The sequence below is a fragment of the Xiphophorus couchianus genome, chromosome 22 (genome assembly GCF_001444195.1).
Source record: "Xiphophorus couchianus chromosome 22, X_couchianus-1.0, whole genome shotgun sequence".
Classification (NCBI taxonomy): Eukaryota; Metazoa; Chordata; class Actinopteri; order Cyprinodontiformes; family Poeciliidae; genus Xiphophorus; species Xiphophorus couchianus.
The window spans coordinates 8,435,753-8,507,841 of NC_040249.1; the positions used below are offsets into that span (position 1 = coordinate 8,435,753).

The 72,089-nt window shown below is 37.1% G+C and overlaps 3 protein-coding genes across 3 annotated transcripts; 2 read left to right on the forward strand and 1 right to left on the reverse strand.

The window, feature by feature from the left end:
• Window positions 1-936: 936 nt before the first annotated feature.
• LOC114138571 (indoleamine 2,3-dioxygenase 2-like) lies at window positions 937-6,973 on the forward strand. Its single transcript, XM_028007932.1, has 10 exons — window positions 937-1,129; window positions 2,123-2,218; window positions 2,361-2,480; window positions 3,134-3,252; window positions 3,820-3,834; window positions 3,943-4,042; window positions 5,206-5,323; window positions 5,439-5,490; window positions 5,669-5,817; window positions 5,991-6,973. The coding sequence occupies exons 1-10, from the start codon at window positions 1,040-1,042 to the stop codon at window positions 6,359-6,361; spliced, it is 1,230 nt and encodes a 409-aa protein (XP_027863733.1). The 5' UTR covers window positions 937-1,039; the 3' UTR covers window positions 6,362-6,973.
• A 3,602-nt stretch (window positions 6,974-10,575) lies between these two features.
• Window positions 10,576-45,087, reverse strand: insyn2ab (inhibitory synaptic factor 2Ab). Its single transcript, XM_028008002.1, has 5 exons — window positions 44,610-45,087; window positions 34,487-35,651; window positions 23,824-23,895; window positions 12,706-13,152; window positions 10,576-12,571 (listed from the first exon to the last, which is right to left on the reverse strand). The coding sequence occupies exons 2-4, from the start codon at window positions 35,644-35,646 to the stop codon at window positions 12,969-12,971; spliced, it is 1,416 nt and encodes a 471-aa protein (XP_027863803.1). The 5' UTR covers window positions 35,647-35,651; window positions 44,610-45,087; the 3' UTR covers window positions 10,576-12,571; window positions 12,706-12,968.
• LOC114138619 (piggyBac transposable element-derived protein 3-like) lies at window positions 28,208-30,137 on the forward strand. Its single transcript, XM_028008003.1, has one exon. The coding sequence runs from the start codon at window positions 28,518-28,520 to the stop codon at window positions 29,793-29,795; it is 1,278 nt and encodes a 425-aa protein (XP_027863804.1). The 5' UTR covers window positions 28,208-28,517; the 3' UTR covers window positions 29,796-30,137.
• Window positions 45,088-72,089: the final 27,002 nt, after the last annotated feature.

The following is a 72,089-nucleotide window of genomic DNA, read 5'->3' on the forward strand; positions in this document are numbered from 1 at the left end:
TTCTGTAATCTTTGAAAAAATGTTGACTGAAATGCAAACATTTCCCACAGATCAATCGAAATCATGCCTTCCTTAGATATTAGGATCAAATTTAACACAGATTATTTTATATTTATAACTCTAGGCCTTTTATTGTCTTGTTGAGATGGATTTGAATTCCAAGTGAAACTGATTTGGAAAGTTTGCTTTATGTTTTCTTTAACCTTTTAGCAAAATTGCTATGATTCGTAAACATAATCAAAGAAATAACAGAATAGTCAGGCTTAATAGTTAAGTCACACTAAACTCTGACTCCAGGATAATCACCAAACACAAATACATATATGATACATTCTTTTGTTATCTTTACAATCTGTCAAATCTTTACAAGGTGTCAAACTCATTTTCATTTTGGGCCATATCAATATTATGAATGTCCTCAAAGGGCCAGTTGTGGCAGAATGTATTTTTAAAACCCATTAACAAACTGTTAAAATATAAATAAATAGCTGTCTCTTCACTCAACTTTACTCCTTAAAGTTAAATAAAATTGGAATTTTTTTCACATTGATGTCATTTGGAAGCATACAGATGAAAACAGCTTTGGTTTAAATGATAGAATATAATTTAAGGTTCTATTTAAGTGTCCCTTCAGAGACTAGAGGGCCACATAAATAGATTGGGTGGGCCGGATTAGCCCTAACCCTAATCCTGACCCCCCAGCCTTTAGTTTCACATGTGATAAAATATTTCACCTATTTCTCTACAGTTGTTGCTCTTACATCTGCTGCTCCCATCAGCTGCTGCAAAATAGGAAGGTATTATGCAGACAACACAAAACAGAGTTTCTGCTTTTTTTGCTCTGTGAACCCCTGACATTACTGCACGAGAAATCTGATTGGCTCTTTGAGTTAGAGAGAGTGCAATAAAAAGGGATGTGACAAAGGTAGTGGAAGCAAGCTCAGAGCAAGTTTAACAATTCCTATCTTTGAGTCAGACACACACGGAGGGATTTTTCTTTCAAAGCCAAACTGCTTCAGTGGAGTTCAGGGTAGAGCATATGGAGACAAACTACAGAGAAACACTGCAGGCAGACTTTGATGCATTTGATATATCTGAAGAGCTCGGATTTATCCTTGAAGAGCCACTGGTAATATTTCTTGTCATCTTTTCTTTTCTAAAATGGCAGGCATTCAACAAATGCTCTAAGAATAACGATGTTATCCATTGTGCAGGAGCAGGGTTATTTTTATTAAATTTTGAGGCCAAATATTCCTTCTGTCTCCACAGTCTAAATGTTTGGTCTGCAGCACATACATTCCCTGTAGACTGAAACAGATAAGTTTGACTTAGCTTGCGTAATGTTAAGGAAGGTTATTGATTTGATGGAAGCCTGTTGTTTCTAGCCTTTGTTGAACCTTTCACATGACTGTGACTGTGCAGTAATATACAAAAATAAGTTCTTTACAAAAAATTATCAAAAGTCTGTCAGTTTTTTATTTTCACCTTTGTCTACTAAGTAATTTAAAAGACTACAGTACTTAGCAAACATACTCATGCTGTATGATTTTTTGTATATTTTCTCAAAACATAACCACAAGATTCAATGTATCTTGCTGGGATTTTACTTAAACCACCAACAAATAGTGCAAAATTGTCAAGTGAAAAGGAACCATTCATATTTTTATATATTTTTTTACATTGAAAAACTTGAAGAACGTGACTTGCACTTATATTTCCCTTTACAGCTCTAAAACATACGTGCATTACACTAGCAAAGTAACAAAGTCCACACCTCCAGGAAGCAATAATTTCTCCATAGCTGAGGGTCTAGACACAGAACAAAGCAAAGCATGGAACAAGAGGCTGTTTTTTTTTTACCAGGTTATCTTGCAAAAGAAAAAGATTTGTATTTCCTCCCCAAAGACAAAGTAACAGCTTATCTTCTAATAACATAATTATACCTGCTGGAAAATCCCCCTGCCCTCATCTCGTAGTTAGCTGATTTTCTTTTATTTTTTCTCCATGGCAGGCATGAAGTGATGATTTAACTGATTATAATCTACATGAACATCTTCAATAAATACAGTCCCAAATAAAGGAATATCAATGAATAACTCATTTTATTCTTATCATCTTCCAGACTCAGCTTCCAGATTATTATCGGGTGTGGTTGGACTTGGCTAATAACCTGACACATTTGATCGAGTCACGTAAACTGCGAGATGTAGTTCATAAGGTAAGAGCATGGAAGTCTGTTGCAATAAGAATTACGAAATTGCACAGTCAGATTGATTTTCACCCCCCCACCCCCTAAGCTCCAGGAAGCAGTGTTTACTGTCGCCAAAAAGTAACTACAGGTAAATCTAATCTCCATTCAGATGCCAATTTTGAGTCCCCATCATTTAAGTAACCATCGGGAGCTCCGGCTGGCCCATCTTGCCCTGGGGTTCATCAGTATGGGATATGTATGGCAGGAGGGACAACATGAGCCTGCACAGGTAAAGCACCACTGCACTCGAGAAAGATAGTGGAAATGCTATGATTTATTTACTGGTGACATGGGAGGGTAAAGCATGGCCACAAGCCACACATTTATATCCAAGCTAAAATATCCACAGGGCCTCTTAATAGGATTGCCTTAAGGTAAATGCTGAAGTCAAAAGATAAAATTTGGTGATAGATTTTAAAATACACTGTTTTATGCAGTATAGATTATTGTTTCTGCAAATTTTCTTGATGGTGTTTCGTTGCAGCTTCTCAAAAAGCCAAAAAGTGAAACATTTTTTCAAAGTGAAAGCATTAAAAGTTATAAAGAGGAGGATTTCTTCACAAAATAGGTCAGGAATATCAAGAACTGAAATAATGTGGGAAGATAAATACCAAATTTTAATAAAGCTTTGTGGGTAAATGTGTAATATCTAAGAGTAAAAGTGAAAACATTTTCTCAAGTCATAGTTAGTGAGAAGAAAAAAAATCAAAGAAGTCATCAGGGTCAGATTTGTCCTGCTGGAACAACCCAGTCTGCTGATTGGATATCTTTTGTATTGATTGGTTGTGAACCAACTAAAAGGACCTAACTGGGATCCTCAGAAGCATGTTGTTTTGTAAGTTAGCCTTTTGACTGAACTTTAGTATACTGATTGCTTGGCAGATTCTTCCCAAAGCCCTGGCCTGGCCTTACTGGCTAATATCTCGCAGGCTCGGCCTTCCACCCATTCTGACCTATGCAGATTCTGTTTTAGCCAACTGGAAATTAAAGGATCCCACAGGGTGAGTAGTGTCATTTTTTACACGTTTGACCTCACATGTGTACACTAAGAACCTTCATTATAATAATCAGGGATGTCCCAACTGGAATTTTTTGTTCCAAACATCGATCAAAGTCAATTAGGACTAGGCATCAGCAGACACCAAGTCACACCTATTCATCTAAGTTATAAAAATAGCAGACAAAAATTACAGAAAAGCTTTATATGAAATGAAACCAATAGTATATCTCTCAGCTATACAATACCAGCTGGCTGTAGCAGGCAGAGTAGGTCACATAACACAGATATCTGGAATTCACTTTAGTCTCTCTTTCTCTCTCTCCTTTTATTCTCTGTATCTTTCTTTCTCTCTGAATGTCTTTGCAAAAGGTGAGGAAAGAGAAGCTGAAAACCCAGGTTTGAGCTCAGCACATGTAGGCAATGGTTGATAACGATCCTTTAGAAATGTCTTGATGGGGTTTTGGAGCTGTTACTTGGGATCATGTTGGGACATCCCTAGTAGCATTTGCTCAAATACCAAAAGTCTTCCTGAAACAAATGTTCAATTGATGTTTCACTTTTGTTTTAGGGATATGGAAATTGGGTAAGTCTAGAACATTTTCTTGCTTCCATGTTGCATTTTCTTCTTTTTTTTTTTTTTTTTTGATGATCCCTTCATGTGGGACATTGCATCATGATGTTTTAAAAACAGGAACATGGACTTAATATTTTCCTTTCCTGGAGGGGAGACTTGCAGGGGATTTTTTATGGTGTCGTTGCTCGTGGAGATGGCTGCCAGCTCAGGCATAACGGTCAGTGGTTTTCCGATCAGACTTTCTTTTTCCCATGTGAGCCCCAAACCATTTGCAGTTGAAATCAGATAGTTTAATACACTGTATTGAAGAAAGATAACAATTTTTGTCACTTTTTTGATAATAAATTATATACACTGCTCAAAAAAATAAAGGGAACACTTAAACAGGTGTTTAACACTTAAAGTGTTCCCTTTATTTTTTTGAGCAGTATATATATTTTTTTCATTTTTTAGGTCAGTTGGGATTCTAAAAATTATTCACGAAAATCAGAATGTTAAGAGAATTTTGTAGATACTTTTTTTACGTTTGGTTCTAGTGTTTCAGGTTTCCTTCCATGATCTTCTAACCATAGGTTGCTGGAATTTTGTCCCATTCCTCTTGACAGAACTGGTGTAACAGAGTCAGGTTTGCAGACCATCCTAGGTCTTCTAAAGGTGCTCCGGTCACATTATTATGCTGTCAACTCTATACCTCAGTGTTACAGTGTCAATCTCACATTTGCAAGCTTCTTCCTTTTTCTCCTAAATGTAGCGACAGATCTTGTGGCCAACACTTTACTTTTAGTTTTCATCAAACCCCACCACATGCCTCCTAAAATAAAGGTTGTGACTTTTTGCTTTTTTGCTTTTGCATTAATGACTTCTTACTCACTCAATGGCATTTTAGTACCTGTGAGCACTGAACGTGTTTTTAGACAATGAAGTTCTCTTTCTTTAACCACCGTCTTCACAAGGTCTTTTGTTTTTGATCTGAGGTTGATACACAACGGTCTTCTAGATTTCTTGTTTCATTTGTTCCGTTTCCCCATGATGTCACAAAAAATATGCGTGTATTTGAGGTTTTGAATCAAAGTACATCCACAGGTTTGCCTCAGTATAACTCAAATGTGATAAGATAACAACTGAAACTTAAATAAAAGTTTTTACATTTCCGTCTGTGTTTTCCGAGATGTTTTATAGGTATACTCGTTTTAGTGTATCGAAACATCTGACTGAGGAAAGAAGAAATAAATTGTGGTCTCTATTGTGTTTTTATAAGCAGTGTATGTAAAATCTGGTTTCAGTTTTATCTTTTCCCTTCCTTGTTTTATTCTATTGCAGTCTCTGTGTTATTTTCTCTTGTAACTTAGCAGGTAATTCTGAACTCTCAACTCTAACCAGGGATCCCTGGAGGTGATGCACGCCATGAAAATCTCCGACCTAATTGGCATACAGAAAGGCCTAATCAAAGTAACACAGTCTCTGAAGAAGATGAAGGAAACATTCCAACTCATGCACAGTAATTTTCAGTTAAAGCTACATCGATATGATTTTATAATTTAACACGGTTTGCCTTTTACGAAGGCAGCAAAATTGAGGTTAATTAAAGTAACTTGGAGTTGTGCTCAATCCAGATCATGTGGAGGCAAACACATTTCATGGAACATTGAGGATTTTTGTCTCAGGGTGAGTTTTTGCAGCTGTCCCAATGTCCCAACTACCTGAGATATTAATGATTCTCTTTTCCCTTTCCTAATTTAGTACAGAACCTATTAGATATTCCTTTTGATCTCAGTTACTTCACTTTGTTATTAGAAGAACTTGTGGCGAATAAGCTGGATCTTGACTTTTCAATACTTTTTAGGTGGCGAGATAACCCCATGCTTCCAAGAGGGCTCCTGTACGAAGGCGTTAGCAACGAGCCGGTTTTGCTGTCAGGTGGAAGTGCAGCGCAGAGCTCAGCCATTCAATGCTTTGATGCTTTGCTATGCATTCAACATGAGGACGAGACAGGTAAAGATGCATTTGTATTGACCTTTAACCTGCTTAGATACCTCCCGTGAACTACTATTGCCTTTTGTGAAGCCAGTAGATATCCCAGGTGAGAAATCTTTCCAGAAGATGTTGTTATTTTTATTCTGTTTCCTCTCAGTTTTTTTTTTTTTTCATTGATTTGTCCTATCTAGGAGCCTTCCTGACACGCATGAGAGATTACATGCCCCCTGCACATCGTCAGCTGATTGAAACTCTGTCTGTCTGTCCATCGCTACGAGATTTCATTACGACTTGCTCCGACTCTGACCTCTGCCAGGCCTACAACTCCTGCGTCTCTTCTCTGGTGGATTTACGGAGCTATCATCTCAAAACCGTGGCCAAGTATGTCACTGTGCCTGGTAACCGTGCCAGAGCCATGGGCTGCCCTCTCAGAGGAGTGGGTACTGCCCTCAACACCACTGGAACTGGCGGCTCGAATCTCATGGTTTTCCTCAAGACTGTTCGTAACACCACCCAGAAAGCACTGGTCTTAGAAAGACCCACAACATCAAGAGAAACATAAATTGGGATATTTATACTGTCGTCTGCAGGGATGTGTAAAACATTTTTATGAACTGTATTTATGAAAATTTTACTAAAAGATATGTATGTGCAATTATTTTCAGGAATTTTTAAACGTGACAGTAATATTTGTCAGTTCTTGCTTCAGTAAGCTCGTATTGCAGCGCAACACGAGGACTTTCAGAACATTAAAGTAAACTGTAATAACTGTACGGTTCTAAAAGAGGAACCAAACAGTTGGACTTCTCTTTTAGTAACCGCAAGTTGGACAGCCAGTTAGGTTACGTTGTGTCGTCACTGTGGAAAGAGGGGGGGAGACACCAACATTAAAACAGAAATCATTCAAATAAAGCCTGTCAGCTTCACTGTTTGTGCTTGATTTTAGCCGCTGCTATGTTTTTCCAAGCAAATCCAGTCCAACGTACATAAAATAAACCTCAGAAAGAGAGATAATCATTAAGCATGGATTTCAAATCAATTTTTTGTTAACTTTTCTTAATAAAAACATCAACGGTATTTTTCTGTGATCTGTGGTTAACTTGAAAACAATATTTATGATCAAGTGATGTGACAGAACAAACATTGAGGAGTAAAACTTTGCCTTTGCCATTGATTTCTTCCTGTTTGAACTGTGAGACTCAGAGTTGTCTTCCCCCTCATTAATGAATATGTATGTGCAGAAGCTTTTAAAATTTCACAAATCTTTCTTGATATATCAAGTTTTTTTGTGGTGCAAAGAAGAGGCCATGACAAATAATTTCAAAGCTTTTTCTATTTTACATGATATCTTGCAACTTCCAATGTCTCAAATCCAGCTGAAGAAAAATAACCTCAGAGGCTGATATTCTGTTGGGGATGTGCTGTGTTGTTTTTATATAAAATATTCCTATTGGAATTATGGTTGAAAACTTTTTTTTTTTTCCATCAGACTGTAGCACATTCTCCTACTACATATTAGCTAGGCTGATTTTTCTCTGAAGAATTGGATTCTGTTTTTTAACCCAACTTTTTAGTACAGACATATTATATTTACTATGGTTTTGGTTAACGCCTTCACTGAATCACATTGTATATGCAGTGCAGCTAATCTCTTTGTACCTTCTACGGGCTGATACCTTTTTACAATATTTTTGATCCTTTTAGCCTTTGTTAGCAAGTTGTACTCAACTTGCTAACAAGCTGAACCTTATTTCTTGTTAAACAGATCGACATAAATAATTCCAGGGGTAAGCTCATGGTGGGAGAAATCTTCAACAAGGTCCTTGTTTAAGAGCTTATTGTGGCTTTTTTTTTCCTTTTAATTTTTCACTGGACTTTTGTCACATTAAAACGGCTGCTGTACATTTTTCTTTTAGTGGGATTTTACTTAAAATAGTAAGAAATCATTGTGTGTTTCTTGAAAATGAAATAAATCCTTTGAAAGATGGAGACTAACAAGCTAGAAAAACTAAAATGCATTGTATTTGACTCATCAGGTTGTCACATCAACAGGTCAGGAAAATACTATATTTCATGTTTCTTAGAATTAATACAAAATAGAAAAGATCTTAGTAGAGCTAGTATGCACTGATGTCTCATAGCGGGATGGATACAGCCAAAGCGGTTGTATCATAACCGTCTCATGCTTTAAACTCCTAAAAGAAGATGGTGTTCATCTGATTGGCTATTAGTCTTTAACCTGTCCAGGATTTAGTTACCTTGCCAACAAGCTCACAGTTACATGATGACCCCCTACTGCAGGTAAGGGAATAATTACCAATAATAACTTTAAAGAACATTAATTCAAAAAGATTGGAAGAAATGTTTTTTGATGTGGAAAAAGTTTCAAGTCTCAATAGTTTTTTTAATTACATAATTTTTGATTTATTTGTTCAAAAGAGGTTCTGTGATATATGGAGAACACTTCGTATAATGATGTAAAATGTAAAATATTGGGAAGAAAGTGGAACGACTTTAAAAAAAAAATACTTTTTTAAAAGAGCAAAGGCGAAAAAGTTGGACAATGAAAGAAGACACTGTTAAAACAAAGACTAAAGCAATATCCTGGAGGGAATGAAAGAAAGTCACAGCAGTCGTGACAAGGGCTGCGGATAGATGCTGGATGGGGTCACTCAGTTTGATGGACTGGAACTGCTGCTCCCCTACAAGACTTGAAGGTTGTGTCTCTTCTCTCTATTGAAGACTAATCACATTTGAAGAGAGTGAGGAGGGAGCCCCACTGTTAAGCCCTTGTCATGGTCCAGCTCCATTTCACTTGAAGCACAAAAGACTGAAAATGTGAATATAGCCTAAGCCCCGCACTAGTGGTGAAGTGGTCAGACATTGATGTGTGTATGTATATATGACAGCTTAAGCTCAGTCGGATTAGACGGAGAGTATTTCTAAAAAATGTCTTCTCGTGTAGTCACTAATTCTCAGTTGGATTCAGGTCTAAATGCTTCCCCTTGAATTTGAGTTCAGTATTTTGCAGCCTGCGTTTGTTCCACGATTGTCTTGTTTAGCACAATGCATCGTCCCATCAGCATTATGTCCTTGCTGAAGAAGAGCATCCTCTCAGCATGTTGTTGGCACCACCATATTTCTAGGTAAGGAAGGTGTTAATTTGTGCTGCTCCAAACACACAATTTTGCTCCTAAGTCAAAAGCGCAAATTCAGGATTTCTTTCACATGTGTCCACACTGTGCTGCTGATTTTTGCAGCTCCTCTGGCATTGCTAACATATTGGGAACTTATCTGATACAGTGTTCCCCTTGCCTATCCTGTTAGTTGTGCAATATTTGACTTGTGCCAAACTTTACATGAGATTCTCCCTCTGCTCTTCTATAAGGGTCATAGTTTTATTGCTGAGTGTAAAATCTATATCTGTTCTCTTGACACATTCTTCCACCTGAGTGAATTTGAATATAAATATTAATGCTGAATATAAATGTACATCAAGCATTTCTGATTTTTAATAGTGAAACATTTAAAAATCCATGTGTCATTTTCCTCTTACTTCACGACGATACACTACAGCTAAAATCTCTCAAGGGATTTTTGTGAATTAGCTTATATAAACTATAATCTGGTACCATGGAACAAAGTGTGAGATTTATATTGGAGCTGTACATTGTTCCTTTTTAAATAAAGTTTATTATCCTAAAAAAAACTAAAATATTGGTTCTTTGGTAATATTGTGAGGAAAATGGAAAAACATTCAAGGAGAAATGAAGTGTTTTGGAAGGCACTATGAAATGCATAACATTTTAATGATACACACCAAAAGTCACCTACAATCTTTACAACCCACCTTCATTAGAGGTCAAACACATCCTTTGATGTCAGTCTGTGATGCACCTGTTATGGCTGCATGGGACACTTGGAGCAAATGCTGTCATGTACACGAACAAAGGCTGCCCATTTAGGACAGCTGGCCATGGCAGGTCACATGACTTTTGTCCTTGCAGTGCTGTGAGTCCATGTGTGAGAGCAACGTTCTTCTGTAATTGCTACTCCTCTTTCTTTTCTTTGGTCAGGAATTGAAAATAAAACAGGTTTTAAGTTAACAAAGGTCACAATTTGTTGAAACAGTTTAAGCTTAATACTTCAAAGAGCATTAGCTTAAAGAAAGTGAATGTATTACAATTCAAGGTAATAGGAAGGGGTGTCAGGATGTAATGCATTTGAAGTCAGACTGTTCATTTATAATCATGCAACAAGGTAGTGCATGATTACTTATCCAGGGACCAAGTGAGCTATATGACTATATGTTGTGAATATAGGTTTGATTTGTGCTAAGAGCTCAGGTGAGATTCTCTGCACTTAGACACTTGTGTTGTCAGTATATCCACAGACATTTTCATGAGGCTTGCTCAGAGAAGTATTGTCACAAATATATAGCTTTGCAGCTGCACAAATTAGCTTTCTGGAAATGCATTACAGCTCTTAATGGCACAACTTTTTTGTATTGTTTAGACTATCCGTCTTTCTCATTGCTGTCTTAAACAGAACATCCCTTGGTTTTCATTTGTAACAGATTTAAGAATTGAACTTTCCTTCTTGCTTCACTAAGCTGATGATACATCAAAATGTAATATTTCTGGGGGGAATCCTTGCAGGGAATCAGTATTTTGTCTGTGCAAAACCAGTACACGCTTTGAATTTCCCATCGCTAGGCTTAGACGTGGCCACCTGGAGCTATGACCTGAATAGGAAGGAATCAGGACACCGATTCAGTTTCACTTTCCAGATGAAATATTTTAATTGTATTTTTTAAAAACAATAGAAAAATCCATTATATTGCACTTGGTCACTAAATTGCACTTTCTCGTGGTCCAGCTCTTTACTATGACCCTGGTGAGTGAGCTCTTTGTTACAGGTTGCACCCCACGTGGCAATCGGTTGTGTGATTCTTTACTAGATTGCTTTATTTCAAGAGTTCAGAAAAAATCCTTTCAAAATAAAAGCCCCCAATTTCAAATACCTAAATCAAAGCTGAATCAGAAGTAAAAGTTTTAGTGACAGACATTTTGAAAGGTCACTTACACCCCTACCCCCAAATTTTATGTTGTTATATACAATATGTAGGAACTGTATACGACTAGTAACCATGTTGGACGCTACCTGCATGAAAGTAGCGTCCAACATGGCTACTAGTTGGACCTCTCCAAGGGCAGGATTTTCCACATTTATTTTTACATCCAGTGAAGATGTGTTAAAGTTTTTTTTTTTTTATAAAATCAAGGGGGCCATTATGAAATCCACATTTATTTATTCCTATAAAATAAATGTACTTTAGGTATTTTTGTTTATTTATAACTGATCAGAGCTTTGCAAGTCTTACCACTAACTATTCCACAATATCTTGTGTAACCTTAACAGGTATAAAGTGACTCTATTCTCGCTTAACCACTCTTCAAAATGGGAAAGACGAGTGAATATGTCATTTAAGTGTATTTTAAAAAGTAACAACATCTCAACCAGACTTGCTAATACTGTATGTGCATCCAGAGTGAAAATATATAGACACTGAGGAGTGTATTTGCAAAGAAGGAAATTTGCTAAGGCTTTCTGCACATCTTTATCTGAGGTACTAATAAATGTGGAAGGTGTTTTATGTTGTTTCATGACGGGAGGCCGGTATGAGTTTCGGACATTTCTTGTACATTTTAAAACATACACTCGAGGGGGCTACAGTTGCAAAGCCAGTGTAAAGCATCACTAAATACCCGCTTTGTAACAAGTTCCGTGTCACTGCTACATCATGAGTGTTTCATTTCTTCATTTATGTGACCCAAGCTGGTGGTTACAAAGTGTTTTTTCACTTATGGATTACCATTATATTCCTTTAGCTCTGTATATATATATCTATATAGCCCTTCTGCTTTTGCTGCAAGTTCAGTGCACAGTTGTTTTGGGTGCTTCCCGAATAAGCAGAGTTGCCTGATGGGGCTTGCAGCAGAATGACAAGGTAGATCAAAGACACAAAACATCTCTGGAAGCATTAGATGGACATTAAACAAGACTGATTTTGCTACTTTTTGTCAGAGCTCCACTGCAACATGTCAAGTGACAGAGAGGCAAGGCAAACTCTTATTTGACTTTGAGAGAAATGTCAAAATATAAGTTACTTTAAAATAAAAAAAAAAAAAAACAATTGTTTAAACTTTTTGTTTTTATAGAAAATACTGCAGAAATATTAAAACATTGCCCATGTTGATAAAAATAAGACAAGAATAAACTTGAGAATACTTGTTCTATACTTTAAAATATTATACCTGCTTTATCAAGAGTTTTCCAAGTATTAGGATGTAAGATTTCACAGTACTTTGTTATAAAAAATGGTTATTATTTTCCTAAAATATAGATTGGGAACATTAGGAGTCAGTCAGATCAGTAATCACAACTAGATGGGTGAAATTGGCTGCACATAAATATACATTAGAGACAAAAAAACAAAATAAAAGATATACCCAGAGAGCGACGTTCAGCCAGGGGCGAAAGGCGAGCAGCATGTTGACAAATATGGCAGAAGGGAAGAGGATAGCACAGGGTTACAATAACAGTGCTGATTCTCTGGTGATTACTGTACTGACAGTTTTTTTATGTTTCTCCTCTTCTTCAAATATCTGTGCTCTACTGGAAGTGGAGTTGATGTCCAATCAAAGATTACAGGTTCCTTCAGACAGGACCCCTTTGCATGTCTCCTCCACTTGATGCAAAGCAAATGGCTCTAAGGAAAATAAAAACAGACAAAGTGCATACCACTCACTGAAAGATTCAAAAGAAGAAAATTAATTTAAGAAAAGTTTTGTTCTTGACCTAAACAGCTTGATATTTACAGAAAAGTGTGTAAAAATTGCTTACCTAGAGTTTGAAGCTGCCAATAATGTCCAGTAAACGCGTCAAAAAAGATTAGACAGAAACGAAAACATTTTGTGTCTCTGCTCTCCCCCAGCTGACGTGACAGTCTACGTTCAAAGCCTTATGTCAACTGGGGGTCCGACAGCATCCATTCACACTGCTTGTTGGTCCTCCATCTGGCTATTCCTTTAACTGCTCCATGAATAACTGGAGATGTTGATGTGCCCCAAAAAAGATGGCTTTTTTTCAAAGGCTTTACATTTTATTCAAAGGAACCAAAGTTTCCAGCGAGCATGCTTCTTGGACTCTGACTTGGACTTGCGCTTTGGGGTGGAGGTGAACACTTCGTTGGAATAAGGCAGAGCAGGGCACTGTCGACTGTCCATGGGGCAAAGTCGCTTCATCAAGGGCTGTAGCTTATCCTCCTGTTGCTTAAAGTCCAGCTCCACACTGCAAGACAAACATAAGGAGTGGAATGTAAATACTAGCCTAATATAAGTGCACACACACTAAGATAAATTAGATGTTCAAATAACCTTTACATCATTTGATCTCATTTCATCTATTTTATACCCGTCAATTGTGTACGCCTACTATTTGCAAACTAATGAAATACCATTATCACTGTCCAGTACGAAGCACATTTTCACATAGCCAATAAGAGAAGCCCTTGAACCCAAAGAATCATGTTAGGAGTCACAAAAGGGATTTCTAACCTAAGAACCTTGTATTAAACAGTGACTAACTCGTCAACTGATTTGTTGTCAGCTCTAATTAACTGGAGTAAAAGGGAACAATGAAGGCAAGGGAATAACCCCAAATTCTTTGATCCTATTTAAAGCAACAAATGGCTAAGGCTTGGAAAGTTTTGAGAATTCCATCAGGACAATAACCTGGTTTTGAAATAGTTCAAGCAGGTTAACGTCAGGCTTTTGGAAACCAGTAAGCTTAACTACACAAAACATTTGAGTACTTTACTTAAAAGTTTTTCTGCAATGTTCAATATACAGTATATTCTATTATTGATTGTTAATCGGGTTGTGAGTGTATAATATGTAGCCTATTTTGATAGAACTTTATTCTGTGTAGATTACAGGAAATCCAGTGTAAATCAAAATGTATGCATTTCATTGAAGATATAACTTGCATCATTCCAGGATGAAAGAACTACCGTTCAGGTACATGACAAAAAGTCCAAAGTTATGGTGGATATTACACTCATCCCCATAATGAGTGTAAGTAAACCACTGCACGTGGGATAGGTAACACTAATGTTTGTGATCTTAGTAATTAGCAATTTTAATTTCATCAATTTATTGCTGTTTGAATAGAGGCAACGAATTCAAATGATCCCAGCAGAACATACTGGGTGCAGTTCAACATTTCAGAGACTCCTTTGAAGTAAGAGAGTTTCTCTGCATTCTCCAACACCGCAGTCAAATGGGCTTTACCTGCATAGATTATATTTGCATAATAATAAAAAAAAAAAGCCAGGATTTTGGTTGCTCCTGACATCAGACTTTAACAGCCACGAGTGTAATCCCAGTCTGGTCATCGTCTGATTTTGTTGCGGAGCCGTAGCTGAACTATCCGATTAAATCTCCCAGGGAGGGGAGAAATGTGGGACTTAATCTCATCCAAATGAAACTATTGAGAGTCCCTAATTAACTGGCTGTATTCAAGCAAGGGGAAAATACATCATTGTACACAGTTTCCTCTCTCTTCATTGCTATTGATTTCTTGTAAATTGCTGGTTTGCCTTATCTTGCTATGTGCAATTTATGTGTTACAGAGGAGATAATAAAGAATTAGCTATCTGCTTGCTATGTGCACTGGAAAAGTGATGACCATAAATAAAGTCTACCCGACAATCAAATTTGTGTTTTGGATCATTTAATTGACTGGTGTTTGCTTATTTTTCTCCATTAATGCTAAATATTTTACACAACAGACTGAAGTGACTTCAAGGACTTACAGACATCACCCCTGACATTCTGAGGAATAAATGGAGATGAACAAACAGAAATAAAGAAAAGAATGACATTTGACAACTCAAGGTCAAACATGCACTGTTTCTTCTCATCTGCAGACAGAGAAACGGACATTAACGTGCAAAGATTGCCCTGATAGAGCAGCCGCTTTGATAGGCACAGTAATTAGTTTGCTAAAGGATATGCTTGACTCAAAGTGATATAATGAAACTGGAAACTGTCCTCACCCCCCGACAATAAGTGTCAGTTAAGAGCAGAGCTCTATTAAAGCCTCCAGAGGAGCGACCTCATTGAGGGCTGGATTGGCAGGCTGAGACCTGCTTTTCACCGTGTTAGGAGAAATGAAAAAGTAAGACAAAAATCGTGTAAAGGCCAATTCATTGCTGCTTTAACCTCGACGTCACTCCTGATTTAAAGGAGCCTTTTCATGTAACTCGATTTGATCAAAATTAAACCCGTTCTCCTGTAATTTCATGTTCACTTCAAATGAAAGCCAATTCTTGTAGGTCTCCTGAGAAGTGAGTCCTCGGAAATGAGAAACTACATTTTTGGTGATGCCTTTATCTCACTTGTTCATTGCTCATCTCTTAATAATACATGTAACATGCCCTGTTCCACCTTCTCTTGCTTTTATGGCTGCGAATGTTTCCCTTTGTCGCACCAGCCGCGCACATTCATAACAACATTCAAATGATGTTGGCTTGACAGCAAGTAGTTTTGAGCAACATCGGTGCGATGCAATGCAGAATAAGCTCAACAATTATTAAGCAGTTAATCACTTGGCGGATCAATGCGATTTTTCTACACTGGGTGCAAACTTCTGGGAGAAAAGCCCAGAACAGCGCTGCACGGTTCATTTAACACCAGAGGGCAGATGCTTCGGCAAACAAAAGCCTCATATCTAAGATCATCTCTGTGCACAGACAAATTGAACAGTTGGAGATGGGAAACCTTCCAGGGCACTCCGAAAACCATATTAATCATCCCCTTATCTATGCAATGTGAGTAGCTATTGCTGTGATCAGTGGTGAGTTGTTTGTTTGTCTGCAGTTGCTGAGCACCATTCAATAATTGCTGCTCTTGGGAGGGATTTTGCTACTGGGTGTCTTTGTAAAACATCTCGTCAACTATTTTCTATTCTCAGTGCTTTAAACCTAAAGCTGCCTTCCTTCCCATTATCCTCTCTCTTCCTTTGCCATTTTCAGTCCAAGTTCCACACTTGACAAAAAAAAAAAAAAAAAATGGCTTCCACTGAGAGCACCAGTTTCCTGGTGGGTTATTTAAAATAAACTGCCAGAAAATTACAGTGATTTCCCTCACGGGTTGTCATGCAGAAGTCATACACAGGACATTTAATAGAAAAAACCTCTATTGTATGTTATGCAGAGAAAAATAAACTTATATTTATCAATGAGAGAATAATCTAATGTGCTCTCTCAACAAACCAAAATGTTTTATAACAACATAATTTCTGATTGTGCTATACAATTATACTCTGTGCCTGGAAGATACATAGTAAAATTAGCTTTAGCCATTGGTTTATTGTCGTATTGATCTGCTTTGAGGTTTCTATCTGACCTGATGCTCTGTTTCACCAATTATTTTAATAAATATGGACTACATTTGATCAGCTGTATTTCAAAATTTTATCAAATTAAAAATGGTGGAAGCCATATCCATGTTTATGTAAACTATGATGCAACACAGATAATTAGGTGCAACATATTCCTTATTTTTGACCTACTGGAACGTTTTTTTTAAAAAAACCCAACATTTATTATATGTAAAATCCATCTAGCTCCTTAATACTGGAATGGTGAGTTCCCAAAATAATATTTTTCATTTCTGCATATTTACATCACAAGAAAGTAGTAATTACGTTTGCAATGGACTTTTTTTCCTCCACTTTACTGAACACCGTCATCATAATTATTCCAGTAATATATCTCCTATACACTCATCCTATCCATCCTTATCTCACCTGCCAAATGCTTGCCCTATTTGTTGTGATGATAAATGAGACACTACTCAATAGCAAAGGTAGGAGGAGGCTGTCAGGGGAGAGCTGGAGTTTGGAAGACCCACAGATTGACTGCTTTAGCTCTGCGGCTGCCAGATTCCTGAATTTATTGGGCATTTTACATGCACAACTTCTTTAAAATTCAACATCATCCTCTAAATTGAGTGACACACTTGGTCACAATAACAACATAGAATCCCCTTCTAACTTAAAGGAGAAATTGTCATTAACTCTCTGTTTTGGACTGGTCTTAATACGGCCCACCTTATTAGTAGCCGGTCCTCCTTATTAGTGTCACAGAGTAGTTTGTCCAAGGTTGCTGCACTGCCAGCAGTTTAACTGAGTCAGTAAAGCAAACTTTAATAACAGGGCCACTGGTGATGGGATCACACGGCTTTAATAACAGAGCAAAGCAGAGTAAAACAGCAGCCAAATGAAGAAGAAGAAAAAAGAGACACAATAGAGATGTATCTGTCCACCACATATACACATGCATACACACTTGGAACACCAACATTAAGTCTTTGCAGCTGGGTTGTACAGCACTATCTGCAGAATTTTGCTACTTGTGACAGTCATTTTGGCAGAGACAGAACTGTGATGGATTACCACCCTGGTTGCAAAATGCTCCATTTTGTTCAGTGACTGTAAAAGTCATTCCGTTAGACTGTAATAAACAATTATTTAATGATACATGGAACAGACAAAATGATTATCTCATACTTTATTAGTTCTCTGCGGAGAGCATCTGTAGTTTTGTTATATAAATGACTTCCATTTAGAGAGAGTAAACCAAGCGCAAAGTTTTTGCTACCATGCAGTCTGTTCCCAGTTAAACTAAACATTTGCTACACTGACAGATTTAGTCTTACCAGCATCCTATTAGTTAAATAAAAGAAACTACAACACCTTACAGAAAACTAGTCCTCTATCTAGTCAGAGCTAGTGTGTTGGTGTGACAAATCTCCATTATATGGCGTCCACATTCCTTTGGTAATCCCATTTGCTGTTTCTGTATCTGTAAAAATGGTTCACCATGTCTTATAAAAATGAATCAAAATCCCATGACACAAAAAATACATCTCACTGGCTTTTCTTGAGAGTAGAGATATTTTCCTAATTGTATTGCCATCGCCCGACTAGTTAAAGCCTAGTTCCTGAAAGCTACAATAATTGCTAAACTCTTAAAAAAAAACACAAATCAATAGAGGTCTGTTTCGTCAATAAGAACTGAAATTTCAGACACAAGCTGCTTCTGTGTCACAGTGTGCATCTTGATTAAGTCTTACTCTCCTTTGTTGCAATAATTTATTGTGATTAATGCTCATTTTATCACATTATTGACATCATAGCAGCTGAATGCAGGCTGAAAAAGATCTCACATATTGCTATATTATGCTATTTAAAGACGGATTATTTACCTTTCCTTTCTAGCATTCTACTGGGATTTATAAAGTTCATTAAACCGAGGAGGGCAAACCTCCAAACAAGCATGTACCACTTTGAACTTGATTTATTTTGGTGCTATTTGACTTTGCTTTGTAAAAAGTCATATTTGGGAAAATTGCAGTAAATAAAATATGAACCACTTTGCACACAAAGTTAATCAGCAACTCACATTGGACCAGCACAATGTATTTAGGCACCTGGATATGGTGAAGGAAACTTGCCAAAGGTCAAACAGAACATTAAAATGGCAAAAAAAAAAAAACAGGAATTAAAGCGACTTTGAACAAATGTGGTATGGTTATTGTTACCAGGCAGACTGTTGTAAGCATTTTTAGAAATTACTGATATTGTGGGATTTCAATGGTCAGCCACCTCTTGGGTTAACAGAGACCAGAGTGAAAGCACATCCAGTAAGCGCCTGATATGTGGACAAATATGCCTTGTTGATGTCAGCGACCTCAAATTCACCTCCTATGGGTTTCAACAGAATGCAGTGCAACTTGGTGAGGGGCCGCATAGCAAAAGCAAAGCACACACTGGGATCTAAACAAGACAAAATAAAGGATCTTACTGAACCAAAATGTAAACTTTAGCACTGAAATAAGATTTCCAATCAGTATATAGAGAACAGAATACAAAACAGAAACAAAAAATCTCAAATTGAAATAGAAAATCATGTGCAGAGGACAATGAGTGACATCAAAAATATCAACTCAAAATGATCTGAATGTATAACCAAGGTGACTAACAAAGCACAAAGACGCTTAGATCATGACACTCAGAGGACTGTTTTCATCATCTTTTTCAGTCTGTGGTGTAGAGAATTAAAGTTGTGAAGGCAATTGAGGGCATAATCCAGTATAAGTACGGATACACAGAGTAAAGAGACAGATGCATATAAATTCTGTATGCAACCAGCAAAAGCAGCTTTCTAATTTTTATGTGTAGTTCAAACTTTTCTCTATTTTTTTCCAACCATTTGTTTTACCAAAGTCCTAGAGGTCTGCTGCTGACTTTGAGTCATAAACAGTAAAGATGCAATCAGGCAACATAAAGAAATACCATGACAGACCTTTCTGGTATAACAATCGATTCTGATATCATTTACTGCTTGAGAGGGGAGCCAGCTACGAGGACTGCCGTCTCAATTTCCTCTCCCATTTTCTAGCTCATTGAAGAGCTCGTGGTTCAGAGTTGGGCTTTGGTTTGGCAGAAAGAGGTAGAGGGTGTTTGGGACAACTCACATTGCTGCCTTTGGCCTTGTTGACTCCGACTTCAAGAGTTGGGTGAACATCTGGATGGCTGACTGCCTTATGCTATAAGGTGAACTGCTTACTGTCGGCTCTTAATTCAGGAAAGTCCATCTGTTTAAAAGCTTTTAGTTCAACATGTACAATGTCCTAATGACTGGATAAGCAGATCCAGAACTTAATGCTTAATGCGTTGCTTTGGTTAGACAAAAAGGCAAGTCCTCTGATATTAATCTTGTGACTTCGATGTAACATGCTGTTCAAATCTGATATTTATTGTATTTCAGGGCCAGCCATCCCGTCTCTCTGGGGAAAGAGCAGGGCTGCTTTTAGATCCGCTGTCAGTGCCTGTTGAACGTCATTCTCTTATGATGACTCAGGCTCATTTTTCAGAGCCTCGAGTCTGTTTCAAATTTTTATTGACTATGGTACAGCATCTCTGTTTAGTACTGACATGGAGGTGTGGCTGTCACTCCGCAGATTAAAGTCTCTGCCACATTTTTAAGAGCTATCGACAGAGAACAGCGTTTCGAGTCTTCTTCTGCTGCCAACTTCACACTAAAGCTCCTGAACAACAGCATAGCACGGAAAGGTCTTTAGTCATGCATCTTTGTTAAATCATCATTCCTCATCTGTTCTGATTCATATTGAGAAGATTTTCATTTAGATCCAGCTCAGATCAGGGTCTCAAGTGTGAAAAGTACAAGGATGTTTGATTACATTTAATGTTGTTTTTTTTACTGCTCTTAAGGACTTTTTATGTGCAATGTTCCAACATGCAAACAATCTGAGCCAAGTGCACTTCCATTACTTTCATTTTAGCATAAGCAGAGAGTGTAAAAGTATGGCAACAGAGAACAATTGTTTAGAGTAATTGTGAGCACTGTGTCAGAGCCACACAAATCACTTTAATAAATTGAATGACCAACAAATATTTGTTGGTGCTCTCTCTAATGTGCTTTCTCAACAAACCAAAACGTTTTATAACAACATAAGTTCCGATTGTGCTCTAAAATTATACTCTGTATATGTTACAAATATTTGTAACATCCTCCAATTCACAGGATGAGAGGATAGCCAACACTAGGTCCACAGGGTGAGATGAAATCAAGTAATGTTTTTAAGAAAATAAACATTTTTGTTTTTACAAATAGAACGATAGTGTCCCAAATCACTTTTTTTTTTAAATAGTTGGTATATAATATACCAGTTTCATGTTACCAATGCCAAAAACAATCTGACAATTCTCTCTTGTAGAGCTGTTGGAATAAAAGTTTCAGAAATCTCAGAATACAAACACACACAAAAAAAAATTGTGAGCAGTTATCCATTTTAGTTTCAGTCTGTTTAACTTAGATTCCAAACAAGATATGATTACATTCAGTCCAAACTCATTAAAATGTTGAATAGTCATTTTGCCAGTGTTATCTGGTGTTTTGTACCTGCTTCATTTTACTACCCAGCACCCAAAAGGCAGCCATACAAAGGATTTAAAGTGGAGAATTCCTCAATGACTATGCAGCCAAATATTTTTGGCCAGCCTGACAACATCCATAAAGCTGCACATTGCATATGCCACTTTCACATTTGCAATCTGGACTTAAATTACAATTTGACAGACTATTTTCTTTTTATGTAATTGCAAATAATTCCAGGCTTTAAAGACTTAAACATCCTTTCATAAATAAAGTCAGTTATTTCACTTTTTACTTATTTTTCCTGCAAGTTTTATATGAGCAAGACAAGCACACTCATGAAAACCTGCATCAATGAGCATATGAGGTTTTCATGGAAGGACCCTAATGCAGACAGCAGACAAAAACAAACAGCTTCACTTAAAAAGTGAATCCTAAACCTTACAAAAAACAAACGTCCAATTGGAATAAAAGTAAAAAATAAATAAAAAAATACATCGCAGGAGAAGCACAAGAAAACATTGTGTGAATAATAGAATGATCTGACCAACAGCTATATTTGCTGGAGAGTTAATTACTAAACAAGGAGCAGGTGGTTGATTAGTAACAGCATGCAGCTGTGAGGGAGGGCGAGTAACTGATGAAGAACTGAGAAAATGGGAGAAATGTCTGATGAAACACATGGAACAGAATACAAATACACAAGAACTAAAATAAAGTAGAGTAAAAAAAAAAATTTAAGTCTCAAAGATCATGACCACAGCACCATATTCTGTGGAATGAAATCAACCTATTTTGTCTTTAAGATATATTGTGATTGCAAAAGGTCAATCTTTCCCCATTGAGACAGCATGGATGTTTTACTTACATTATTGGATTCACCATTCATTAAGCTTTTCCTTACATAACATCAACATCCTCAACATCAGCTTTGAACTAAATGTTTTCTATAGTGTACATTTTTCAATGTTTTGCATAAAGCTACTTATTCATTTTGGCAGTGCACTTAAAATAATGTATTTGAACATTTTTCGGTTTTCTGGGCACTTTACATTGATTTAGATGGACTGCTTAATAGTTAACGTTTTTTCCCATCCTGAGGTGAGGAATGGCTTTTGAAACAAGTAAGAGGACCTTCAATTTAGAAACACTATTTTTTAAAAATGTCAAATATACAGTTTTTTTTGTATTCAGCCTGTCAGATGTTTTAAATTTTAATTTATTTATTTTTATTATTTTACAAGATTATTTTGATATCGTTCTAATATCTACTATCATGTTTGATTTTGCTTAATTTATATGTATTTAGCAATTTTTCAGAAGTAGTAGCCTGTTAGAAATCAGTGATTTCTCATTTCCTTCAAGCTTTAATGAAATTGAACTTTTGCTTTCAAGTTGCACAAGGATCTTTCGCAACAATCTGGGTTAGTTTGACATAACTGACTTTTGACATAATCATGGTAAAAGCTTGAATGTGTGGTTTGAGGTTTTGAGGTAATTTTAAATGTGTTGTTCCTCTTACAGAACTAAACTGTAAATTGTCCTTTCTTCTTTGAGAGAGCTATCCAAACTATTTTCTGTTTACAGTTTAGACAGAACAGATTGCTTCAAAGCTTTTATAATTTTTCCGCCTGTCTCGCAAGATTACACCGAGCTTATGTTGCTTAAAAACTCACACTATTAGATTAAACTTTTTTGTGCAAAATAAAACATTATTTTAAAATAACAAAGACATAACAGATAAGAAAATAATGAAGGCCAAATCTAACTGTAAATATTTAAACGGCTTTATGGGATCTGATGATTTACACCATGGTCACAAAACTTCCTACTTTATATAACTTCCCGCTTCTTTGTAAATTTATGTTTCAGTCACATTGAGGTCATACAATCCTCAGAAACCAACACTGGAGTCATTATTTGTCCCTGCAGTAAAACCAGAGACAAGAGTAATGCTGAACATTAAGTTCTAATATTTCCCATAATTTTACGGTAGAAATTTGAATAACATGTGCTCACACATACAAATATTTCTACTTTAAATATGTTCAACTGTTTACTATTTGTGCTGCTACTTAATCGACCAGTACATTTGATCATTTTATACATTTCCCACTTTGTGGTAAAGTACATCTATTTCCTTCACATCATTTAGTCAGAGTCTATTCAGCATATTTCTCAAAAATGTGAGAATGTACGAAACCTCCATCAAATAATTAATAACTTGTTCATTTACAATGTAGTCTAATCTGCTTGATAAAATGCATCCGTCCGTTCCCAATGTTGATTGTCTGCAGCTACAAGCTTCTTCATAAGATTTTATGTAATACACACACAGAAGGTAGTGCATAATATATAAAAAAGAAAAACTTACTTAGAAGATCAGGCCCTAAATGTTGTGGGAATGCTTTTATGCTGCAGAGTCAAGGCATTTAGTTAAAGATGATGGGAGGCTGGATGGAACACAATACAGGGCGAACCTTGACAAAAATCAGTTCCAGGTATTCAAGTCCAGGCCAGGGTTTCAGCTCTTGGCAGGACAATGACCCCAAACATACAGCCAGAGCTACAATGGAATAAATGTGATCATGGCCTAGACATGTTCTAGGCCATGATCATGTCTAGATCATGACATGAAGTACTGACAGAAACCCTGTTGAAAAGTCGTGGCAAGATCCATTTTGTTACAGAGTATTATGTCAGGTGGCCTGAATACAGGCAATGCCACAGTTCATATTTCTATATTTGTAAAAACATAAACAAATTAAAAAAAATAACACATTTTACATCATACCACTTACATCATTTATGAAGGCTAATCGGAAATTCTATGTATGCCAAAAGATAAAAATGTCCAGTTTCAATCCCTGAAACATTAAAATAGCTTTTAGAGTGCTTTTGTTAAAGTTAGTCCATTATGTAAAGACAACAGCTGGGCCGTTTGAGAATAGGAGAACCTTAATGTAGCGTTAATGTATATGTATGGCTGGGCGAACCTGTAAATGATGCAGGCGCTGTTTCGACACGTATCACAGTTGGCTGTGTCTTGTCCCGTTCTGTATGAGAGCCTGCAAAAAGAGAGAGAAACGTTTGTGTGAATTATAGTTGCATTTGCATATGTCAACAGCTATGGGCGTGAGCAATCAGATTTGTTCTAGTTACAGCTGAACTAAAAACGCTGCAATGTTGATCTTGTTGATCTCTTAGATTTGGTTAATTGATGAGCAGATTTGCTAATTTTATCTGGCTGAGTTGTCTTGCTTTGCAATAGCAGTGCATTATAATTTCTGCAGCACAACTTGCATAACAGAAATCTTCACAATCTGTGCCACTCCATACTTTTCTCTCATCTAGCAATGCAATCATTATGCTAAAAGCCCTCTACAAATCACCAACAGTAATTCAGGTGTTCTCACCCGAAGAAAGAATCTCCTATGCACTACATGACTGTAATTGCTCTAACAGTCTCCATCTTTCGAACTCAGATCATTCATAACCTTGAATATAAATTTCCTTAACCAAGTGCACTCATTGTTACTGGCTCAGCATGCGCTTTAATGCAGCAGTCTTCAGCAACATAGGAAACATCCAAGAACGGTCGTGTTCAGGTCCTACATGTAACTGCATGCTGTCACGGCGGCCCTTCACCCTGATGGATGACATGTGGAGGAGGTCGACCCCACCTGCTTACGATGGCATGGGAGGTGACCTCGTTGAAGAGGGGAACAGATCTGCTTCTGCGCAGATCGAAAATGCTGATGAGCGCTGAAGGGCGACAGGTTTATTCGCCCTGCCCTGTTCTCAAATTAAGGGTTCTCCAACAGCTGTGAGCAAGGACAGGAACTCAGCGCAAAGACGAGGACTGCTCCAGAGATGTGCAGCCTGGATTTATCTATAGGTTTACGTCATTTAAACAGCTTCTCTTCGTTATTCACCACAAATAATAGTCCCTACATGTATTTAACACAGCCATTCACAAAAGGATGTCTATGACCAAATCTACTGTCAATGAATTGAAACACAGAATTATGTACTGCGGAGGTGTTTGTTCGTATCAGTTGTCCTGGGACATGGTTTGCTCTCAAGATTTGAGCTCCACTGTACACACCCCCTGCCTACATACCTGCTGCTCTGCCTGCCTGAGCACTGCATAATGTGAGAACAATGGTCACCATCTTGTGTGGCCCTTCATGTTTCATTTATAGTGCAATGCAGTGTATATAAAATTTTTTTGTAGTAGGATTGTACAAACTTTCCCATTATCATTTATGAAAACAGGCACCAAAATAATTTGTTTCAGCATGAATGTTTGCATCATCTTTGATAATAATATTTCAAGGAACATAACTCCTATAAAAACCTCATTTAGTTTTCCCCTTCACATGTTTTGCTTCTCAAATTAAACCTTGAGTGTAATTGACGTACGTTTTCCAAAAAAATTCTAAGGAAAATCCTAAAAGAAGTGAAACATGCAACAAATAAATGGATTGTTTGTGCTTCCTATTCTTTGGATCTCACAAAAAACCTCCACCCGGAAAGTCTAACTTCACTAAATTTAAAGAGATGTGAAACATATGGTAAGCACCCATCTCCTAATCAGTTTCTTGATTTCATAAAGTTTTGGTTTTATAACAAATGGAGGGGGAAAAAAGCAACTCCTGATTCACTGACATGTGATGGGCCAGTGGTAAATATTAAAAACAAAACATTTCACCATCACATAGTGCAGTGAGTACAGTCAGCTGCTGTTTGCTGATGATTCGATGTTGTGCCACTTGATGTTACCAGAGAAATCAATGGCAAAGTTAATGGTTAACTTTGCTATTAAATTCACAAGGCTATGATGAAGATAAAAGCTAGAGGTTATTATTTAAGGTATTTACGTCTTAATCAAACCACTCTGTGACTGATCCACATGGCTGAACCTCCTCAGTATGCAGCCAAATTCTCCAAAGTCCTGCTAATGACCTAATTATTTGACTCAGGTGTGTTGAATGAAGCAGACACGCATCTAAACTACAGGACACCAGACCTCAGTGCCTGGACTTGAAGAAGTTCTAAGTTATCTGGTAGATAGCAAGCATTTTCCAGCATTTCGATCAATAGTAGCTTTATATTTCAAATCTTTAAAAAATATTTGGCAGAAAGTCAAAATTACTGAAGAAAGATTGTTTTTCCAGATCTGGTTCCCAACAGAAAAACACCGTTTAATCATATGTTGTCTTCTCGTAAATTGACCAAAACAATTGTTATGATTTTAGTCATAATCAAGCAACAGACGCCTGCAACCGCTCCCAGCATTTAACCACTCGTTAAATTTGCTCCGGAGGGTTTTTTCTCCAGTCATTTTGATACAAAATCAGGACTAACTGAAAGAGGCACATTCAAAACAAGATTGAACACTAATTACTAAACTCTTCTGTAAATTGCAGACCTTTTTTGAAAATTCTGCTCAAGCACTCCAATGACTGCAGTAGGCAATGACAAACGGGAAAGTTTCTATGAAGAAATGTCAAAGTATTTATTGCATACTTTTCTCTAAAATAAAGATAATAATAAAATAGATGGTATGACATGTTGGTAAAAATAATGACAGAAAAAATTATTTTCCTTTTTAAAGACTTGCTGAGAACCACTATCTGGATCTTGTTTCTGGTCACTTATGAAAAAAAAAACTATTTAGGTGCAGATTGTCTTCAGTTCAATGCAGTTAAGACTAAAATATTCTGACTAGCCCAGTTTTTACAAGAGTTATCGCCCATTCTGGTATAAACTGAGGAAGCTCAGATGAAGTTGTACTCCCATCTGGGATTTTGTACGCAGCAGCTGCTTGGCTACAGATGACCTTTCCCTTTGACTGGTTCATCGATATAAGTCTCATTGCAGTAAAACCGTGAGAACTTTTAATTCCTGTAGTCTAAAATCTAGAGATATTACTCATTAAGAACATTTGTTCCCCCTGGGTTCATGCAACATGCCACACAGGGAATTTAAGATTCATAGTTTTTAGGGAGCAGCTGTGATAAGGATTGAGTCAGCAGCTTTAAAAAGTACAACCTGTCATGTTATTCTCTTTTATTTCCTTTTGACTACACACCAAGCCAGAATAACAGTTTAGGATTAAATGTAACTATTTGTTGGCCTGCAAAAACATGTACACATTACTAATATTTTTAAGTCAACCTACTCAACGATGTTCTTGAAAAATATATTTAAATTATTAGAAAAAAATGCTACTCTTAAGTTATCATACATTGGGGCAATGATCCTTGACACACTATTGGCTACTGTTTGCAAAACAGCCAATCCAGGAGTGCTATTTCTTTTACTTGGCTCTGATTTGCTGTACCCTCAAACTTAAGGTAGGAAATGAGGAAAACTGTTTAAGTTAGCTTCTGCGGTAATGCTAAGACCATTTCCATTGTGCGCATTGATGCGCATTGATGCGTATTCAGGTGTGTGAACTATTGAAATGAGAAGTTATGAGTGTTTTTAGTAGGGTTTTAATTGTTTGGGGATTTTAGCTATTCATGGGTGGCTGTGGTCCTTAAGTCCACCTAATGCCATCTGTTCCAGTCTTTCACTGTATGTATCGACCAGCTTTCAGCCAGCCATTTTACCACATACATATGTTTTGAGTTAAACCATACCATCATAGCTCTGTCTGTGTGTTTTGGATCATTGTCCTATCCTCCTGAGACCCAGCCCATTCATTTGTGTCCTTTATAGTGGACATTTTGTTCACCTGTATTTTCTTTTACTATTTTGAGTTACCCTATCAAGCCCTGCAGTACTCTTTAGAGGACATCCTGGGCTTTCCAGTGACGTGTCATGTGATAGGTTTGCATGCTGGGAACTCACTTTTTCTTTTCAATCAAAATGGCTGGCATACCAACAACCACATTTTATGGAAAGAGGAAAGGTAAGCAAATTATTCTTTATCTATTGCTATTTTTACCATGATAATTATATATAGTGTTGTTTATTAACATGTCAATAATAATATTTTTATCTCAGAAAACAGTTTAATTATTTCTGTTTTGAAATATCAGTCCTTTTAAGAATGTCAATTGCAGTGGACACCAGGACCATTTTAATGTATCTAATGAGTCAACATTGTTGTAGGAGAAAGAAGTGAAGCAGAGAGGATTTTATACCGAATAGTAGAGGGAGATTCAGATTTGGGGCTGTCAGATGAGGATGAGGATGAGTATCAGCCTGGTACAGGAGAAGATGGTGAAGAAGAAGTAGGTGAAGAAGGAGAGGAAGAAGATGCAGGAGTATCTGATGAGGAGACAGACTCAGAGCCAGAAAGGGAGCAGGAAAGTCGTCGTGCTTTGTGGGCCAGGACTACCTTGTATGTTTTATTTAGTTCTAGGCTAATGTATTCAATTCTATTATCATATTAGATTATTGCTGTATTAGTATTTAGTATTTTAGTACTTATTTGTGTTTTTTTTCCATCCATCATAATAGATTCACACCTGCGCTACCTGGGCTTCCTGTCTGTCAAGATGACCCTAAAATCCGAGAACACTGGAGTCCAATCCAATACTTTTCGCAGTACATCGACGACAAAATCTTTGAAGATTTGGCAGCTTTTACAAATCAAAGACAGCTGCAAACTACAGGAGTGTCATTAAATACTACTGCTCAAGAAATCAAGATTTTCTTTGGCATATCAGTACACATGGCCTGCCTTGGCTATCCCAGAGTTAAAATGTTTTGGGCTAAAAAAACTAAAGTGCCAGTTATTAGCAGGAAAATGACAAGGGATAGGTTCTACAAGCTGAGAAGCTCACTCAAGATTGTTGATGATCTGGATGTAACAGAAGAGACAAAGGAGTCAGACATTCTTTGGAGAGTCAGACCATTGCTTGACCGTGTGAGGCAAGGTTGTCTCAGACTTCCAAGGTATAACAAGGTCTGCATTGATGAGCAAATCATCCCTTTCACAGGCCGCTGTCCAGTCAGGCAATATGTCCCAGGCAAGCCAAACCCTACTGGCCTAAAGGTCTTTGTCCTTGCCTCTCCAAATGGTCTGGTGCTGGATTTTGAGGTGTATCAAGGGAAGAATACGTTCAGGGGCCAAAGGTTGGGAGTTGGAGCTGCAGCAGTCTTGCGATTGGTTGAATCTCTTCCCACAGGAACCTGTGTATTCTTTGATCGATACTTCACAACAATCAATCTCATGGATGCTTTGCTTGCAAAGGGTCTTCCAGCAACTGGAACAATAATGAGGAACCGAGTACCAAAGCCATGCCAGCTACCAGGAGATAAGCAGTTGCGAAAAGAAGGGAGAGGAGCATCAGTGACGGTGGTCCGGAGGAGGCCTGAGCTGGCAATCACTAAATGGTTTGACAATAAACCAGTGTTGATGGCTTCCACTGTGTATGGGAAAGATCCAGAAGATATCTGTAGCAGATGGTCCAACAAAGAAAAGGCTCATGTCCAGGTGCGACGACCAGCAGTGATCAGAGAATACAATGACAACATGGGTGGCGTAGACCTGTGTGACCGAATGCTGAGCTTTTATCGCATGTCAACCAGGACCAAGAAATGGACATCACGTGTGATCGCTCATTTCTTTGATGTTGCCATTACAAACGCTTGGATCCAATACAAGTCTGACAGTAAAGCGATTAATCGATCACCTAAGAACACCCAACAGTATCTGGACTTCAAATTGCACCTGGCTGAAGAGCTGTTGGATAGTGCTTCATTTGATGACAGCAGTGAAGACAGTGAAGAAGAGTATCAGCCACCAACCAAAACAAGGATCCCTCAACCAGAGCCCTCTGTACGCAGACTAGGGGCCAGGTACATGCCAGAGATGGTGGATATCAAGCATGCAGAAAGATGCAGGAATAAGGGCTGCAATGGCAAGACATACATGAGGTGTACCAAATGCAAGATGTTTCTCTGCATCACCAAAAGGAAAACGTGCTTCCAGGATTATCACCGCTAAAATATCCAAAAGAAGAACTGTAGAACTGCTTACGTTCAATGTTAAACTAAATACACAGGCAACTATTGTCCGTGCAAGCAGTAAGCAACAGAAAACAACCAAGAGTGATAAAGAATTTAGTTTTTTGATCAAATTAAATTTATTCTTTTGTTAATATCACTCTAAATACATAATCTGCTCATTTTCTAAATTCAGTTGTATTTTCACACTAAAATCATCCTGTTGTCCACTACAGTGGACATGCTGTGAAATTAAAAATAAAAATATGTTTAAAAAAATTTTAATTGTAAGGTGTTTTTTTAGGCACAAATAGATAGGAAATCACACAAAAAAAGAAATTGAAACACACTTTTTTTCTTCGGTTCCCAGGAGGCTATTGTAATTCTTTTGCAGGCTTTAACAGGTGTTGCTCCAACATTGCCCTTCATGGATTTTATCTAAGTATATTACATCAGAAGAGCCTGAACACATGACCACAGTTTTCAGATTTGTATGTTTTGATCCAGTTATGAACTACTGTGTTGTTCTTGCACAAACAATTGCAATAAAATACATTAGATTTTAGATTGCATACTTAACAATTGCTAAAAAATAAAAGAAAATCAACAATCAACTTCTGGTACTGCAGTCAAGGCCCTCCACGAGTTGGTTTTACATAAACCCAATAAAGTCACAACACCAGCCTCTGAACAATAATGTTCAAAACTGGATTTTCTCTAAAAATAGGTTAATTTTGTTGTCTCGTGATACATTTCTTTGGTGTATAGGATGTTCTGACACTGCAATAAGATGGCCAATGTATAAAATGTGATGCTAACGTCAGAAATATGTTTTAGAGTGCAGCAAAGATTTTAAAAAGCCTATCCGACTGTCCAGCCATGTCAAAGCAGAAAATACAGTTTGTGAATGTACCAGAGAAGGTAATCTAACAACACTGGCTCACAATGCCCAAACACTGCACCCTGCAGATGCTTCAAGCAGGCAGAATTTTGTAGAGATGAAAGGCAGTGCTCTGAGGTCGCACTAATTGGGCCTTTAAAACAAAGTCTTACAGTGGCACCAGGGTGCCTTCTTGTGCAGTGGGAATGAGTTACACTTAAATAAAATTTTGCCCTGCATTCGTTGGGATTTTATAGATGTTGTTTTTGTGTTGCTTTAAGAGCCTGGCTGTGAACAAAGTTCTAGAACTTTAGCCAATATAAATTTCACTTTCACTTTCAGGACACATTGTATTTTGAACAAGATGAGAGTATTAGAGGAGGATTACATTCAACTGACAATGCAGACAAAAGTAACCTGTTATTGCTTACAATATCAAAATCAAAATCAACTTTATTGGCCAAGTTTGTGTATACAATCAAATAATTTCACTTTGATTAAACTTTTCTCCCAATCTGCAAACAATTTAAATATAAATATGTCCACTTTATGTGGAATTTCACAAACCACATATTTTTATGTTATGATTTTAAAATCTGAATCCTGGTATTTACTCAAGCATAACTATGAAATATCACCAAACTAAATACATAAATACAGAAATCCATATTATTCTTTTGTGACAGCCTTTATCCCAATAAAACAGATTTTGGTTTTGTTTAACAAGCTCAGGAATACCTTGAAGGTCATGACAAAAATGAGGGGCTCAAAAAGGATTCTGATGCCCGATATGCCAGTCTGATAAGATGTGAAGCCATAAACAGCAGACATGAAGCAAAAACATATTGCCCTTCATTTAAATTTGCCCAACATCATGTTTAGCCCCTCATTTCTTCTAATTGCAACAGAGTGTCATGCCTTTATCTTTCAGGAAATAAATATTTTATTGCAGTTTTGCAACAATATGTTGGTTTGATTCTTTCTTGCTTAATATTCAGGTTCCAATTAAAGAACAGCTTGAGGTTGTCCTTTTCTGATTCTCAGATCTGTGATGCATCGAATATTTATAACCACTGCCAGTGACTTTTACACCTTTTGCTGATTATAATCTTAAAAAGCTTTCACAACTTTATGTTGGACCAGTTATTTGCTATTTTGTTAATGCTTTTTTTTCTTTTGATATTTCAGAAAAGGGGCCTCCTCTGACAAACAATTGTGTCCACAGTTTTTTTTTTTTGTCCATTTGTCCAAATACAACTGCACGACTTCTGAACAGATCGTAAACATGTTTTTTTTTTTCTGATTTATTTTGAAAAGTTCTAGGAGACACTTCTGTGTGCAGTGGCAGACACAATTTTCTTCAAATCTTGTCATTTCAAATTCATTAGCCTTATTAATCGCTGTTTCTGGTAAAAGTTATCCTTCTATATGGCAAAAAAGTTACGGCCAGGTGTAGTAGGGCATGATTAGTAGGCTCCTGCAGTACTTGATGGCATGCAGAGGAGGTAATGCAGTGATTTGAATCAGTTGTTCTGAAACAAAGATATATGTAAAATATGCAGGACACGAGTCCCTGAGGACTGGAGTTGAGAAACACTGGTCTAGAGCAATGATTAGAAGATAGCAAAGTGAAACCGAGCTCTTGTCAAGAAGCTCCTACAAAGCAAAATTATTGAAAACCAACATGGATTAAACTAGCTACAAGTTGCCAAACAACAAAAACAGACAAAAAAACCCTCACTGTCGGGCCTGAAGATGAATGTTTATACGTTGAAGAATAGATGACTTTTTTATTTCCTTACAAATGCCAAACAGATCATTTAAAAGCATTTTGGCAATAGCATTCTGCATTGGGGATGTATTCCCCATATATATTTGGGTGTATTTGTTGTTTACTAGGACTCATGAATCAATTTAACTACATCTAATTTTTTGAATAGGTCATGTTGTTTTTATGCTGATGAGGAAATTACTTGAAAAAAGGGAGTTTCAACAAGACAGCAACTCCAAACGCACCAATAAGTGAACAGCATCATGACAACTTAATGACATGAAGAGGTCTGGCCAATTCTGGAACTTTAATCCAATAGAAAACCTGAGGGCTGGCTTCTAACACACCGTTTCTGAGCCAAAACCAAGAAATGCAGACGTACTGTGGAATGTAGTCCAATCGTCCATGTCCAGAATACATGTTCGTAAATCCCAGAGGATGATTGACTCCATGAGCTGCAGATTTGAAGCTTCTTTCATAGAACACGGTTCTGAAGCTAAATATTAATTCAGTAATTTGTAGAAAAACTAAATCATTTAGCATTTCATTACAAAGGAAATGTTTGATTTTGAAAAGGATTAATGCTGATGCAGCTGTTTTCTTTTTGTTGTTGTTTTGTTTTGATTTTACCAGCCTAACCTTTTTGCTCTATTTCTCTTAAGGAATGAGTTTCATTCTAATGTTTTTATAATGTTTAACCTTTTGACTTTTGTGTTTATGTTTCTCTCTGGGGCAGTGTCTGTATTCTTTGTATGAAAGCCTACAGTCTTTGCAATCTTGCATTTTGATGCAGTTTTGAAATGATCTTCAGGTCTGTGTGCCAAAAACAGGACAGGTAAAAAAAAAAAAATAGCATGCAAAATAATCAGATCTCCAGAGGTGATTGTGGTGAACAATGTCTGAAGAAATTAAAGCAAAAGGTGCCCTGAAAGCATAATCAACAAAATAAGGTACAATAACATCTTCCCGGAAAAAAAGAAGTTAGTAAAGGTAAGAAGCCACTACAATATGCGCTTGATGAATGGACAATGGAAAAATTGAATTTTACATGAGCTACTATAAACATGAGAAATCGATGCACTGATTCAGGACATGTGTGACAAATGGACAGGGAATCAGGACTAAGAAGCCAATACTAAAAAAAAAAAAGTACATTTAAAAACAAAGTGGGTTTAGGCAAAAACAAAGGCAAAAACCTGAAGAACCAACAAATATCTAAGTATTATTCAGAACAACACAGAACTCAGGAATCAACTAAGGGAAGAAAAAGCCAAATTCGGAAACCCTCACCTATCACCAGTTAATTGGAGAGTGGTGAAGTTTCTTTTATCTAGCTTCCCCATAAATCCCTGCATGTAAGGGAAAAAAAAAAAAAGTATGTTGATTGCTCCTTTTTTTTAGGATTTAAAACCGACCACTGAGGAGGGATCCTTTTTTTAATGCAAACTATTTAGTCTTTTCTGTAGCTCAGAATTTAATATAGCCTTGAAGCTAACAGTGACATTAATTAGTAATGTGGTTTAAATCCAACTGCAGCTTTACAAGGTAGTAAAAACAGGTTAAATAACATAAGATGCACCTATTTTGTGAAACATGATGTAACTATGTGAAACATCCCAGTCATGATTATTGTGAGCAAATTCATCGTAATTTGGCTTTGTAAAATGTGTTGAAATTTAAAAAGAATCCTGGCTAAAGTTTATGAATTAAAAGTGGATCTGTACTTCACAACTTTACTATTATTAATAGGAATAAAAGTATAAAAGAATCATAGTAGTAGTAGCAGTAGTAGAAAAGGCTGAGGAAGCATTTCACATTTTCTGTGTGTTTTTCTGCACCCCAAACGCACATTGTATCCAGGATTCACAAGCATTGCGTTTCTATGAGTCATAAAAGATTTTTATTATTATTATTTATTGTTTTTATTTTTTGACTTAAAATTTTTACAAAAGGAAGCTTTGAAAGTTTCAAGCCTCTAACCAAACAGATTCTCACCTAATGCTTGTGTATACAATTGCACAATTAATTGCACTATACTTACCCTTCCCTCTGTGCTTCTCCTTTCTCCAACTCCTGAATAACTCCAAGAAGAACCTTGATGGTCTCCTGGCTTGAGCTGATGAGATTCTCCATGGCCTGCAGCTGTGCTTTCATATCCTTGTCTCCAGATAAGGGTATTATCTGCTGGCTGCTCCCCAAGCCTGGAGCTTGTATGCCTCCTGGTGGAAAGCTCTCATCCCCCTCAGCAGTTCTCTGCAGTTTAGAGGAGGCTGACGCATGCCTCGTCCGACACTGCCCTTGCGACTGCACAGAGCATTTAACACTATGAGGAAAAGTCTGAGACTGCCGCTCATTTAGCTGTGCACCCTTTTTCCGTTTACAGCTCACCGAGGGACTTCCTATGGCCTCCACTTGTGTCAAAGAGTTCCATGCTACAGGGCCACTGCTCTTTGGCTTGTGTTCTGAGAACTCAGAGTCCCCCAGCTGGCGCTTTGAGGATGAACCAGGGTCAGTGTTGTCTTTGAGTGATCCTTTGTGTTTAGTCCACTTCCCACACACTTGGTACTCCGGTTCATTTTTAGAAGACTGTTCACTCGAATGTCCCTCTTCTGTAAAACGTGAGGAGTCTGGATATGAAGGTCCATCCACACAGTTGGCACTCGACAGCAAATCCTCCGTGCCACTGCTGTCATCCGTGTGATGAAGCAGGGCTTTTGTCTGTCCTATAATCTTACCCTTATACTTGGAGGATTCTCCAACTGGCTGCCCATCGTCTCCCCCTGTCTTTATGTCGCTCAAAAAACCATTGTTTTGTCGTCTGTAATCTTCTACCATGGCTGTGTGTTTAAATGTGTGTCCTTTTTTCCTCTCGAAAGGAAATGTTTTGTATCGCTTAGTGAGGTCTGGTGAGGTCTGGACACCAGTGCTCCTGGTTACATTCGGAATTGAGCGCCTAGCCGGCATGGTCATGTATTTTCTATGCGTTACCTTGCAGGAAATAGACCTTGAATGTCTTCCCCGCTGCTCTTTCTGAGCTTCACAGATATCTTTGAAACGTACTTGTAAGGCTTTGTTTCTCTTTTTCACCTCTTGCCCGCTTGAATCTGGTCCAGAGTGCGACGTGTGCGAAGGTCCCTCCTCTGAGTCTGAATCATCTGAATTTGACAAAACCATGCATGTGGTGTCCTCTTTGCTCACCATATTTCCTGAAATAAGAAGAAAAAGTAGTTTGAGTGTTGCATGTTACTTTATAAGCAAAAATTTACTTTTTTATAAAATAGAATAAATATATGTTTATGGTTTCATGGAATAAAGACAAACTAAGTAAGAACCCTTGAAGTTTACAGCTGACCAACTCTGTATAACCAGAGTTTGTCCTTATTTTGTTTCCTTTTTATACGCCTCTTTTTGTCATAAAATTTGGTGTCTTTTGGAAACAACAGACTTTTGGCACCACAGCAATTTTTTGCTAGATGTATCATTTTTTGTGTGTATTGGATGCTTACATGACATCACTGTCTTGCAAAAACATTAATACTTTGAAAACCTTTCCACATCTTGTCTTACTGAAACCACAATGTATTTTAATGAAAAAATATATATTTTTAAAAACACAGTAAAGACAGCATACCCAATATGTATGCATGCCACACATGTAAAATACCTATCTGAAAAGCATTTTTAAAAGTGGATATATGTCTTTTTTCCAACCATACATGTATTTATGTTGGTCTATCACATAGAGCTGCTTGTGGAAGGAAGCCAGTCTGACCTAAGACTAAAACCTAAATGCATTTGATTACCCACATAATCTTTATTTTCCGCTATGTTTGTATGGGAACACAAAACAGAGACAAAAGAGTTTTCTCTTCACCGCTGGCATTGTTGTTCTGTTCCGCTCAACTCCACAAACACTTATAGCCTTTGCCCATGCAGTGGCATCTCACAATGTAGCTTTCTTGCCAACTGTTTGATGATTTGCTTCGAGACCTTTCTGGAATAATAATTGCCTACACTGCCATCCGCACGGGTTCTACCATTATTTAAAAACTGTTTATAGACTCCTATGCACAACTCGGGTTAGGAGGAGCGTTTGCTGTTGACGCTGTCTAATACTGCTAAATCCGTTCGCTGTTAAGATAACATGCAATATGAGCAGGTATAGCTATGTGTGCTTCGGTGTATCATTAATTCATAGTAATGTTAATAATGTAATGTTATTACACTGTGACACATTTATTTTACTTAATGCTGTTGTGAAAGAGAAGTATTTACATGTCTGAAGCAGTACTGACTCAGATGGTGTGGTCTTTGGGGATCCCTGCTGGATCACTGTAAAATCTGATATATATACAGCTTCACATAAAATGTATGTGAGGGAACAGATTAGATACATGTTCAGACTCAAATCTAGGAGCTTATAAGACGTTTCGCTTTGCTGCTTTTTATATCTTATATCTGAATTACTTTTCACCACTGTGCTACAGTACAATCAGCTACCTATTGCTTACATTTTACTCCAGCATCCACTTGCTTTTCAATAAACTTTCTTTGCGTTTTTATGCCTTGTGAGCTGCTACGTTGAGCATTCTAATGGTATATTCACCATAGTGGTTCAAGGTGTTTTGCTAAGAAATGGCTGGAGGGTGCTTGGTGCTTAGCCTCCTAGCTAAAGGTGTTTACTATATAATATATTCCTCCAGTGGTTAGAGGTACCCGCCAGCAGAAGAAATGGCCTCGGAGCAGCTGTGGCCCACACATGCTACACTTTACAATAATAACTGGTGTTGAGCTCCTCCATCTGTATCCACCTGTAGGCGCTGAAAGTTCCCGGGGGGAAATTTATTATCATCACTTCCCGGACCTCAGCTGTGCTGAGTGGAGTGGTGAGGTCAAAAACTAGACACAAAATATGAACAGTGCATGCTCAGTGATCACATTTTAAAGGGAGCTGGATGAATGAAATGACCTTAATCTCTGTTTAAAAAAATAAATAAAGAAAAAAAGAACATATACGAATCAATTAGAAAGATTAAGAAACACTTAGCAACAAAGAGCTACTCCCCAGCACCCAAAGCATTATTTATGTATTACAAAAAAATAATTGTAACATGTTTAAAAGCTCATATCTCTGTTACTGGAGCATGATAAAGAGCTAAAACTGAAGTGCATTATTCATGAATCTATTTCCCAAAATACAAGTTACTTTAGTTTATGCTAAACGTCTAGGAATGTGTTTACATTTCTGTGCTAAAGTACATTGCTAAGTTCTACAAAAAAAAATAAAATAAAATAAAATATAACACTAAAAAATCCAGTAAAGCTCAATCTATATCTTTGGAGTCAAACTCATTTTCCTTTTGGGCCAAACCAAGATAATGGCTGTCCTCAAGAATGTATTAATGTATTAATAAAACTGCCTATTAAACTGATAAAATATTATAGCTTTCTTTGTATTTAATGAATACTCCTTAAAATTAAATAACATTTAACACTGATAGGATTTGGCACTATACAAATAAGAAATGATTTGATTTGACTAATAAAATAATATTGAAGCACATAAACTGTTATCTTAAAGTTCTATTTTTGTGATCCTCTACAGCCTTGAGGGCCACTTAAATAGCTATAGCAGGTCACTATCATCTATTTGGTTCCAAATCCAGATGCAGATTTCAAGGTTATGGTCAGCTGAGGCCAACCTGACTGCCAAGTGGAAGTGACCTGAAGACAGCACTGCAAGCTGCTATAATTGCAATTCTTTTAGACAAAAGCACTAACATCATAGAGCAAGAAAAAGCTCTTGTGTAAGTCCTTACAAACAATTAATGAATCATGAAGAAAACTGAGCTGAATTATCAAAGAGGTAATGGATATATTAGTTGAGCACTTTGGTAAGCTCCTCAAACAGAAAAGTTCCTAAAAAGTCCAAAATGCATGTTTAGTGAAGATTTTTTTTTGTAGTTAGCTTGAGGCACTATGCTTAATAATTGAACCTAAACATGTTATTCATCATTGCACTTTGCATTCTTTAGTTATTTTGTCATGTCTATTGACATGCAGTTTCCATTGGTACACTTTTATTTACAAATCAGTTCTTGGTACTTTGCCCTCATACTTATCTTCCTATGTCACCCAAACACATCAGTCACAGCCTCAGATCCCAAGATACCATCACTCTCTGTGTTCCCTCAGTCCGTACAAAATAGAGGGAAGGTAGTTTTCTCCTTCTCTGCACCATTAGCATGGAATCATCTCCAAAAGGAAACTAAACTGTCTGATTCCTTTGGGGGCAACGTAATATGCGGGTCAAAAATATCATGCTTTTGCTTGACCATAGTGTTACAATCAATTATTATTTTACACATTTTGAAATTTTTGTACTGCTGTTTTGTATATAACTTTTATGATTGTATATAATGTTGGAACATATTGTTCCTGTAGCTGAGAATTTATTTTCTCAGTAGGACACAACCTGCATAAATTAAGGTCAAACAACAGTAAAAGTAAAAGTTATCCACAGCGATAATAATAAATCATCAACACAGTTGGTATCATAAAATAGCTACAAAAAGCCACTCATAGACAATTCTGAGAAGTTTTTTTTTTTATCTTTTTGCTGTCACCCATACCTAAAAAAAAATAAAAGCTAAATTTTTCTGACTCAGCTGGTACAAAGTATTTCCTATTTCAAGTGCATGAAATATATCAAGCAGCATGAGGAAATGAAATGATGTCTGATATGGTTGAAGGGAAACACCCGAAAGAGCTGGTTAATCATTTTCATATGACAAGACAGCACGCGATAAATAAACCCCAATGAATCATTTATAACCACACAAAAGCAAGCTATTCATGGTGTTACTGCTTCCCCGAAAGTAATTATGTTCTATCATCCCGCGACATTGTAAATCCATCAATGTGATTGTTCTGATGAGACACTGACACTGAAGAGATGTTTCCCTTACTGTCCATTTTACCATCTCTTAGAAAGTTATAAAAAGATGACTACATTGCCATAATGTTAATTTCTAATATGTAGGACATTTACAAAGAAATTGCTTGGTCAGGATCGTTTTAAAAGGAAGCACGCTCTTTGATGTTGTCCAAACTGACTTTGTTCTTTGTAACTCAGTTGCTTTTGTATTCATGTGTGGGTGTTTTTGCTTTTTTTTTTTCTTCATATGGCAGCTCTGACTATGAGAGAGGGAAGAAACGAAAAGGAAGTGTTGGTGTGTGTGGGCCTTGTATTCACCTTTTCAAAGAGACACCTTTCCCGGCATTTTAAGGCGCGTCCGCTCACACGAGGCATAAACACACACAAAAGCAGAACCGGAGCAGATAACAAAAGGCAGGGGACTGTACTTTTTGCAGGACTCCTGCCTTGTATAATATAAACTTGCCTTGCCTTGTAGATCACCGTGCTATCTGCCCATGCCAATCTAACTCTTAGCTTGGACTTTTGAAGACACCGTATATATAATGTCTTGAAAGAACATGGATGTTCCCAAAACTTATTTTTACATTTTATCATTTGACAACCACAAACCTATGCTACTGGGATTGTTCGTTATGGACCAATACAAAACTGTGAAGAGAACAAAAAGTGCTACATAGGATCCAAAGTTTTGCAAATAACAATCTCAATTGTGTGGTATGCATACGTATTTGTCTTCCTTTTCTTTGATGCCCTTGAAACAATGCTATTCAGCCAGTTACTTTCAGTCAACAATCTCCGGGTAAGTTACTCTGAATAGAAATAGAGCTGTTCAGTTTGAAGATCGGAAATAAGACCAAAGAAAAAACCAGACGGTTCAGTTGGGAAGTTGAAAGCAGTGTGAGATTGTCCTAAGCTTTGAACATACTACAAAGTACACTTTAATCCGTCATGTCAAAATGTAATACATTTAGATCAACTGCAAACCTACAGATGCATTGGTGTCCATCTATACAAGGTCCAGCAGAGACACCATTAATAAGAGAAGCAACCACAAGACACATAATTTCTCTGGAGGAGCTGCAGAGATCCACAGCTTATCAATGAACAGCACAGTTGTTGCACACTCCATTAGCCTGGCTATTATATTGGCCATGCTTCCAAATATTGAATTAACATTAATGGTTCAGTTTAGCACCTCTCGCTTCACAGTGTGGGATGGTTGTTTACCTCGCAAGCAATTTCCAACAAGTTTCATAGCGTCGAACTGACGCATTAGATATGTCACGGCTAAAAGTTAGCCACAGGGTAAAATTTAAAACCTTAACAGGGTCCAAGCAATCGTTTCTGAGTAGCTCAGAGTCCAGAGCTTCTGTACGGAACAAAGTGTAGAACAAGGAGCTGGTTTTCACCAGGCCAACGCCACAAACATCTGGCCTTAATTAAAGTGTCAATTATTGAATTATTGACAGGAAGCAAAAAAAAAAACCCTCTCTGTAGTTTGAGGTAAGGAAACTACAGAGCTGTACGATTGATCTCTGGTCAATGTACATTTTTAAATTAATCTAGAGCTAATTGGCCTCACCAACAAAGTTCTTTAATACAATACCATGGGCTTTAAGCGTACATATTTATAGCACACTGTGATATTACTGTAAATTATTCTATGGGTTATTTTATGTTTTATTCATTACATATTTCTGGTGTTGTGTGAAGAATACACAACATATTTTGGTGTAAATGAAGGTTAATTAGTTATAATGAATAAAGATACTTCCTCATAAACAAAATCTGGTCCCTCAATATATGCCATTCATAGTGAAGTGGGACATTATTACATAATTATATAGTTCATATTTTTAGATTTTATTGTGTTTTTTTTTCCTCAGAGGTTTTAGCATCATAATTTAATTTTATTTTCTCACTAGCTTAACGACATTGTTGGACAAACTATTTAACTGTGAGGTTGAATTATTTTTTTAATAAACTTATGTAAAGAAGAGAAGTTGTCTGTACATACAGTATATGTGTAGTATCTTTCGAATTTTAAAAACTAAGCCTTATCAGTAAGTTATTCATAAACAACTGACAACTGAACTAGTTTTGGCTATTGTTTTCTTGATGGTGTCCCGACTTAGTAATTTCAATCTAATTTACTAGTTTTATAAATAATTACCCTAAGCAGTTATTTATTTTAATCTTACCTGAGACATGACTTCGTCGAGCACAACGCTTCAAATTTGATGCTCACAGACACTCCTTATCCAAGCTGACTAAGCTTGAGGCATTTTGAAAATAAAAATTCATTTAAAAGTGTAAAGCAATTGAAAGCATACCTCAAAAGCCCTGCAGTGACGGGTGGTTCTAAAAAGGATTGATTCACATGTGTAATTTAGCAATTATGCACAATTTTATGTTGCTCTGTTACAAAAGATCCCAATATATGCATAACCTATTGTGGTTCTGATGTAACAAAATATGGAAAAATTTTAAAACATATGATTACTTGTGCACAACTCAATATTAGAAGGCAACTGTTAGTCCCAATTGTAGCCATACTTCAGGAACTGCAATACTTTAAAGGCAGAAAATTCATGTATGTAAACGAATGAACCAGCTCATGCTCATCATGCAAAAAGCTATTGTAAAAAACAACATGGTATCCCATGACTTTACATACAGTGGTTTTGAAATACGGATCAGATGAATTTTGTTGCCGTGGTATGATTGCTTGCTATGCACTTTGATTTGTCAAGTTGCTTGTTGAAGTGGTTACACAGATTTAAAAAAAATGTTCAAGGCTGATTCACATGAGATCATACTATTTCACACTCAGAAACCCCAATCTCACACCAGTGAAATGGTAATCACATTTGCAGGAAGTCTTCTTTGAGCATGTGCGATTCCCTTATGCACCCATGTCACATGTAAAGAAGCTAAACGACAAACAAAACAAAACAAAAAAAAAGAAATGAAGAAAAGCTCCTTAATGAGTTAATATTGTTGGAAGTCAGACACAGAGGGCGTGAGAGACTATTATGATACGTGGATGCAGTCAGGCTGTTTAAAGAGAATTTCCTTTTTTCCTCCTCAGATGCCTTCTTTTCTCCTCCTCCTCACAGCAAGCGATCTCTGCTAATGACCTGAGGTCCTTCCCTGATTTGGCCCCAGCTATCCAAAGGATTATGAATAATGCATTGAGTCTAAAATTGCAAAAGTAATCCTCTGAAATCTCCTTATGTACCCTGACAGACCACGTTGTCTGCTCCAATTGCCCCTCAGTTCTTCAAACTGCAGTGCTGAATGTGTGTGTGCTTAGGGTAATAAAGCATCTTTAGCCACAGCAACATCATCCATTATTATGGCCAGAATGCTGTAGAAACATATATGTTTATGGGGACATTTAGTGTTGGCTTGGATCAATTTTCAATGCAATAGCAAGCCTGCAACAGTGCTGAATCATGATTTCTTCCTCATCACGAACCAGAGAAAACTGATGCAGCTTTTCTTGGTTCAGCTTGTATTCCTGTCTGGTTGTATCAACATAATAAATACTGAACTTTATCACTAGTATATTTACATATGATAGCACTGTCTAGCCACTCTCATTAATGGTTAAGTAACGATTGTGGCCAAACACTTCTTAATATTCTCACAGCATGCTGATCGCTTCATAAGCACGACTCAGTCTTGAGTGTTTCAGTTCATTGTCTTCGTAAAATGCTTTAAGACATCTGTTTATTCTTTGTCATTATGCGAATCATCTAATATGCATTCTGCTGTGCAATGACTCTTCTTTGCAGTGGGAATCTTTATCTTACTGTTTTGCATTAATTTCAGTGACACTACACCAACCTTTCACCGGACAGGTAATTTAAGGAATCTGATGACAGAGTGCATCATATTCCCTTCTTCTCTTGTACATGATCAGCATGTAGTACGTTTTGCGTAGTTGCCTCAGTGTGGGGTTCGTGCAGAAATTAGATTGCGCCCGATGCAGTGATATATTTTCCCTACATACTCGGCTCAAAGCAGTGCCAACTGTAGCTTTAAGACAAGACATGCACATCATCTTCATTCCAGCTGTTGCTTAGAGCTATATGTATCTATCTAGGCTGCGAGCAAGACCTGTGAAAGTTTGCTTTATGACTTTATTAGCTTTAAACATTTATCACCGAGTTGCAGTATCCATTATGGGGGACTGGGATGAAATAAGCTTCAATCTCCTTAGTCTTGAATGAGAGCACAGACTGTGAAATAGATCCTTTAGGAGAGTAGGCTCAAAATGTAGATATGAGAAGCGATTCCCCCTCTCCCACTATAGAGTACCACCTTTAAGGAGGTCATGGATAAGTAAAGCATAGAGCTATTAACTGATTTTTTAAATGTATGTTTAGTTGAGTACATTGGGATGAATGCACATTTAGCAAGCTCATACTAAGCACATAATTCTGAATAGGAGAGTGCATGATATTAGGTAGCAAAGGAATGACCTGCAAAAAGGAGAGGGGTTTTGGGTGGAGGCAACAGCTGAGACCAAAGACAAGTGCAGCCTTGTGTGTAATGCTGTACCCTAGAGTCCTCCAGATCAAACATATTAGCCATGATAAGTCTGAAACTAGCTTTCATCACATTTGAGCTCAAAAATCACATCAGGAGATTTCTGTAGTTCACAGAACTTGATGTAAAAAAAAAAAAAAGAGGTGGAGGGTTTCTCCTACAGTAGACTCTCTGTCTGCTACAGTTGAATACACAATAGTCTATTAGTGAGCTCTCATCAATATTCTTCTCTATCAAGCCCTGGCAATCCACAAGTATAGCAATCTCGATAATCAGCCTTTGCCTCAGACACTGCAGGTCTGTCAGCAGCTACAAAGACATGCATCATGTTGAGTTGATATTAATCAAAGTCAAATGACTCTGCCACTCATCATTTTTCCTCACTTGGCTGTGAAGGAAAATCTAAACCTGTCTTTGTTTTTTGAGAGTATCTGTTTAATCTTTAAATGTCTTTCTGCAAGCATTCCTCTTCTCTATTTCAACAAGATTTGTCACAAAAATTGAGCACATGTAGTGAGTTTAACAGAAATCTGTGAAATTATTATGGATGCTTCTTCTTTACACTTTCATCTAGTTGCAATTTTAGTAGTCAGAGCAAATAACTCTTACTGCAGTGCACAAGAATATGTGTGCAACTCCCCAAAACGCATGCAAGAAAGTGTCTTACCTTGGAAAACAGATCAAAGGTGAAAAGGACAAGAAAGCACAGATCCCCTGTAGATCCGTTGCTCATCCATGAATTTACCAGGTGCCAGGGTGCCGTCCAGCCTCTGGAGCAGTGCTCGCAGGGTAGGGGAGGACCGAGAGAGAGGCAGCCAGTGCAGTGACAGCTGGAGTAGTTGTAGCACATCCGGCAAAGATTCAGGTTATCGAGATGGGAGAGGGGGAAAAGCAGACAGACATTGTCTCCAATGCACAGTGATATATTCCCCCCTTTCTTCCTCTTGCCTTTTTACTCCAATCTCCTCCCCCCCTCTGCTCTCCCTCAAACACCTTATTCAAGCATCACTGACACTCATCCACTCTCGTCCCCGCACTCACCAGGAACAGGCACTCACACACGCAGCGGAGATCTCCATCTCACATTGCTGCTGTTGCTGCAATCCCTGTGCATTCAAGATTCAGTGCGTGTAGGCGTGCGTGCGTGTGTGTGTGTGTAGGAAGAGCAGAGAGAGGGGTGGGCTTGTGGGTGGGTGGAAGGGGAAGAAGGAGGAGGTGGAGCAGGGAGGGGTGGTACGCAAGCTGCTGGGGAAAGTCCGGAGTTGGTGAGCCGCATCGTCGGCAAAGACCCCCTCAACTTGTCCTCCACAGGCTGGCTCCCCTGACACCGAGCTGTTATATAATCTGAAGGGCTTCGGGAAATGGCAGAGAGGGGGAGCTGAGAAATAATAATGCATTGTGTTTTTAATTGGATGTCTTCTGCCCTCCTGTTACTTTAGTACATCTGACACATTGTTTATTAGAAGTGAGGATGTGGGGGGATGAACTGAGCAAAAGAAAAGGGTCGCCATGCCGCTTGATAGAAGGGAGAGAGAGGAGACAAAGCGCCAGCAGGGCAGAAGTGTTAATGAGAAGATGAGACAGAAGAGAGAATGAAATGATGAGATTGAATAAAGGGAATTGTAAAAGGGAAAGAAAAAGGCAAAGGGAGAAGAAGTAGGGAGACGAGTTTCTCGCTTAGTTTTTCTTTAAATCTAAAGTTTGACAAGTCAGCCTTTTTTATAGTCCATTTCATATAATGGAGTGTATTTTGTGAGTGTCAAAAAATTTTTAAAAAACAACTAAGACCACAAGTGTAGATTATACAAAAGATCATATCCAGATAATTTCCCCCCAAAACAGATAAAGGACATAAATCTAGATAAAACTTTGGAAAAGAGATGTGCCTGTTGATCTCAGGAGTGTAGGAATTAACATGTAAAACTTCCTAAAAAAAAAAAAAACTGGTATTTTTAAAATCTTTGTTTAATTTGAAGCCAGAGGAAAGATTTTAAGATGGGCGTAATGTGTTCAAATCTTTTTATGTTGGTTAAAGACCAAGCACCAGGAATCTGTTTATTCAAACAATGTTTTGATAATTCAGGAAAAAGTGCATTGCTGTAATCCAGTCTTCCAGAACTAAAAGCACCCCTAATTTTTATTTTTCTAAAACAGATTGCGTTAATAAAAATGTGAATGATATGTTCACAGCATGGATTCAACTGAAGATAAAAAAAAAGATGGGCCAAGTCATCCACACGGAAAATAATAATTTCTGCTTATGTTATAATTTATCTTCAAGACACTGGACAATCAGTATTTCACTTTAGTAAGGTAGTTGACAAGATTACATATGAAGTTAACTATAGCAGCAGAAATAGAAATGTACAACTGTGTATCATCAGCATATAAAGAGCAGGGTATACTTTTCTGTGTAATAGCAAAGCAAAATGCGAACATATATGACAGACACAGACCAAAATTTAATCCTTGTGAAACTCCATAATGATTTGATCACATTTGAAATTCTACTAGCAATATATGAAGACAACTAGTTGAGAATACCACCTTTTAATACTTTATATTGCTTAAGACATCTGAGGTTGGTGAGATCAAGATGCAAAGGTTTCTGGTTGTCCAGGTAAATTTTCAAATCACTTGGAACTTTAACAAAGGCTGTTGCTGTACTGTGGTTTATTTTAAAAGCAGAATGGTACGTATCAGAGAAACCGTTCTGAGATATCTAGTTGATGTATGATCTTTTTAAGTATGCGTCAGAACTTGCAAGTATTTTTTTCCAGTTTGTACAAGAAATAGATGTTAAATATATCCGAAATCCAAAACAACTAAATTTTGTTTGGACAGCCATTACATGTTTTCGTAATGCCATAATATTTCATTTTAAAATGTGCAAGGCAAAGGCAAAACCATCACATATATTGTATTCAACTAACACAGCTAATCTAGGTCATACTTGGCAAATGTCTCTAGTTATTGTCCATCAGTAGCATGACTTAATTTAAAGAGAGTTGTTGAGAACTGAAAGGTTTTAATTAATTGGGTGCCTGTCTATTAGATATACAAGGTAATAGCTCTTCTGATCCTTCTTCATTTTCTCCTGGACCAGAAAATTTATTAGCAGTTTTATGGGACCCCATTCTAGCTGGACATTACTTTAACTACAGTGCTTTCCTTTGGGAGTGACCATGACTTATGCATTGAATTTGTAAGTCTGGATTCCCTGTTGTGGCATTATCACTCTTTTGCAACTTTTGACAGGATGATCCGCTTTATTTATTTTTTTGTTGCATTTCTGCTTTGAACATGAAACAGCATCGAAAGTTCTTTAAATCTAAAATGTACAACCATAATGTTTGGACATGTGTCAATGTTTATTTCTGTCAGCATGTGTTATGAGGATAGCTATATTAGCAAGATATCTAGTGACTGTAAAAAAAGGCAGCAGTGGAAACAACTGAAAGTCTCACCTCTTTGCACATTTCTTTTTTTTTTTGTTTAAAATTGTTGTTCCACTGAAATAACATAGCTATTGAAGCATTATTATGCTATTCTGTAAATGTGTTTACAGTTAATTTTGTGTTTTTATATATGCTATGTTCTGTCTTTGTGAGTCTACCTGCTTTAATGTTCTGTCACTTTGCTGCAGTTGCACAGAAATGTCCCCTTTGTGGGACAATAAAGGATATTTCTATTTTATTCTGCAGCCTTCCAGAGTTAAGTCTACGTATTGTTGAGTAGTTGACACATCAGACAAGCTATCTTTTGTAGAGGTGACATGAACTGTATTGTTTCCTTGTACCTCAGCCTTGTGTTGTTCAAACATCAAAACTGATATTTAGCTTAATTTTTGGGCTTTCCATTTTCAGAGAAAAAGTCAAATAGAACCATAGCACTGAGAAAAACATGAACATAACATTTAGTGCACAAGAGTTGGAGTACATTTTTACTCAGCCCAAACTAAAACAAAAATATCAGTCAGTACAAACAATGTTAACAACCTTGGGACTTGTGAACAAACCTCATCACAGAGAATGAGTCAGCAATTCACTTCCATTGTCAAGTCTTGCTGTTTTTTTCCCCAATGTAGCTTATAGCTGCATTAAATTGTATCCCAATATTTGGTTTTAGTTAACACAAAGACAAAATACTGTCACAATTTCCCATTTATTTCAGCTTGCTCACCCCTGCTTTCCTCATGTCTATTTAGCTTACATTAAGGTCTTTCTCCAATGTTTTCACTATCAATGCTGATGCACAGCATTAACTGCAAGACCATTGAAGCAAGTCGATATGTGAGGAAGCACATTAAATCCAGACAGCTTGAGGTGATCTGAGTGTGGGATGTAGAAAAATACAAGAAAACGAACTGGTGAGCTGAAAGATTTTGAAGTTTTAGGGCAAATTAATGTCCTCTCATATTAAAAAAATCTTAGTAAAACTACCAAGACAAAGTTGCCCCTCTTATGGAGCTATCAGAAAAGCTTTGACCAACAATGAATGCAGTGAATGTAACAAATTGCATCCTAATAATCATTACCATTAAAATCATGCAGACAAATGATAATAGTGGAGTCCTGTGGACTATATGAAGTACAAGTATAAGCCATTTAATATGCAGAACTGGCACAACCTTGCTAAACCTTTATTTAAAGAGTCAGCAGTTGACTATTATTATAAAGTTTGTTTTTTTGGAGATGAGCCTCTCACGTTTGAATTTTCTTTTCAGAAAACTACATTGTCATATAGTATTTACCATCAACTTTTAGGGTAAATACTATATGACAATTATAGGTACGGGTAACAGGTTCTGGAAGTATAAATCTTTTCTATTTTTATTTTTCCATACTTACTCAGACGTGGAAAGTACTACCTCTGGCAATGACTGCTCAATGCGAGAAGAATCTAACAAGACATACAATAGATACAAAGTAAATACTCATTGTCACATTTAGTATGTAGCTCATTTCAGAAGAGACTCTGAAGAACCCCCGCCCCTCTGGAGGAGCCCCCACTTGCAAACCCCCATCCTAACTTTGAGAACTACTTCTCTATCTTATTGAACATTTTAGAATAAAGGGAGAGGTTTTCTCTTATTCAGTGTCAACAATGTGAGTTCCAAAAATGTGTTGTTTTCCCTCTAAAAGGGGTTGAAAACCAAAGCCAGAACAGAGATTTGCTGACTGCTGCCTTATTGATTTGATTGTCTGCTTTTCTCCCAACTCCGCCTGTTCATAGACTGATGTCAAGCTTTTCACTGCTCCCACAGTAGGCATGGAAATTCCACCTGCCAAAAAAAAAACCTCAACCCTGTCCCCTCCCCCCTCAGTCACAACACCAGCTTAAACCTCTGTGTGCTTAATGAGTGGAACAACACTGATTTGACAAGTAAAAAAATCCTCCCTCTCCCCATCACTTTCCACAATCCCTTCTCAACTTCGCTCTTTATTGACCTGCCAAAGGCGGTGAGGGGAGTGTCCAGATTTATGCAAAACAACAGTCCTACTACTTGCAGATGACTGTCAGCTTAGTCGTTCATTACAGTTGGATCCCCGAGGACAACTTGAGCCTCTGAGCCACTGCAGACAGATTCAAAGTGCCTCAACGAGATGTAAATGTGCAAACAAGAAAACAGCAGATACTGCATATAAAAGACTCATGGAAAATGTTAGGTTTCAGAAACAAACATTGCTCCCTTTCTTTTCTGGTAATATTTTGGGTCTCTACTGAGTTCTCAAACATCTCAAAGGTAAGGAAAGTGTCTCTGCCAAATGCCTTCTCAGATCCACACGATCCCCAAGTAAAAAATAAAAAAAAGAAAAAGAACTCAGCATTAGCATATGAAACAGTCAACGTTGAAAACATACATTTTTATCTTTTATCTAAATTATTCATGAAGAATTTCCCACTGTATGCAGAAAACACATAGGGATGATAACTGGATTTAGCCACAAACATGAATAAACAAGGGTTTTATTCTATTCCCAGAGCACCTGCTGGAAAAAGGAGAAAACTTTGTGCGGAGCCTGCGGGAAACAGAACAGCCTAAACCTGCTCTTTTGCTTCAAAGATGTGGAACATATTGATTGTATCTGATGACATTACAACAGATGGCAGTTTTTAGTCATGCTGCTGGGGTGGCCAATGGCATAGCAGTGTCACAGTTGGTCCACCACTGCAGACTGTAATAACTGTTGAATGAATTGCCATGACACTTTCTAAAGATGTGTCCTCAGTATAAAGCCTATTTACGCAAGCCACTCTCTTCACTTAAATGTGGCACTATAGAGGCAGACTGACATTTTTGTTCTTGAAACGTATTTTAACTTGATGTTGTAAAACAGCTATTCAAGATTTTTCAAATTTTCACAACACTGTTTTGTAAATTGTGAAAACATAGACTGGATGGAAAATTGCTTGGTTACCAGAATTTACCTCCAAATAACTTCTGATGGAACAATATTAGGTGCATTTGCACTTATGTGAGAAAATATTTCCATGACTAGTGAATGGATTGTCATTTGGTACAGATATACCCATTTTGACCTGAATCTCTGAGCTATGAGATATGGACACTTTTTCAACAATATTTTATATTTTTACTGCAGTAATTTAGGGCTGAAACGATTCCTTGAATGATTCGAGTACCTCGATTATTAAAATTCCTCGAGGAAAATTTACCTGCTTTGCTTGTCTCCTCCCAGAGCTGCTGCCTAGTGGCGGTACAGAGCGAATGGCAGGGAGGAGCGATGCTGGAGTATTTATACAGGTGAGCGGATAGAATGAACACTGCTGGCGGCTGCGCATTAGATGATTAACCTAAGTGTAGCTTTACGGATGATCCGGAAAATTTATTTCATATCATCCCGGTCTCAACAAATGGGTGGCGAAGCGCATCGTGACGTGTAAACCTGACAAATGTGTCAAATCCCATCGCTAACATGAACACAAAAGCTATAAATGTCTGGGCAAAGTGAGAGTTCATCTGTTAAACTCAAAACCAAAAGCTGGAGTATAGACATTTTTTAATATTTAGTATATTCAATTTCTTATTAAATTGAATATAACTTCAGAATCTTGTATAACTTTTCTTCAGGTTAACTAAAAAGTGAGCTATTAGTGTTACAGATTAATTTTCTAAACTACAGAAAAGTTATTGTTAGGGAAGCTCAAATGTGAAAAATTGGACTGATGTTGGTAACCGATAGTAACTCTGCTGTTATTTTAGATTTACCAAAGTTTTATTTTATCTTTTTTTTATCCAATTACGTGATTAATCGTAAGAATAATCGATAGATTATTAAAATATTAGTTTACAACAGCCCTACTGTAATTGCTTTCATTTAAAACAAAAGAAATCTACCAATTTCCTCCTATTACTAAAATAATAAATTGCTATAATAATATTATATGGCGGTTTTCAAGTGCATATTGCACTGCATATTATCCCTTTCGGCAATTCTGCTCTTTGTAGAGTATAGTGAAGGTGAAAGAAGCTCATGTTATCTGGTTAATGAGTCGGTGCTTGACAGCCAGTCGGCAGTTTGTTGTTTGACTTTGTGACTGGAAATACACTGAAGTGCATAAAGTATTCTCTGGAGAGACAAATCATGCCTCTCTGTCTGGCAGTCCAATGGATGGGTTTGAGTGTGGCAGTTGCCAAGAGAAAGATACTTGCCTGACTGTATTGTGTCAAGTGTAAAGTTTGATACAAGTGTTTTTCAGGAGTTATGCTTGAGCCTCTGGACCCATTGAAAGGAACTATTTAATTGTTTCGCACATCAAGGCATTTTGGACAATTTAATGCTCCAGTTGGGAGTATGGCCCCTTGGTGACAATGGTTGTAGAAGTTCGTCTAGCAGTGGGTGGGTTGCTGGCTTGATTTCTGCTCGGCTCTGTTATTGTGTCTTTGGGCAAGACACATCCCTCCTTGCCTGCTGGTGGTGACTCCACCTCTTGTGAGGTTTTTCTGGTTTATTTACATATTTGTGTGTGTGTTGCCTGTATGAAGATAAATGTGGGAAATTGTTTAAACAATTAAAGATTAAAATTATTAAAAACATTGGGTTTGATGCTCCTTAGCTTAAATAATGCTGAATGGAGTCAGATTTCAGTGTGAAAGTATAGTGTAAGTAGATATTTTTTTTTTGTGCTTTGTAGTATTATTGTCCTCAGAAAATTTTCACGGCAGGTAAAAAGTTTGCATATATTTACGTAAACTTTCACACCACCTTTATTTTATAAATGCCAACTCCTGTGTAACATTTGCACATGAGGCCCCGGGATAAATAATTTTGTGTGGAATCATATTCCTAAACCTTCAGCCCTCCCAAAATAATTCATTCACTAGCAAGGACTATGCCACATAGATATATGTTTAAAGATTTATTGATGAATGGATGAGGGATGAAGGGATGAAGGAGAGGGGGTGAAGGGTAGAGGGATGTATAGGAGGAGGGATGAAGGGATTATGCATATTAAAAATATATTGTATGTAGACAGAAAAAGAAGAGAACGAAAGAGAGATGGTTAACAGGTTTTGTAAAATAAAGTGAAAAATAGTGATATGTTGGTGTTGCTTGGCTGAGAGACTCTGGAAGTCTGCGGTGATCCGGGCGTAGCCTGACGCTCCGATGGAAGTCTACGAGCCGACATTGGAATGACGTCACGGAGATGTTAGAGGAGGAAACAGACGGTAAGGAAAAGCCGGAAGCCCTGGGACGTTCGGCTGAAGGCGATGCTGCTTGATTTTTTTATTTATTTATTTATTTATTTTATTAAATATACAAAAATAACAATAACAATCTCAAACAACACGTCAATAACAGACATTACAAAAAAAACTAATATCACAACTCCTGCTGTTAACAAAACCAATTAGATGCAAGGCTAAAACAAAGTATTAAAATAATGAAAAAAAAGCGATGCTGGTTGATGAAGTACGGAATATGAAAGGAGTCGGAAGAAACGTAACTTGTTGTCTGAGCAGCTGAAAGGCATTCCTTTCTTATGTATAGAGTGTTGAAGGTGAGCGATGACCCGGGAGTTGAGGCCTTGATGAGTTGAGACGCCTGCGGTGGAGCGCTGGGATGTGGTTGTGTTGGTGTTGTTTGGCTGAGTAACTCCGGAAGGAGGCGGTGGTCAGGGAGAACAAGCCTGATGGCTGACGCCTCTACGCGGTCTACGGCCCTGGGGCTGGACTGTTGTTGGAGGTGAAGGATGAACCTCAGATGGATGTTGAAATGACACTAATGAGGTGCGAAACGTAGCTCAAGTTTTGAAGATGACCCAGCGCAAGTGTTTTCGACTTGGAGCTTGTCTAATAAATGGAACAGCAGATGGATGTATTGAAGATCATCCTCTGAATCAGAAGGGTACAGCTGAATAGCCACTTTGCATTCCGTGGTGAGTTGAATTCAAAGATTTGTAATCGTAGCAAGAGTCACGGGTCTGATAGTTGACGAAACATAACAGACTGAGATGACCAGAGTATAAATAGGCCGCCTGGAAAATTAGAGGTGTGGGTTGGACGTGGCCCTGCTCCCGAACCTAAGTTAACACATTAACTCCATAAGATACTATACATGCATAGAATGGGCAACATCATGTTGAACCCTATGAACTGAGAATGGAATGTCATTACAGCAAACGTGTGTGTAAAGAAACATTACCCAACTGATGTGGAAAAATTACAATTAGGTCAAACCTGCTAGTTGTATTGTTATATGTTTATTCTAAGTTCTGTATATTCCCACCAAGTTAAAGCTGTTTGGGTTACATGCACAAGGTCGGACATTGTTTTTCCCCAGCTGCATGGGAACCAGTCTGTTTCCCATGCTTTGGATCCCTTATCCCTTTGTACAAAATTCAGGTGTTGGCTCTGCCTGGCAGAGCTTTCCGTTTCAGACTTGCTTCATTATTGACTGTCCTGTGAGCTCTCTGAGTTGTGCACAATTCATGAATAAACCTGATTGAGTGATTTTACCTGAACAGTGCTTGGAAATAGTTTTTTTCCACGACAACAACGCTTTTGGCAAAAAAAGTGTATTTTCCGACTTTCATATTTGTCTCACTTATAAAAACGGGAGAAGTTAGAGACTATCATCAGCTGACTTGCTGTGTTCTATAGCAGGTGGGGCAGGAGGGGTAGAGTTGCATCATTATGCTCCATCCAGCTTTAGAAAACACCATTAACTCTCTGTATATACCTTGAGAGAAATGAACCGCCCATGCCCTAGGCAGACTGAGTAGATGATGTAAATATTCCCAACCAGCACTTTTGTTTCTGACAAGGTTAATATTAAATCCAGAAAAGACTTTTAAAAAATTGACAAAAGGAGCTCACACGCATTCTGAACTGTGCACCCCATTGAACACAAATGGCACTCATTCTCCTGCTACAAGGCTAAATTATAATGCCCTTTGTAAGGTGATAACAAGTATTTAATGCATTTACTCCTGCTCTATTTCAGGAGCCTTTCCACCCAACTGCCCTCATTTGTATCCCACAAATAGCTTTAATAACACAGTATCATTAATCACCATTAATGTCTCTGGAAAATTGGCTTAACAATCTGTAAAAACTCCCACAGAGAAGCCCACCCTTTTTGTCATTTAACTTGTTTTCATTTAGCAACACCCGCATGGAAACAAATAACTTATGTTGTATAGAAACATTACATGATCTGTAATTTCTCAATTGGTTGTAGATGATTACTGGGCAACTATTTATCATGGTGTGTAAACACAGTAACAAATCACCAGCTTTAGTGTCTCCTTTGCCTATAACAGCAGCCTGACCCTGTCATGTTCCAACTGCAAAGCAGGGAATCTCTGTCTACACATGTTCTTATCCTTGATCTTTACAACATATGACAACCGTTTATACTATCTACTCCCAGCCCACAGGGGGATAGGCTGGGTCCCCAAAGATGAACTGTGCTGAGTGTGAAGTTCTCTGACAGGAAGACTGCGAGCCGCACTTGCCCTGCTCCGAACAAGCGCATGACCTAAAACTTTATAATTAAAACGTCTACACACTGTGACTCTGACTCCTTGGGTCTCTGTTCTCTGTATGTTTTCCTTCCAGCTGTGACAGGTCTCTCTTTTGTAGCCCCCCCTTTTGTTTGAAGGGTTTTCATTTTAATTGGTTGTCTGTAAATCTATTTGCATATGCACTGTGTGTCCGGTCCTCCTGAGATCACTTTCAAACACAGCTAAGCTGGCGCTTGGGAACAACAGCAAGTTTGATGGATCACCAAACGGTAGCAGAGGAAAAAGGAATCACTAGTACATTTAAAAAAACAAAGCAAAATAAATAAGATACACAAATATTGTGTAAAAATGCAATATTATTTGCCAGTCATTTCAGAAAGTCACATGGTCATTTATACAAAGGTCCATTACACATAGAGGAAAATGTTTCAAACTTTTAGATTTCGAAATTTTGATGAATATGGCTTATGGGTGAAGAAAATCCAAAATTTGGTATTACAAAAAATTAGTAACCAATCAAAAAATGCATGTAGCATGAAGTGCTCTAGAATTTCATGGTTGACGGCTGCATTGAGTGTGGGCTTCAGAAAACAGTGCACCAACACATGGCATCACTGACTATGGAAGCTGCACACTGAACTCTTATGAATGTTGATTCTGTGCCTCTCCACTCTTCCTCCAGACCAAGAATTTACTTTAATTTGAAAACCAAACTCTGGACCATTGCTCATCAGTCCAGTCATCTCCCTGTTGATGGTTCCCCTTTTCCTATCACACGTCTTCCTTCCACTTAACTGTCTGTTAATATCCATACATACAAGACACTGTGAACAACCAGCTTCTTCAGTAATGACATTTTGTGGCTCATGCTCCGTTTGAAGGGCGTCAACATCTGTCAAGTCAGCAGTCTTCCCCATGATTGTTTAGCATACTGACCCAGTGCGAGAGACCTTTCAAAGGCTCAGCAAACCTTTGGACATGCTGGAGGGTGTGTCACCATGGGTTTTTAATACTTACTTTTTTCACAGTATTCTGATTTTCGAGGACAAATATAAACAAATCCCTGCAAACAGCCTTCTTCTTTTTAGCGACTGTTTTCAGTCACAGTTCAGAACAGCTGCTCTAATATTTTCCCATTAACAGTATGACAATGTCTGGTTGCTTTTAAGCCCCTGCGTTCCCGCTGAGAACCAAAGACTTGTAATCTCCAGGGAATCACTTCCGCCATTAAATAAATAATGGTCTAAATTTTGTTTGCCCCTAGTCTGTGACAACACTGCAGACTGCAGCTGGAGCACACATCAAAGTGAGAAATGATCTCTGGGCCACAGCGATGCTCGGTGGGCTGGGTTCCATCCACACCTTCAAACTGTCAGATGTTTCAAGGACAGCTCATATTACAACATTTACCAAACCATCTCACATATTATCAGAACAAAATAACACAGCGTGATACTCGGAATTAGTGTGATGTTTTCTGCTCAGCTAACACAAAAGGCGTCAAACATTAAGGACTCGGTTATCTAATGGTAATATTAGATCACATATTAATCACATCTTCCATTGAAATTCGGACTCATTTTGAAGCAAGAATTTAAGAAAATACTTTGTGGCTCCAGCTGAACAGATATCATTTGGCAGTTTCCTCGTGCATGAAAATATCATCAAAGCGTATTCAAATTAAATTAGTTTTATTCATGAACTTCACCCATTTTCTGCACCCTTCTAATCCTGTTTGGAATCAAGAGGTGGGGTTGTGTGCACAAGAGAAGGAGCAGAGTACACCTTGATGTCAGAGCCAACACAGACTCCATGGGCACTGACAGGTTTACATTAAACTATTGTGAAGGCATTTGAATAGTCAGAGAAAAAATGACCTCTACATGAAGAACATACAGTCCACAGAGGTGGAGAGTACCAAAAAAATTTACTTAAATGCACTACTACTTCAACATATTTTTATCCTCGTAAAAGTATCCCAAGAAATTACTGAAGAGTATAAAAGTATTTCGTGAAACAGGCTATTTAAGTTGTGAGTAATCGATCATAACATCTGAATGATTTAAATGTGACGTCATTGGATAGACAAACTTATGACATTGTGTGCAAAGTCTGGTATTTTTAAGGACTAAAATTCTATAAACATAATTTACGAAAATAAAATCAGGCAGATACCTGCAGTACGTAAAGTATATGTATGTATAACAGGGTATGTATGGTACTTGCATTTACAGTATCTGATGTACCTTCACTTGATATCTGTGTGACAGATTGAAAATAACATCAGATGAACACACCTGTGTATAAACAAGATGTTTCAGTGTAACATAAGTTTTTGATGGAAATAATTTCAAATAGTAATTAAAATATTCTCTAAATCTGTATTTTGTATGAATAGCTTTGGCTTAACTGTGAGCCAAATTTGTACCAGTCGTGGTTTTATTTAATTGTTTTTGGATTGTTCTTTTGAAAACTTGAAGTAAACCCTCTTTCTCATCTGTCTCTGAGACATTCTGACAGATTTGCGTCATCGGTGTTATTGGTCAGCCTGGGGAGTTAACTTCAAAGGCACTGAGGTACTACCACTGTATGAAAATGCAGTAGTACTTGTCATGAAATTATTGTCCTTGCTTATCAAGCACCTGTTTTGTTATTATAAAAATGAGTTGAGACTCATCTTGGAAGATATCTAGAAAGCATCAGACATTGGAATAGAGTAGAAGAAATTCAGGCATACCAGCAGCAAGGTTGAAGGCTAATGCAAATTCACACAAGAATGAAATATGATAAAAAATAATACAATGCTTTACAACAAGGGCAAATTTACAACATAATTGTACAGTGGCATACTCTGGTTCTAAATGTGTAGAATTACAGCTTCGATGTTTAATACCCAAAAGTGTGAGTTGCTTCCATCCACCAATAAATAAACCAATAAATCCACCAAAAGAAATGCTGTAATTATGTCATTGTTATGGAGTGTGTGAGCTCATGTCTGTCTCTTCAGAAATGCAGGTCTTTCAACTGCAAAGTGACACTGAATACTGTAGCTATACCCGACAGGAATCTCCTCTTTATCCTTGGTACTCTGAAAGAGATGTCTGGCAGTCATGCTATGCCTGATAGTCAGCTATTATTGAATTAACCTAGTGAACACTTACCTGACCAGAGTTTTGGTCAGCGTTACTGGTTACTCCTGGCCCCTAAAACCAAACTCACATTTGCCATAAGCTCATCCAGATTCTTACATCCTCCATCAGCCGTCACACGCAGCTCCTTACAGACCAGAGACTGCTGGGACCCAACAAGCACCAAACAGTTTTTTCTTAACTCATCAATTTCAAGAATGAATATAAAGGCTGAGTGTAGTTTTTTTTTTACACTTGAAATATTTTAGGGGTTTCCAGCTCTAAAATAGGATGATGCATCCTTTAAAATAATAATAAAAAACATCACTCAAATCAAGTCTAGTATGTGTTTCCTTTTTCCAGATAGTTCGCTTTCATCATGTTGGAAAACTCATCAGTTGTGTTGTGAATGTAGCCTGTCACAGTTTCTTCCATCACTTCATGTAGTCCCAGACTAACAAGATCAAGGGGACAGACCATCTGTTCATCTTCTTATATTTGCTGAAGGCAGGTTTTTTTGACAACACGTAGCATGTTTACAGTAGGTTTATGTTGTTGGCATCTGGGAAGGAATTGATTCAAGGTTAAATGCAATGGATAATGAATGTATTGCATGATAGATAATGGATGGATAACATCTGTGTGTCTAAAGCTTTTTTTTTTCCACATTATTCTAATTTAATTGAAAGAGAGAAAAGGGAAAAGTCTTCTAAAGTGTCCTCATTGCAATAATCAAGATTTTCAGCTCACCATATGGCCGTCTGCTCTAAACTGACAAATAACATGAGATCATCTGAATGAAGATCTGCTTAGCAGGTGGCACATGCACATATACTTTCACCTGTAGTAGCCTTTTAATCACACAAGATGAATAAAAAAGCAGAATTAAACTACATTTCATAATTTTCAAGTTTAAACCACAATAAATATCATAATGGCAAACAAATCTATTTGAAGAAGTGAGTTCCCTCAATCTGGAGAGTTGACTTTAATATTAGCAAAAGAAAAATAGATTTCAGAATTTTCTCCAAAATTCAGAGGTCAAATTACACCAGTTTTTGGAGTCACAATAATCACTTGGAACCTATTCTATTTAGTCTACATATTTATCTATAATTGTCTTTGTTGAGCTTTGATCAGAATTTTAGTCCAACCATTGAATCTAAATCCAGTCTATGGTGTCATCTAGGTAGCACTGTCCTGGCCAATAGTTAGCTTGCTTAAAAAAAAATGCAATGTACGTGCCATCAGATTTACTCTTCTAAAGATTAGAAAAAAAATTGACTATTTGTAAAGACAATTAAATGCTCAATTAAACTACAGGATCATATGAGAGCTGATCACTTACAGAAGCAAATTAACAATTATTAAATACAATTCTATTCATAGTGATTAAATTAAAATAAAAAAATAATTCCAACAGGAAAATTCAAAGTATAGTTTGAGAGGCAAATAGGAAATAATTTACACACAAAAAACAGTGTTTTTTAATTTAATTTCTAAAATAAATTTTTTACCTATTAAAACCTAAAAATTACCAGAAGTTTATATAATGCTTAAATGCCTCCAAATAAGCTTTTGAAGAATTGATTAATATTCCTTATGTGTCTCTAATTGAAACCATTGCATTTTCCCAGCATGCTATCAAGTGCTGCAGAAAGCCTGTTAATCACCCATTTATTCAGGTCAGGTGTGTGATAGGAGGGAAACCCCAAAAACATGCAGGGCAGTGATCCCTGAGGACCATAATTGCAAAACACTGCTCTAGGTCAAAGTCAAAATATTCTTATTGCCATAAGAAAAATGTTAGTTGTGCAGCAGAAATTTTCCGGCAGAATGAGAATTTAATCCAGACAAAATGTCAGCGTGGCAGATGGCAAAGATTAATTTGGATTTTTTTTTTTCCAATAATAATGCAATCACAACAATATCCGATCATGTGATTTTGTACATATTACATATGATGTGCGTTATCACATAACTTGTTTGATTGCAGAATTATAAAAGCATATGGGTTTTGTGACTTTACTGCTTATAAGCTGTTAGACTGACTAGTAGAAAACAATATAAAAACACCACGGTTCCTCTGGGTCAAAGTTCACAACCAGATCTTTTACTGAAGAGCAGGGTTCACTACGATCTAGATATGGTGATGCAGTTTGGTGAGCTCCTCTCACTCAAAATCTCTAGAATGCTTTTAAAATTTTATGGAACCTTTATTTAACCAGGAAAGAACGGTTTAGATTAAAAACTTCTTTTTCAAGGGAGTCCTTACCAAGAAGCAGCAAAAGTTAAAGGTTGCTAAGAACCAGAGAAATAATGCGACTCTTCCTTTAATAAAGGTTTTTAGAAATGCAGGCTTTTTTGTTTTGGCTTGTAGAACGTATTTCTATCATTCAGTTGCATGTAAATGTATTTATTTTTATCATGTCAATGGTTTCTATGTAGCTTATTGAAAATATTTTTACACACAAATGTTTCAGAAATTTCCATCACTTACAATTTTTGTGTTTTACTTTGAAGTTGTGGTGAGCAACAGGCCATTTGAAAAAGCTTGCATATCCTTTCCTTGACTTCTTTATTCTACTCTGAATCTTAACTTGCATCTAGCGATGCAGATTCTCCACCACAAATGGTCACATAACTAACTATCTTGTTTTTTTTTGTTTTTTTTCTATTTGTGTTTTGCCTGTCCTGACTTTTGGGACCTTTTGGGAATGGTATGCAGAGAACTGTATTTTTCCAAACAGAAAAAAAAAAAGCAGATCAATGCAGGCTCATCCAACTGTAGCATGTTGCACTGAGTATTTTATAATGACGGCCCTGAATTTGTCTCAATTCAAACATCCTTGAGACGAAGTTCCAGCTTTGTGTTAGTAGAGAGAAGCTGTCAGATCTGTCAGGAATAACACTGGAAGTGGTTACTCATCACTTGGTTTACACACTGTGATCTTGGGCACTCACTGTTTATCTCCCAGAATGGAGGGATACTGCTTGTTGAATGTTTTAAGCTTGCTCCAAACTCTGTTGGGCTTCCCTTTGCCAAAGTAGACCATTTGAGATGGGTAATATTATTTCTGTTGTTTTGACTTTGTCAATTATCTCAGAATAACTGACAAAAACAAAAACAAAATGACCACTCTATACTTTTTCTCAGCCTTCTAGACATCCAATTTTTATTTTTCTTCAGCTGAAGTGATTTGACAGAAATCTCAGTTTGATGGTATTTTTAAGTGGGAGCAATGAAGTGTAATTTTGATGGAAGTCTAAATTTGAAACCCAAGAGAAGTATTTCTTGCAACATGAACTTAAGGTACTGGGTGTAAGCTGAGCTAAAGATCTGTGTTTAATTGGATGGAGGGTCTTGTAGCTGTGTTACACAGGCCAACAGTAAATTGGCTATTCTTGCACAGAGACAGGAGGTTTCCAATTACATATAAAAAGCCACATGCTGCTCAGCCTCTTACTCATCCTTATTTATATAAAAAAGTATATGTTTATGTATTTTCATGTAGTTATGTTTTTATAGCATTAGATCCTAAGGGTAGAATATGGCTCATCCATAAAAAATAATGCAGAGGACGGTTCCAATGCATAGTAAGAAATTAGTTTAGAAAAAACACAAATTTGATACATTAGATGTATGCTCAAATGTGCTCAGATATGCATCACAAGTGCAATGCATATGTCAGCTTGGAAGATTCAAGCTTCAGACAGCATACTGATGTTACCTGAATAGTACTGAGAAGCAAACCTAAGAGTTGTGTTTCAGCTGTAATTGCATCTCTTGCAGAAAGCTCTTCATCTAAACATCAGGTTTTAATTGCAACATTTTTGGGGGGATCAAACTGGCTTAAGTGTATCCCTGGAAACGCAAAATTAGACAGTACAAAAAGTGAATGTAGGTGATGAAAAGATCCTAATTTGGTCAAAGTTTGTAAAATATGATTTGGAAATACTTGACTGAAAATGAAGGTGGCAGTTTAAAGGATTAAGAATCCAGCACTGTATACCCCTGCAGAATATTTAAGTATTTTTGCTCTTAGAATATAAGTGGGTGAAGATTTAGAGCACTGAAATTTTGGGGACAAAGAAACAAGCAGTGGAACGAGAACCAAAGTTCACTGAAGTCTGATGATGCAGGGCCAGAGGAAAGCACAATAGACAAATAATTTGCTTCAGATGCCATATTTTACAATATTATAATAAAGATTTGTACAGAAATCTAGGTTAAAACCATGTCACAAACTGCTTTCAATTTATATGACAAAAATCACTAAGCAATTCAAGTCCATCAGATTGCAACTATGTAGTCTCTGAATAATATTTCCTGTAACTCCTCTATACTATACTGTCACAACTTTATTCTGGATTAATTTTACACTAATTAACATGAAATTGTTAAAGATGATCAAAAATCATAGGTGAATAAGTTGCAAAGATTTATAAACAAAAATGTAAATTGAAACTCACTTTATAATCCAAAAAAAAAAAAAAAAACAAGTGAGGGGAGACAGTCATGTTCCCAGCAGATCCACATTCCAGGCATGTACCTCTTAAAGGCCCACTATTATGATTTCTTGAACAATCTTGAGTAGGTCTGTGGGCGATACAAAGCATGTTCATTACATTTAATACACAAAATCCTCCTCAGATATTGAGATTTCATCCGATCAGTTCTGCCTCTTTTGAGCTAATTAAGGAATGCATTTTAAAGCTACATCACAATTATGCAAATGAGTTGCTGCTGGCCACGCCCTCCCCACTCAGTGTTTACATTAGAATCGCAGACATGTGAAAATGGCTACCAGCAGATGCAAAGTGGTACAACCATACAACTTTGACCCAGCAGACCAAGAAGCAGGAGAAGTGGAGCCTCCTGAACAACCATCACGCTACAACCACTGAAGGATTATACGCTGTGGGTCTGATGCACATTTGTAGCATTTTTAATTCAAACTCTGAGGACTCTGCTTCACTTTGGGACAGGTTGACATGATTCGTGCTTTGGAGGGTGTGAAGATCTCTGCAGAAAGTTGTAGGAGGGCTCACTGGATGTCAACAGCCAATGACTATAGGTATGAGCTGCCTGTCCTTCAGCCATCAGTTGATATATCATCAATTTGTCCATATTTGCTGTTCACTCCACTGCTACTGATCATTTATTCTGCTATTTGTACAGAAAGATTTCGGCTTCACATGGAAGGGTAGGCGGTGATGGCTGACAGATTTCCTCAAGGATTTGGGGGAGCTTTTGGATCACAGAGTAATTTCTCTAAAAATATTCAGAATGTAAGGACAAGGGGTGAGCACTAAGGCAATATATATATATATATATATATATATATATCCTACAGCTTTCTGAAGAAATCGTCACACCCTCTTAGCAATTTTACAATTTTATTCAATTTTTTTTTTCTCCATGCAACAATCCACCTGTCATACATTCCTTTATGTATTCACCTTTGTTAGTGTTAAAATTAAAGTTGAGTCACTTTTTGCATGAACTACCTATTTTATTTGTCATGGCATTAAGCGAGCATTAACACAACAAAACAATATCTCATCAAAAACATACCTGGAGTGTAGCTTCGATTCTTTCAAGCATGTTTGATAAATCCTTAAATCTCCTGCACTTGGTGCACCTAAACTCTATGCCTATTTATTCAAAGCTCCACCTTGGAGCTGGAGTCTCCAGCTGAGCTGCCGCCCATACTCTGTTCCACCAGACTAGCGGCAGCAGCAAATAGCAAATGCCCGTAGTAGCTGCAAGTCTGCTGAGATCATCATACAAACTACTTCTCATTTAAACACTCCTAAGAAAGATTGTAAAAGGCATAATGGAGGAGAATTAGGTGGAGTGTTGGAAATAGTATTAGCTTCTGAAGGAGACAGACTATTTCCAAGATGTGAAGTCAAGTTTCTTTTTAAGTTATGTTTGATATATACAGTATTTTTACAAAAACTGAGTCAGTTACCTGACTGTGTTATAAAATAGTACAACGTACCTAGAAAGTACATAATGTCCTCCCTTTAAAGCTCTCTAATGAACACATTTGTTTAATGAGTATTCCTTAGTGAACTATTTCTTGACTGGACACAACAACTTCTTGGAACCTTTACAGGTTGCTTGGCAACCTCTTGAAGACAAGACTTTTTTTTTCTCTCTCTGTACGGATTTTTCTAAAGTCTATGTTTTATCTCAGCTAAGACTTATTTCTAGAGGTGACTTGTCAAACATGATAGTAACTTAAATGTAATTTACTAAGATTAGAATAAGTCTATAAAGGTTACTTTCTTATCTATGTTGTGAGATGATGGGGACAGATTTTTAAGAGAAAACAGTTGAAGGTGGGAGTGATCATAATCTTAGAGGGAACCAGGAGGGGTGGCATGGTGCTTTTTTAGGAGCAGGTAATAATAGAAGAAAATCCTGCATGAGCATGTGGGAGTGGGATTAAACAAAATCAGTTCTGCTAAGACCTCTATCTCCTCTGGCTCCTGTAGCTTTACAATAAATAGATAGATTCCTAATCAGTTTTTTGCAAAGAGACGTTGTCACTGTGACCTTAATGCTTCTTCGCTTTCAAGCTACTGAACAAACAGAATGCATCGGCCTCTCACTACCAGTCTAATCAGCTGTCAGGATACTTTGTGGGTTTTTTTTGTTTTTTTTCGGATCTGTTCATTTATTCAGCAGATGTGAGGGAGCGAGAGCTGCTGGAATCCCCTCGCTGCTGCATTTGCACGTGACCCATCGGGCCAGCCCTGAAATGCTGCAGCTGCTCTAATTACCTCACTCTCTGCACTGTCCTGTTTGGAGACTTTTATCTACCTACTCTCACTCTCAGGAAAAACATGTCGAGAGAAAATTGTTAGGTGAAGAGAATGACATTTGATGTGTGCAGAGGATCATCGAGTAGCAATGGTTTTACACAGATATCTACTGATTGTCATCATACCTAAAAGTATACATTCTTATAAACATTCATGTGATATTAATGAGTAATAAGCTTTGTCAGAATTTATTAAACACACCCTTACTCAACACCTTGAGATATAATTCATAGTGTATAATGTACAATTCAAATTAAATGCAGATAACGGAAATATATCCAGATAGGTGTAAGTGTTTTAGAATATTTTAGTTCTAAAAGAATGATCAATTCAGATCCTCTTTTAAGTTGCTAATGGAATTTCTGGTCGCTAATGAAAATGATCCATTTCCAATATCCCCCTCCATCTCTCCAATAATGTCAATGAAAGTCAAGGGTTTCATTTTGAGTGTATTGAGTAATAGCCGACCCAGCATTCCTTTCTAATTGTTCCTGCCAGGCTTGTAAATCATGAAAGTCTGCCCTCCTCTCCATCACATGCAGCCTCTTCTTGCATAATCCTATTAGCCTCAACACTATCAAACAGAAGGGAGCTGTATTACATACAGGGGGTGGAGCAGATTTTTCATCTTGTAAATAGCCTTCAGTCATGGCATGCAAAAGCATTTCTGGCATGTGGGACTTTGCAAAGAGTTAATCTACCTTTATACATACATATGTATCTGCTAACATACGCTGGGTGATAAACCTTTGAAATAATGAAGTGCAAGGAAGATTTCTATTGAATTGAAACTTGTCCTGACCCAGATGCTGTTAATGAAATCAACTGTATGAATAAAGTTCATTAAGTCCACATAGGCTGGTTACAACTTAAGATAATTTGTGTAGTTGTAATTTAACCACTAAAAGGTTGTAAAGATCATTAATTAAAGACAGCAAACGTTTTGCCACAGTTTTCTCCAAAATGTATTATTTGGAAATTCATTTGACGCACTCCCCTTAATTCTTGATAAAACTGTAGGTTATGTCTTTGGAGGGCTGGCCTAACCACACCAAACCCATAAGAATCTAATATCACTCTCCAGCATATTGATAGATAAAGCTGTGGACTTATTCTGTACAGTATGAATATATTATTTCTGCTCAAGATGCCAGATGTGTGTCTCAAAAGCACAAACCTAGCATCTCAGTTGTTTGTCATGGTAAGTTGTTTTTTTTGCAAGTTCTTGTGGAACCATGTATTTATTCAAAGCAAATTATTTTCTTCACTGGTAATGGCCTAGTATTATTTTTTGATGTGTTAGATTCTCTCTTAGACCTAAGATTTTTTTTTATTACTATCCTTGGTTGTAATATGTCACCAGAAGTCAACGTCCTTCTGATATGAAGTGTGTTGATTCAACTTGCGACTCAGACAAAAGGTTTTCCATCAAGAATAGAAGTAGTTGATTTTCAAGTCCCCATTCCTAAAAGGAAAAACAATGTTTTGTTTTTTTTGTTTTTGTTTCATCCTTGGTGCAATCATCAGGCTGAAACTGAGCCGTAGATCTAAAACTTATGACGAACCAAATTTATTTTATTTATTTATTTTTGCACAAACATCTAAGGCACAGCTAAAGTTTCAGATACCATTCAATTGTTTCATATTAAAAGTATTTCTGATGACTTCAGCCACCCTTTGTTTGATAGGCTTTGTGCAAACTTGGTTTTCACTACGGAAGGAGAAAGAATCTCTCATCAGTGATTCCTCCCAGATTTGACACAAAGCGACCTTGAATATTGGGCTCAGTTGAGGTTCTTATCGTCTGTAGGTGGAGTATCATCATGTCGTGACCCTCCAGGTGTTTGCTATTGTACTGACCTACAATAAGTTCAATTGATGCAATCCCACTTTGATCGGTAGTCAGGAAATTAAGTTAGGGAGTGGGCCACCTCAGATAGTTTGCGGCAGGTCAGTTTTTGTCTCCAAACAGTTAACCTACTAACCTCATTTTTGTTTGGACAACCAGGATATTTTACACAATCATTTAGTTTTCTCATTACAGCTTCCCTTCCCGCTCCATTTCATCATCCATCTTGTCATTATGTCCCCAGTAGGAGACAGGCTAAAAAGAATTTCCTCTGGACATCTACACAACTGGCAAGTGCTTGAATAGCCAAGGACCAAATAACTTCATTTCTGGCCTATTTCATACAATTGTAGAAAAAAAGATATTGAATAGATGATCCTCCTGATGTTACCAAAATAGATTGGTGCAGTAGCTCCTGTGAGAACAAGAAAAACATTTAAATACAAAAATATTTTAATGTCCAAAATACTATGGTTACAATAGCAACAATATAAAGAGAGTGTTCAGTGGAAGCATTAGTAGTAACGCTTGGGGCAACCGAGAAGAATACAGGAAGCACCTAACTCCTTTCATTATGTGCTGTGAGGTATTTCTATCCATAGTGACATAGATTAACATTAATATCATTTCTCACAGGCACAAAGGCCCCATCTAACAAGAGCGAATGATGACACGTTTCTTTGAGATGAGAATCTAGACAGGAAATTAGCCACTTCCCTTTCACAATACTCAAAATGGCAGCTCCGTTTACACCGTTATTAAACTGTAATTATATGACAGCACCACTGAAATGTACACTAAGAGACGTTTAATCTGTAGAACATCAAAGCATATGAGCAGTAATAAATTGAAGTGTCTGTATTGATAGCATGAATCAAAGACAATAAAAGTACATTTTCATACATTAGGATATCATCAAAAAGTGAATTCAACATTGCAAGACTTTATTTCTTGTTACTTCTGCGTGTCTCACAGCAAACGTAAATCCAAAATCCTATCAGTAAATTAAAATAAGATCTAAAAAAAATGTTTAGAAACAAAAAAAGTTTCTAATCTTCTAATTCTAATCTCAACCTATTTAGGAGTGTTCATGAACTGCAGTGTTTATGTACTCATATTTTGGTGGATGCAACTTTGGCATGAATTCATACTGATATGAACATAACAGAGTTTTTTCATGTTCCAAGAAATAAATATTACTTTAAATAATGAACAAAGTCAATGAATTTGCAGAAAATAGTAAACTGAATGGCTTTATCCTCAGTGTTTTATATTTTATGGCTACTCTATAACAACAGAAGCAATTTTCAATTCCCTGTTCACTGTTAGATTATTTGCTTCATGTTCTGTGTAATAGAATCATGTCAGCCTAAGATTCTGTTGATGGATTGATTATCTGCATATAGTTTTGCTGCTTCTTCTGTGTAAGACACCAGATGTCACACACTGCGTTGAATGCAGCCACCCAGATTTTTTTTTTCTCATACTTAAATTGGGAATGCAGAATTGATGATTGCCATATTGTTTAAAACAGCACCAATGCATGCTTCACAAGGACAATGAATCTATGGGGACTTGCATGTGGACAATGATGGATGTGTGTGCTCATGAAAGGACTAACTCTCAATTATGAATTGATTTCCGTTCCAACATGAAAACATCTTTCAATACATTGAAGAGGCACATTAAGAAACTCATGAATACTTACAAAAGGAACAAAGACGTGCATTTGCAAATCAAAAACGTTTTTATCAATTCCGATGACTATTGGTTAGTTCAAAGAGCTCTCATGAAACACTAGACTCATCAAGCAGTACTCGCAAAATAGGGAAAAAAATCTATTAATAAGGAGTTCTGTCTAGCTTAACTTGCTTTTGGCTACAACAATACAAATTGTTAAAAAAAAAATCTAAAAGTCTTGTTGTGATTCACCAATGTGTGTGTAAAACAGAATTGTGTTTGTTTGTGTTGCACCTTTTATATTCCACTGACATATCAAACCGATTGTGATTAGCACATTCATCTTCAACCCAATTACTTTTTTATATCATTTTTTATTGCCATAATAAAAACCAAATTGGTTGGTGAGAAACTGACAAAATATTGATGCAAATAATCCACATTTGCACAAACAATCCACAAACAATCCACATTTGCACAATAAACTTCAACATCTGATCATCTTACATTACACTTTAACAGTTGTTTAATATGGATGAAATGATAAGAAAGCTGTCATAGGAGCACTTGTGTACAAAAGACTTGGTGCCTTTTGTACTCATTTGCATGATGTGTGTATACAAAGCAAATTACACACCAGAAAAAGATAAATACTTGATTAACCATGACAATTTTACACACACACACACACACACACACACACACACACACCCCACACCCCCCACACATAAAAAAAGAAAAAGAAAAAAAAAACAATAAATTCCACAACACCATTGCTTTAAATGACACTAAATTTTACTTTATTTAATTTCACAATAGGGCTTCTCCAGTATTCTAGATACTATTCAGAAAACAGCCATATTTGATAAAGTTAATAGATGAATCAATAACATATGAAGATGTGAAGAAAATTATGCGCAGCTAAAGTAAATCCAATACTTTAAAACTGAAACCAAAACCAGAAAGATGTGATACAAAATGGAAAACTGCCATTCAGCTGAATGAAAGAATAACTACAATGTCACACTGAGCACTGCAAGAATAGGAGCAGGACTATGATAACCAAGCTATTGGGAAGGAGCTCCTGCAAAGTGCCATTGTTAAAGAAAATTCCACAAGTTCAATTGGTTACAAGTTGCCAAGAAACACAACGACTGTCTTAAAGAAATATTGTGCAAAATTTTGAGTGATGAAAGCAACATTGTTCTTTTTCTAGTCTAGGAGCCACAGTTTACAATATGAACCTGGACCTTTCATTTCTCTGCATGGTGTCAGCCAGCAGAGACGCAATCAGAGAAGTAAGAAAAATAACATACCGTGTTTGTGAATAAAGTTGAATGGCTTCTGAAAGAGAGGAAATAGGATTGTTGCTTTAATCTTTTTTTTTCCACATTCAAAGGTGGTGGCAATTATTAAACACAAATCATAGGAGTCATAACCAATAGCAAGTCAGAGGGCAGAAAATAAAGGATTTCAGAATCCAGATCAAACAGAATACTGAGAAAGTAAAGCATGACCGTGCAGCAACATGTTTAGATTTCATAAACAACTTTAAAAACTCAAGAAGTGTTTGAAGTGAGCATGACTACTGTATGTGTAAATTTGCGTTGCAGTTGTTACATGTAGAAAAAAAAATGAAAGCAATACAATTTGTAGACGTGTTTCTTTTCATTTTAGTTTCATGCTGAGTAATAAAAGTCATTATGGTCTATGCCATTCCTTTGGAAAATCTTCGCAATCACCGGGTGAGAGGTGAGGTTCATCCTGGATGTCCAGGCTAACACAGAGTCACACAATATAAACAACATTGCACACGCACTATTACCTAAGGACAGTTAAGAGTTACAGTGAATGTGTTTAACCTAAATAAATTAAACTGCATGAATGTTAGCACATTATGCTAGAAAATCCAACTTTGGCCTCTCCAGGGATTGATGGAGCCATCAAGTGATGATTAAAATCAGCTTTGCTGTAGGCCTCAGTCATGAAGTGACACAGTGGGAGGAAGGCTGCATGAAACTCCCACAGTGGAGCCAGCAGGTAGGAAACTGCAACCATACAGAAGAGAAAAAAGAAAAGCATACATGATCTTTCTTTACAATGTGGTGCAAATTGGTTTATACCCCAAATAAAATAGTGCCTTTCATATTTCTTCCATTTTAAAATTCAGTTCTAGACTTATATAGTGTTAAAAGTTTGTGGATTTGTTCAAGGACTTTGTAATCTTCACAGTGAAAAATAAGCACATTTTAAAGGCTGTTGGTGTAGAGTACAAGGTGGCTCAGCCAGGCAGCAAGAGCAGCTGCAGGTTATCAGGTTGATTAGCAGCCTGATACAAAGGAGCCTGATAAATAGGTTCTCCTTTGGCTAGGCCTGCAAGCATACTAACACAACCAGTAGCAGAGGAACAAAATGACTCCAAACATGGCAATATATTGGGATTGGTTGTTTGTGTGAACAGAGAAAGCATGCTGTGCAACATTTGATCAATTGTGTGTGCAGCTATATATAATTATGCATACAACAAGAAAATAAGATAAGATTTTGGTTTTAGGCATCAGAAAAGCATTAAAGCACACAAGTGCACACACGTATAATCTTTAGTTTCCTACATAGACTCTGTTAGATTAAAGTTGGGTGTCTAACTGGATGTCTGCAAAACTTTATTTTACTTTCAGTCAGATGAAACATATAAGTAAAGTAAAACAGTACGGTAAAATAATGTGATTTTACCCACACAATTTTACTTGTAATCTGACTCTTCCAGGGTTATGAATAATTTTGAACTTTCATGTGTAAAATACCTTTAATGTGTAGACCAATGCATATGAGATTTTAGAAAAAACAATGCAATCTTCAAAAACAAAAAAAAGTCAAATGTATTTTTGATTTATTTTTGTTTTCTTCAGATTTGAGTGGACTGTATTTTTCAGTGTGTCCTGATTAATGCATACTTCCACCCTGCTTTACTCTGACTTATTGTGTAGTTATTCACAGGTGGCTAACTCCCACGAATACTGGGGGTCTACTGTATATGTAGTGAAAGATTGTATTTTAACATCATTACTAAACCAACAGCCATGAATCATGTCTGATGTGAACATTTTCTTTTAATTAAATAAAGAGATGCTGGAGGTCTTTGATGATTTTATCTGACTTTTAAGTAATTTTAAGCACAAACATGTTAAATTAGTTGATAAGTACTCATAATATTTATCTTAGATAACCCTGACCTATCTGTTTCTAGAAAAAGGCTTCATTTTGGGAAGTGGCAGTTAATCACTTTTGACCCTGACATTTAAGCCCTTTTCCAGAACATTTAAATCAGTTCCACAAACCTAATGATTTCTTGTGGAACAAATCATTTTTTTTACTGATTCACTAAATGAGAGACAGAGCTAACAAGTGAAACACAAGCAAAGATACCGTTATTTACAAAGACCTACTCTTGCTGGGTGCAGAAGCTTAATGCTCACCAACTAGAGCAATTCACTGTTTTCATTTTCTAATGTAGCTGTCTAAGTACTCATAAAATCTGACCTGGACTTTACTGAGTCAGGACAATGGAATTAGTTACATAATTAGTGGACTGCATGATCAGGTAATGTCCGCTATTAATAATTCATCAGACATTTCCTTCTTCATTGCTGTGACATTTCCT

Bases quoted from the DNA above. Each gene is read 5' to 3' on its own strand.
- LOC114138571 (XM_028007932.1), top strand. From the start codon at position 1,040: ATGGAGACAAACTACAGAGAAACACTGCAGGCAGACTTTGATGCATTT. The intron at 1,130-2,122 runs GTAATATTTCTT...ATCATCTTCCAG, and splicing joins TTATCCTTGAAGAGCCACTG to ACTCAGCTTCCAGATTATTA. The intron at 2,481-3,133 runs GTAAAGCACCAC...ATTGCTTGGCAG, and splicing joins GACAACATGAGCCTGCACAG to ATTCTTCCCAAAGCCCTGGC.
- LOC114138619 (XM_028008003.1), top strand. From the start codon at position 28,518: ATGGCCTGCCTTGGCTATCCCAGAGTTAAAATGTTTTGGGCTAAAAAA.
- insyn2ab (XM_028008002.1), bottom strand. From the start codon at position 35,646: ATGGTGAGCAAAGAGGACACCACATGCATGGTTTTGTCAAATTCAGAT. The intron at 23,896-34,486 runs GTAAGTATAGTG...CTCTTTTTGCAG, and splicing joins GGAGAAGCACAGAGGGAAGG to GCTCTCATACAGAACGGGAC. The intron at 13,153-23,823 runs GTTCGCCCAGCC...TTTGTCTTGCAG, and splicing joins AGCGCCTGCATCATTTACAG to TGTGGAGCTGGACTTTAAGC.